The 69,543-nt window shown below is 47.3% G+C and overlaps 3 protein-coding genes and 1 long non-coding RNA gene across 9 annotated transcripts; 2 read left to right on the top strand and 2 right to left on the bottom strand.

Moving 5' to 3' along the window:
- Positions 1-14,873: 14,873 nt before the first annotated feature.
- Positions 14,874-44,331, top strand: Sp2 (Sp2 transcription factor). 4 transcript variants are annotated; one of them, XM_026386738.2, is made up of 7 exons: positions 14,874-15,427; positions 32,924-33,003; positions 33,705-34,679; positions 39,005-39,317; positions 41,307-41,481; positions 41,754-41,947; positions 43,246-44,331. In XM_026386738.2, exons 1-7 carry the CDS (start codon positions 15,421-15,423, stop codon positions 43,344-43,346), a joined length of 1,845 nt encoding a protein of 614 aa, XP_026242523.1. In that variant the 5' UTR covers positions 14,874-15,420; the 3' UTR covers positions 43,347-44,331. The 4 variants fall into 4 exon arrangements, with proteins under 4 accessions (XP_026242523.1, XP_026242524.1, XP_026242522.1 ...); XM_026386739.2 differs by having other exon boundaries at positions 14,875-15,427; positions 32,927-33,003; XM_026386737.2 differs by lacking the exon at positions 14,874-15,427 and adding an exon at positions 19,140-19,286.
- Positions 16,911-53,967, bottom strand: LOC113181283 (uncharacterized). Of its 2 annotated transcripts, XR_003300582.2 has the most exons (5): positions 53,904-53,967; positions 36,910-37,000; positions 26,208-26,248; positions 19,559-19,702; positions 16,911-17,309 (listed from the first exon to the last, which is right to left on the bottom strand). It is a non-coding gene; the product is annotated as an uncharacterized LOC113181283 (long non-coding RNA). The 2 variants fall into 2 exon arrangements; XR_003300581.2 differs by lacking the exon at positions 16,911-17,309 and having other exon boundaries at positions 19,219-19,702.
- A 158-nt stretch (positions 53,968-54,125) lies between these two features.
- Positions 54,126-61,410, top strand: Pnpo (pyridoxamine 5'-phosphate oxidase). 2 transcript variants are annotated; one of them, XM_026386740.2, is made up of 7 exons: positions 54,126-54,377; positions 55,433-55,557; positions 56,691-56,790; positions 58,255-58,308; positions 58,571-58,699; positions 58,962-59,032; positions 59,184-61,410. In XM_026386740.2, exons 1-7 carry the CDS (start codon positions 54,240-54,242, stop codon positions 59,350-59,352), a joined length of 786 nt encoding a protein of 261 aa, XP_026242525.2. In that variant the 5' UTR covers positions 54,126-54,239; the 3' UTR covers positions 59,353-61,410. The 2 variants fall into 2 exon arrangements, with proteins under 2 accessions (XP_026242525.2, XP_026242526.2); XM_026386741.2 differs by lacking the exon at positions 58,571-58,699.
- Positions 61,411-64,299: 2,889 nt separating this feature from the next.
- Positions 64,300-64,602, bottom strand: Prr15l (proline rich 15 like). Its single transcript, XM_026386736.1, has one exon. The coding sequence runs from the start codon at positions 64,600-64,602 to the stop codon at positions 64,300-64,302; it is 303 nt and encodes a 100-aa protein (XP_026242521.1).
- Between the last annotated feature and the right edge of the window lie 4,941 nt (positions 64,603-69,543).

Genomic DNA, 69,543 nt, shown 5'->3' with positions numbered 1-69,543 from the left:
GGTTGGAGGTCAAAGGGCACTAAAAGGGCAGAAAGAGGAGGAGGTCAGGGAAGGAACAGATCAGTACCTGCCAGTAGCTTTGAGGCTGGACACTTGGAGCCTTTAAGAGATTCCCCAGAGATTCAGGGATTTGGCTCATGGGATCAGACGGCCTGGCTCCCTGACTCACTGTGGCCAGACCCAGACTGGGACCTGCTCAACTTGCCTTTCTCTCTTTATCATTTAAGTGACTTTGGGTCATCCACAGGCCAGGGAGGAACTTCCCCTCCCTACCCCTTTGTCCCTCCCTGCCTCCTCTATTGTGGGCACCTCATCCTAGCTTAAACAGCCCAAGCCTGGGGAACGGGCTGATTTGGAATCTTGGCTCAGAAGTTCCAAGAAGTTTCTTCTTTAGGTGGTAAATATAGTTTCAGGATAAATGACATCCATGAGTCTCTTCTCTCTAAATCTACTTCAGATCCTCCTCCTGGAGGCTCTTCTCCGGTAACTCATCCGTCCTCCTCCCTGTATTTTCTTCCCAGTCTTCCAGCGCGACCTCAAGCATGCCATTCATCTGCTGTCTGCCCCTGTTTCTGGTCTCTGCTGATGAATCAGGAATGTGTTCTGTCTTCCCCCCAGACGGAGAAATCCCTGTGGTCAAGAGCCACACCTCCCCTAGCCGACTAGCTGCTGGTGCAAGGGTCTCCTCTGGACCACTCCCAGTGCTGATTAGGGACTTTGTCCCCAGGCTGGCAGGAGCTAGCAGCAGGGGATGAGAGGAGGCTCAGAGGGGAGGTACATTCTTTTATCCAGCCAGGCAAGGTTTTTACAAGCAAATGTATCACTCTAAAGGTAAGGCTGGGAAGGGAACCTCCCGGAGCATTGGTGAATCTTCTGGGTAGAAGTGATTTATTTTTTCAGTTATTTTTTTCTGGTACAGGGGGTGGGGGTCGGGGGTTGAACCCAGGGGTGCTCTACCACTGAGCTACATCCCCAGCTCACTTGCTCGCTCTCTCTCTCTCTCTCTCTCTCTCTCTCTCTCTCTCTCTCTCTCAGACAGGGTCTTGCTAACTTGCTGAGGCTGACTTCAGTCTTGAGATCCTCCTGCCTCAGTCATCCGAGTTGTTGGGATTATAAGCATGTGCCACCATGTCTGTCTGTCTGACTTTGTTTCTTTCTTTTGAAAGTGCCTTTTTAAAAAGTTATTTCAAGCTGGGTGCAGTGGTGCACACCTGTAATCCCAGCAGCTCCAGAGGCTGAGGCAGGAGGATTGCTAGTTCAAAGCCAGCCTCAGCAACTTAAGAGAGGGCCTAAGTAACTCAGTGAGACCCTGTCTCAAAATAAAAAATAAAAAGTACTAGGGATGTAGCTCAGAGGTTCAGCACTCCTGAGTTCAATCCCTGGTACCAATTTTTTAAAAAATATTTAATTGGCAAATTATTGTTGTATGTATGTAGCAGTAGAGGTGACTTCTAAATGAAAGTTGGGAAGATGAAAGGAGAGCAGTTTCCCCCTGCATTTTTGAGAACTTCGGGAGTCCTGGCTCCGGCCCCACCACCCCATTCTTCTCTCTTCCTATGGGGGTGTCTGTTCCATCTTTTAAAAGAATTCATGGCGCACCCTCCTCCTCTTACTTGTCTGCCCAGCCTGTCTGAGGTCCATGCCAAGTGTCAACCTGCTCAGCCCCACCCAGGGTCCTTACTCAGGGCAGAACCGGCTGGAGAGGCAGTGCCTCTTCTTCATGGCAGCCACCAACATCCATCACGTCCCCAACCCCCCATGGCCCTGAGGCAGTATCAATATTTGAAGCAACTTGTGGAGCACTGTGAACCTGGGGGTGTGTCTCCACCTGTGATAAGGAAAGTGGATGTATTTTCTTTTTTTTTTTTTTAATATTTATTTTTTAGTTCTCGGCGGACACAACATCTTTGTTGGTATGTGGTGCTGAGGATCGAACCCGGGTCGCACGCATGCCAGGCGAGCGCGCTACTGCTTGAGCCACATCCCCAGCCCAGTGGATGTATTTTCTACCCCCTCTGTCTCCTCTCCTCCTCCAGATGATTTGGGAATCCACCTTCTGGAGAAGTCATGGTATCCATCTGCCTGCCCTGCCCCAACCCACCAACAAGTTGGAGGAGCACCTCTGTAGGTTTTGAGAACACCCCCCGCCACCCTGGGGAAGGAACCACCAAACCCCTCCCTGGTCTTCCGGAAGCAGTGAACCTTATTATCCTGTCTGTTCTTTTCGGCTTCAGCAATTGGGTCAGAACTTGAAATGAATCTTCACTGTAGAGTTCTGAGGTTGCCCAAGCTAATCACAGCTCTCCTTGACACTTCCTGGAGATAATGGACTTGACCTACCCACAGGGGTCTCAGCCAGAGACCTGCATAGAGCAACCAAGCTGGTGGACTTCTGCCCCTCCGGCTCTGAGGCTACTAAGGGTGCTGTTGGAGTCCTCCATCCTGTTCTCTCTCTCTCTCTTTCTCTCTTTCAGTGCTGGGGATAGAACCTAGGGCCTCATACGCCAGGTAAACACTCCACCACTGAGCCACATCCTCATCCTGGTTCTCTGTTTTTTTGTTTTTTAATCAGGGATTGAACCCAGGGTGCTTAACCACTATACCATATCCCCAGCCTTTTTTATTTTTTATTTTGAGACAAGGTCTCACTAGGTCTTAGGGTCTTGCTAACTTGCTGAGGTTGGTCTTGAACTTGTGATCCTCTTGCCTCAGCCTCCCAAATTGCTGGGATTACAGACATGCATCACGATGCCCAGCTCTCCATCCTGCTTTCTGAGGGGCAGAGAGTGGCTTTCTAGGGTGGGGTCTCCTTCCTATGGCCAGCTGCTCCAAAAGGTAATCACAGCTCTCATTAGCGGAGCCCTTCCTCTGCACCAGGCTTGCACATTTTCACATTCGATTTTCACAAGCCCTGAGGTAGGTCAGCATTTTACAGAGGATGAGTGGAAACAGTTTCAGGCTAATGTTTCCAACCAGAATGCAACCGGTTGGGACCAGAGCCATAGCCATCATTCATGGACGGGAGGAATGACACATGTGGACAAAGCTCTGCCCTGGGCAGCTGAGGAGAGGGCAGGGGACAAGTGAGGCATGGCCCTGTCTTAGGAATATATATTCCTTCTCAAGGAACTTTGGATCTGATAAAGATAAGATCACTGTCCTCTGGGAGTTGCTGGTCTGAGTGAGGATTTAAACTGCACTTGAAAATCCATCATTCTCTGATTCCTGATACCAACATCCTGGTGGCACCAGAGGTTTCCTTAATGGTATGATCCTAGCTGCTACAACCTGGTCCCGAATTATGGAGCAAAGGACAAGCAGAACACCCATGAAGCTAAAGGATTCTTTTAATTTATTTATTTTTTGGTGATGCTGGGGATTCCACCCAGGGCCTGGCGCATGCTAGGCAAGTACCCTACCACTTACCCTACCACTGAGCTACCTCCCCAGCCCTTTTTGTTTTTTTTTTTTGTTTGTTTGTTTTGAGACAGGGTCCTGTGAAGTTACTGAGCTTATCTTTGAACTTCCAGACTTCCTGCCTCAGCCTCCTGAGTCTCTGGAACTCTAGGTGTGTGCCACGATGCCCAACAGAAGCAAAGACCTGTGGACTTCCAGGGCTGGGCTCCCGTGGAGGGCCATTCTCGTGGATGGTATCAGTGCTGTCTGGCCTGGCAGCAGGCTGGGGCGAACTCGGAAGGCATCCTGGAATTCCATTCTATCCCATTTCCTCTTCGTCCCAGCCAAGCTCTGAGGATTATGATAGCGTGGGCAATAAAAAGTGCCTAATTGGTTGTTGTCCAGCTGAGGCTGCTCCCCGTTTCCCTGGGCGGGGGTGGGAAACCGGCTAAGTCGGTTTCACTTTTGCTATTGCCTGAGTTCCCAGTGGTGGCTGGGTGCTAGCGGAAGCGCAGCACCCCTGTGGGAGAGAGTCAGGACCTAGCCCTTATGTGGCATGCCCTACGAGGCACAGGGCCCCAGAGAGGGCCAGGATGTGAGGCCCAACTTCCCCTTCCCTGAGGACAATGGGTAATTGGCAGGCTTCTCCCCCAATGCCCAGGGCCACCCCTATTGGCATCTGCAAGAGGTGCAGAGGGTTCCCTTTCCCAAGTATCCATGGTGGAGCCTTTTTTTTTGCAGTAGAGAGAGGACAAGGGAAACGAAGGTAAGCTCTGGAGCCAGACTGCCTGCTAGGAATCCTGACTCCTGCGCCATCACCCGGCTGTGTGATCTGAGCTGGTTAAGCTTGCCAGGCCTCAGACTTCTCTGTGAAGTGAGACTGATTATAGGATCTACTTTGGAGGGCTAGTAGGATTAAATGAGTAAATACATGGGAAGTCCTTAGAGCAGTGCCTAGCATGCAGTAGGTGCTCAATAAATGGTAGTCACTGGCAGTGGGAGTGGGGTGATGAGATGTCGGTCTGCGGAATCAGTACGTGGCAGGTGTGTGAGATGACCTCCGGCTCAGACACCCTGGGTTTCTCAGTGTCCTCTCTTCTGACAGGCTGATCCCAGGAAGCCAGGAGGGTTTGTGAGCCCTTGGCATGAAGTTCTCTGCCCCAGAGTCTGCCTCCCTCTCAAACTCTCACCCGCACAGCCCTCCTTCCTGCTGCCTGCCTCACCCCTCCCAGCATTCAGCATGCAGCCTGCTCTTGCTTCCCACTTCTGGTTTCAGGAAGGGCAAAGCCAGGCATAGGCTCCTCACCTCCCTCCTGCCTCCCCCACCCAGGCTCATCTTCTTCCTTCGAACACATTGTTCCCTAGACTGGAGGCACCCTCACCTCTTCGTCTCCCCAGCCCTCTTCTAGCAGCACATCCCCAGCATGATCCCAACTCTTCCATGCCTGCCCTGAGACCCACCTTGGCACCTGCCATCTGACCCCTTCTCAATGCCCACATCCTGGGTGAATGTCCCGTCTTCTCCATCAACTGGGAAATTAAGAACTGGGTTTCACCACTGAATCTGCTGGACCACATCAGCCATCCCTGCAGGACCTCGGTCTCAGCCACTGTTACCCTTTTTCTCAATCCTTGGGTTCCCCATTTGGATCCAGGAAAACAGCACAGTCACTGGGCTGCCTGCCACCTCTGCCTCCACCTGGGGGCTTGGCAGGCAGACAGCCACCTGTCTCGGGAGACTCAGGTGGCTGCTGGCAAGGTCGTGGTCGACAAGGGCCTCCCCACCAGAAGCCCCTCCAGTGCTGGACCATTTAGTTAGAGGGTCCAGACCCAGCAAGACAATGGAAGATGCCAGAGGAGCCAGGCAGAAGCGGCCCCAGGAAGCTCCTGACCCCACTGCTGTCCTTCCCAGGAGGCCTTTGGCCTCTTTTCCCTGACATGGCTCTGCTGTCTCTTGGGGAGAGATGCTTGTGGATGGGGGGTAGAGTGGGAGGGACTCTGCTTGGCCCCTAGGGGGGCAGCGCAGATTTATGGGGCTGGATTTTTACAGGCTGGGGAGAGGCCCCAGGCAGGAGCCATGGAGCCTGACTGAGGAGCAAACACGTAAAACCTCCCTGACATGAAAGTCGCAGCAGCAGGCCCCCCCAGCCTGTGGGTGGTGAGAGATTTACTGCTCTTGCACAAGGCCTGGAGGGGCCCGGGAGCTGCACGGACACTTCAGAGCCAGAATTGCTCCCCACCAAGGCCTTCACCTTTCTCCTCTAGGAAAAAAATATTACTCACCAATAGAACAGGTTGGAGCTGCCAGGATGATGGTTATCGCAGCCCGGACCCCGCCCCACCTGGAGACGGGTGGCTCCCAACTTCCTCTCCTCCTCTCCCTGAACTCTCCTTTCTGGCCCCAGGTCAGGGAGAGATCCCTGGGGCAAGGTGGGGGGTAACTTCCAAAGAGACTTCCCTCTGCAGCCAGGGAGTGGGGCACAAGCTGCCGGAGCCTAGCCCTCCAAACCCAGGGGCCTGAAGCAGAGGAGGGTAGCGGGTGTGTGAGTGGGACTGGCCAAGACTCCCAACATTTAGGACTTTCAGAGTGTTCGAGTGGGATAAGTGTCCTACCTGAAGGGAGACAGAGGTGGCAAACTAAGGACGCAGAAACCCAGAAAGTACCTTGTGCTTGGCTGCCTAGTCACAGCCCCTCATCCTCAGCTCTTGTCTAGTCAAACCCAGTTGCCACTTTTCTCCTAGGGTGGACCCCTGACTCCTTCCCCACCTGTTGATGGCCAGTGGCTCTTGTATCTATGGGGGCAGCTTGAAGAGTGGGGTTTTACTGTCTCCCAGATTTTGCACCCCATCCCACTGGTCCCTCACCTGCACCTCAGTGAGATGGGGGTGAGCTGCACTGCTAACCACTTACAAGGGCCAGGTAAGCATCCTGAGAACAGGTAAGGACCCACAGCCTTTGAAATGGAAGGGGTGGGTTGCCACCAGAAAATGGCCAGGATTTGCAGTGCCCCATGGGAAAGTTTTGAGTGAAGCACCATAAAAGGCTGACCCTTCCTCTCTCCAGCAGGCCTTCCCTCCCCACCCTTCAGCTCAGCCTACCAAGAGAGCCCTGCTGGCATGGAGACAGCCAACTGAGTCATGTCTCAGGTGCCTAGCCAGGTGGACAGACTTGTCCATCGTTAGGCCCCACCCTGAGTGGTGGTCAGTGATCACTCCCCAGGAACAGGCCAGGAGAAGAGTGAGGAGGTCAAAGGCACCCCTCTGTCACTGAGGAAGCCGAAGCCCAGCTGTAATCCAGGCTAGCATGACAGAGGCTGAGTGAGGAAATCCCAGCTTGGGGAGAAGGTGCCAGAAGCAACTGCATGGCCCTTTCTCCTGACTGTCAGGGAAGGAAGACTGAGGAGGTTCATGCTGCAGAAGGGAAGGGGAGGAAGTCAAGAGAATAGATGGCTTTGCTCCCTTGGCCCCCACTGGCTGCCACCAGCTTCTGACTGCAGGCTCAGAATGGGCCGGGCTGGTCAGGACCTGCCTCCAGCCTGCCTTCCTCCCCAGCAGGTCGGGGGAAAATTACTCTCCTGCTACTGCTTTTTATTTTTTGAAGCCAGATCAAAGGTGGGACCCAGATGGGAGCCCTAGTAAACTCTCAGCAATGCAGAGCCTGGAGTTTCAGAGGTGAAACCAAGAGCTGGGGGAGGGCCCATCCTAGGCCCTGGCTCCAGGGGTCAGAGGCCAGAGGGAGAGTGGGAACCAAGAGGCAGGGGTGGAGCCAGTGGGCGGGGGCCTGGTGAGAATAACCAGAGGCCTGAAGACTCCAGACAAGCCCATGGCCAGCTTGGTTGGCACGGCTGTTCCAATGCAAGTTCCCTCTCGTGAAGAGCTCCCCCAACCCCAGTGTCCAAACCAACTGGAAACTTCTCTCTAGGCTGGTGTCATCAGCCAAATGCCATTCCACTTTTACTTCACTGCCCATTTTGGTCACCTCCTCTAGTTCTTAGTTGAGGTAACCTTGCCCCACCCCCCTCCAACTTCCATATCCTTAGAATGTCCTTGGATAGGCCAAATGGCAGCCATTCTCATCCAAGAAGCCTTCCCAGTACCCCTACCTTCTGCATCCCCCCTAGGGCCACCACATAGCTTCTCTTGCTAGGAACTGGCTTGCCACCCCCAGTAAGGTGGCATGGAGGAGGGGTTTTCAGGGGCGCAGTAGAGCCTGGCACCGTAAGGGTATATCCTTGTGCTGAGGTAGGGCATGCTGAGTGGGCCCCTGAGTCTCCACCTTTCTTTCCTCAGGAGCCCTGAAGTCTGGATAAGCTCAGTCCTGACCAGACCTGAAGCGTGCCTATCAGAACTAAATCCCTAAAGTCTTGGTTGGCTCCAGCCAAGACCCTGGGGAACCCTCCTCAAGGATAACTGGGACCTCCCTCCCTGTTGCTCCAGACAACCAACCACTCTTTGCCCCAGCTCTTCCCAGGTGATGAAGTCCTGGCAAGACAGCTGGGGCGGACTGCATGTGCCTGTGTGTGTGCCTGTAGGTACCTGAGCACACTTAAGTGGATCTAGATGTAAAGGAGGGAGAGAGTGCCACTCTACAAAATCTTGTCACTGATGCACTGTGTGACCTTAGCCACCTCCATTACCTTCTCAGAGCCTTGATTTCCTCTGGCCGTAAAATATGAGGCTAATTGGCCCTCCTAGGGAAGCTGGGAGGGTTAATTGGGCAATGGCTCTGAAGAGAAGGAGATCTATAAATACAAGGGATCATTAGAGGGTATTTCACAGCCATTTTGTGGGCCCGAGTGTTATTATTAATATGATTATTGTTATTGTTATCGCCACCATCGCCCACTTCCCGAGTCTCTGGCAGCTGGGTCCTGCTTCCAGGGACCGCATTGCATTCCTGAGCTGGCATCCCCAGGCAAGGGCCTCCGGGAACCCCACTCTCCACAGCCAGGGTCTCAGGAAAACAGTGATAGGACCAAGGTTTGCCTTTGGCAGAGGGAGTCAGGGGCCCAGAAGGAGAGGAATGGAAGGAGAGGGGACTGTGCCCGCCTGGGGAAGGCTGCAGTGTGCCTTTGTTCCCCGGGCGCTTCCAGTCTGCTGTGGCAATCCTGGACTCAGGGAAGCAGATTGGGCAGCTGCATGGATCTCTGGTCTGGGTCAGGAGAGGGGCCAGGGGCCGTGGGTAGGGGTCTGAGTTGGACAGAGGATACTGGCTGCTGCAAGGACACAAGGAGGGGTCTGCCTCTTCCTTGAGACAGGACAACCGCTCTTTTCGTGGAGTCTCTGTAGAGGTTTAAACACATCCCAGTCTCCAGATGCAGTAGTGCCCTGGCCTGGCCAACAGCAGGCCCCAGATACCTTCCTGTTGAAGTAAATTTCCCTGCTTCCTCCCTGTTCCTATCGGGTTGAACTCTGGGCAACAGCTTTGGGCGCCCCCTGGTGGCAACATACAAAGACCAGGAGGACTCTGCCTTCTGTCCCTTATGAAGGGCTTGTTTTCCTTGGGGCCCTGGCCTTTCTTCCAGAGGCGCCCCAGACCCCACACCAGAAGGCTTGTGGATAGGAAGAACCAAGGAAGAAGGAAGAACCCTATGGAAAGGGATAGGTAGAATGTCCATGCTGGAAGATTCCATCGCAGTTGGTGGGCAGCCGTCGGCCCAGGCAGGGGAGCCAAGGGCAGAGAGAGCTGAGGAGTCAGGGACCCTCAAGGGAGTTGAGGAGTCAAGGGTCAGGAGCCACAGAGGAGTGGCTGGGTGTGTGCCTGTGGGGTGCAGAGTCAAGGCAACTGGCAGAGTGTAACTGAGAGATATATTTTTACAGCCTCTGTCCATTTTTTATGCTGATAGAAGATGGAAGCAACCTGTATCACTGAAGTCATGGATGGACCCCGGGAGGGAAAGAATAGCTGTGACTCATTCAAACTGGGTATCCGTCCCATCAAATCCTTTTCAGAGCCTGCACATAAGAGCATCAGGGATGGCTTAAAAAATCTTCCCCATCTATAGGAAAAGGAGAGGCTACTTGGAAATCCTTAATATAAAATCAGCAATTTTAAATTTTTATTACTTATTTTGTGTGTGTGTGTGTGCTGGGGATTGAACCCAGGGGTGCTTTACCACTGAACTATATTTCCAGCACTTTCGTTTTTTATGTTGAGACAGGGTCTCACTAGGTTACTGAGGCTGACCTTGAACTTGAGATCCTCCAGCAACACTAAACCTTGGGCCTCAGCTGTGGGTGCAGACCAGCAGGAGTGTGGGCCAGGGGACCATCAGAGGCTGTCCTGAGTAATAGTCTTTTAGTTTCTGGACTAACAGCCCCTACTATGCCGAGTGGATCCTTTCATAGAAGGCTCCAGAAGGAATCTGTGGCTTCTTAAGGACACAGACTGTGCGGTTCCATGCCCCTTTAGCCACCTGGGAGTGGGGGTGGAAACACTCACTCTCCCGACTATGGATGAGATGGTGACTTCAGCCTGCAGAAGAGAAGGACAGGAAGTGTCAGGAAGCAGGAAAAGCAGAGGAGTGAAGAGGCAGGAGGCTTAAGAGGTAGACAGGGAAGGAGAAGTGAAGTGGAGATGAAAGAGACTGGGCTCAAAAAAGAAGAGCGCCACTGGCACAGTGGCGCATGCCTTTAATTCCAGCAGTTTGGGACAAGGAGGAGGATCGCAAGTTCAAAGCCAGCCTCAGCAACTTAGAAAGGCCCTAAGAAACTCAGCAAGACTCTCTAAATAAAATACAAAAATGGCTGGGGATCTGGCTCAGTGGTTAAGCACTCCTGGGTTCAATCCCTGGTACCAAAAAGAGAGAGAGAAAAAAAAAGAGGGTAAGTTGTGAAGGGGTTAAAAGGATAGTCATTCATTCAGTCAACAAGCATTTACTGTGCACCTGCTACTATCAGTGTTCTGGGGGTTGAAGGTGGCCAGTAAGACAAACATGAAGGTTTCCATTGTGGAGAACAAGCGGCTTTGCAAATTAGAAATGGGGAAAATGTGACACCTTGGAGTAGGAAGAGGCTGAAAATACATGGAAGCAAGAAGGGACAAAGCACTGAGAAAAAAACCTGCCTCCAGATCCCCCAGGGAAGAGACACCATCCCTGCTCAACCCCAGGAGATGCAGCTGGAACCACCGGAAGGCCCTGCATCTTCGAAGACCACAGCAGGTAGGTGGGGAAGAGGAGAAATTTAGGAAGAAGAGGGACAGGAGTGAGTGGGGTGGAGGTGCCAGACTTTTCCTAGTTTTCCATTTGGGCACCCCCGGTGGAAGATCTCATAGGGAGAACACACCTGAGAATGTTCTTAATACTGATACCTGGGTTCCATCCCCAGGCACTTACTTCCCTGAATGGGACCAGGACTTCAGAATTTGTTAAAAAGCTCTTTAGAGAGTCTAAAGTGTGGCCAGGGAGACAAAAGGCACTTAGAAGCCATCTGCCTGGCCTCCCTCTGTGTGGGGGACTAGGATGGGGGCTATCTTGAAGGAAGAGATCTGACAGAAGACAGTTCATATGGTGTTTGAGGGGTTGTGAACAAGGCTCAAAGACTCCAGTGGTAGGGGCTGGGGATGTGACTCCGTGACAGAGTGCTTGCCTAGCATGCTTGAGGTTCTGGGCTTGATCCTTAGCTGTGCCTCTAGTAAGAGGCAAAAGATAGCCTAACAACAAGGAAAATGGCCGCCTTTAAAAGGCAAAACCATTAAAATAATTCAAAACTACTGGTGGATTCTTCTATGTATTCACACCCTGTCCTCAACCCACACGTGTCCTCTCCCCCCCCCCCACCCCCGTCTTCTTGATGGGGCCTCTGGGGTAGGAGAAGCATAGCTTCCTCCAGCTTTTGTCCCAGAAGAGGTATGGCAGTGGCCCAGCAGGATATTCAACCCCACCTCCCCACCAAAACCCCTGCACCTAATGTAGCTGAGTCATTGAACCCGGGTGGAGTACTTGGCTTGGCAGTGAAGCAATCAGCTTGAAAACTCCCCTGGGAACAGAATGTATGGTCTATATAAACAAGTCCTTTGTATATGTAACATATGCAAATATTCATTTTTTAAGTTGGCATACATCTTCTGACCCTTCTGACGAATGGCCTCAATCCTACTGTAGCTCAGTCTCAGGGGAGTCAGAAGTGAGAAAAAAGTGTGTAAAATAGTCCGGTGTGGTGGCACACGCCTGTAATCCCAGAATTTGGGAGGCTAAGGGAGGAGGATTTCAAGTTCCAGTCCAGCCTTTTCCACTTAAGAAGACTCTATCTCAAAATTAAAAATAAAAAGGTCTAGAGATGATGGCTAAGCACCCCTGGATCCAATCCCAGGTACCAAAAAAAAAAAAAAAAAAAAAAAAAGCTGTATTAGACCATGAGAAGCAGGCCTTTTGCATGTGCTGAGTCCAGGGCAGCACAGAGGAGGACAAAGGTTTGGGCAGGAGGGAAATGTGTGGATTTCAAGCAGGGTTTTTGCTTTGTTTTAAATTTTATTTATTTAATTTAATTTAATTTTTTTTTTTTTTTGTACCAGGGATTGAACCTAGGGAGGGGCATTTAACCACTGAGCCACATTCTGAGTCCCTTTTTTTTGGGGGAGGGGTGTACCAGTTATTGAACTCAGGGGCTCTCAACCACTGAGCCACATCCCCAGCCCTATTTTGTATTTTTTTTTTTTTTTTTTTTTTTTTAGAGACTGAATTGCTCTAGTGCCTTACCGTTGCTGAGGCTGGCTTTGAACTCACAATCCTCCTGCCTCAGCCTCCCAAACTGATAGGATTACAGGCATGTGCCACCATGCCTGGCTCTGAGTCCTTTATTTTATTTTGATACAGGTTCTTGTTAAGTTGCTTAGGGCTTAACTAAATTGCAGATGCTGGCTTTGAACTTGAGATCCACCTGCCTTAGCCTCCCCTGCCACTGGTATTCCAGGCATACACCACTGTGCCAGGCTAAATGTTTATATTTTTGTAGTTGTACATGGATAGAATGCTTTTACTATTTGTTTATTTATTTATTTATTTTTGTGCTGCTGGGGGTTGAACCCAGGGCCTTGTACATGTGAGGCAAGCACTCTACCAACTAAGCTATATATTGTTTATTTTTATGTGGTGCCTCACATGTGCTAGGCAAGTGCTCTGCCACTGAGCTACAGCCCCAGTCCCTTAAGTTTTTTATTTGATTTTTTTGTAGTAATAGGGATCCACCCCCGACCCCTGCCAGGCCCTGTTCATTGTGTGTCTCTGTGTATATGAATATATATATGATATATACATACATATGTATGTATGTATATATAGACAAGAACTCTATCGATGAGCTGCAACCCCAGCTGAACAGGATCTTAAGGGACACATAGGTGTTTACCAGGAGAAAAAAAAGGGTAAGGTAGGAAGGGAACTAGTAGAAAGATTCATAGGTCTTTAGGGACTACAGAATCTTTCCTTGAGGAACAAAGCTACGATTTGTAGAGAAGAAATGGGTAGAGGAAGATAAAAGATGGAAAATATATACAAGTAGGAGTGTGGAGGACTTTATTTGCCTAGAAAGGAGTTTGGGTTATATTTAAAAGGGCATAGGAGACCCAGTGAAATTGTTGTTGTTGTTGTTGTTGTTGGTACTAGGGGTTGGACTCAGGTGTGCTTATACCCACGGAGCTTCATCCTCAGCCCCCTCTTTTTTTTTTTTTTTCCTTTTTTGAGACAGGGTCTTGCTAAGTTGCTTAGGGCCTTGCTAAATTGCTGAGGCTGGCTTTGACCTTACAATCCTCCTGCCTCAGCTTCCCAAATTGCTGGGATTACAGGCCCAGTGAAGGATCTTAAGTAGGGAAGTGATGATACCATCTAATGTCTTACTTTTAAAATGTTAACATTGAGAGGAGTAGACTGGTAAATCAGAATTACTGTTTACTAAGCATTCTGTGATATAATTTTATCACATCAACCTTTCTGGCAATGTTTTTTTAAACTGCCAGTCATGACCAACAAGAAAGAAGATGGAAGGAAGGAAGGAAAGAGGACAGAAAATTCTTGGGGATAGGGGTGCAGCTCAGTGGTTGAGTGCATACTTAGTATGCAGGAGGCTGGGGTTTAATCCCCAGCATTTAAAAAGTTCCTGGGTTCAATATATATATATATATATATATATATATATATATATATATATATTTTTTTTTTTTTTTCCTCCCAGTGCATCATAAGTAGTAAGGGTATTGTTTTTGGAAACTTTGTTATACACTCTTATTCAACTTTAAGTGTGTTGGTTCACTTTAAATGTATCAGGTTAAGATGCAAAATTTATTCCTCTCTATGGTTTATGATTTTTTTTTACCTTTATTTTATTCATATATTTTTATGTGGTGCTGAGGATTGAACCCAGGGTCTCCAATGTGCAAGGGGAGGGCTCTTCCACTGAGCCCTGACCCCAGCCCCCCCCCATGTAGCTTATGATTTTAAAAAAAATGTTTTTAGTTGTAGATTGGGCACAATAACTTCCGTTCATTTTTTTTTTTTTTTAATGTTTGTTGAGGATCAAATCTAGTGCCTCACACGTGCTAGGCAAGTACTCTAATGCTGAACCACAACCCCAGCCCTGGCTTATGATTTTTTTTTTTTTTAATAAATTTGGTTCATAGAACTTGTTTTTCTTTTTCTCTTATTTTTTTAAAGAGAGAGAGAAATTTTTTTTAATATTTATTTTTAGTTTTCGGCGGACACAACATCTTCGTTTGTATGTGGTGCTGAGGATCAAACCCCGGCCGCACGCATGCCAGGGGAGCGCGCTATGGCTTGAGCCACATCCCCAGCCCCTGGCTTACGATTTTTAAAAAAGGAAAGCTACTACTCTGAAGTGTAGGTGTGATCAGCCTGGCTTATACACACGAGGCCACAGGACTCTGGGAATTTTTGTTTACCTACCTAAGGTCTCTCTGTAAATGGGATACGTCGAGGTTACCAAACTGGGCTGGTCTGAAGCTGGAGTGGACGGATGCCAGGCAGCCTTCCTAAATTAATCGTGCACAGGAGAGAGGCTTGGAAAAGAAAAATAATCCTACCTAGATGATGCCTACCAAGTGCTTCACTTCATCCTCGAGGAAAGGGGGTTGAGACCAAGCCGGAGTTCTTAAACTTCTGTTTGCAACTGTGTCCACCTGAGGCGCTTCTAAACACGTCCCTAAAGTATCACATCTTATTAAGAGTGGCGTCTCAAGGAGTCTGCTTTAGGAAGAGCTTAGATGATTCTGACGCGCCCGTTTTGGGGGGTCATGGATTAGCGGGAGTCCCTGAGACAACCTGCTGAGGATTAAGAGGGACTTGTGATAAAATAAAAATTCCATCTCAGAAGTGTCACCCAAACTCCGGTCACGGTGTCAGGCTCCAGTGCGTCACTGTACAAAGTCGCCTCTTCCAAGGCGATAGCAAGGAAGGCACTTAGAAAGGTGGCTTTCCACTCACCAGGCAAGGGGTAGAGTGGTAGCCGACTGCAGCGGAAACAAGAGGAGGAGGAAACCACTACCTTACCTGGGCCAGACAGCATGTAAGGCCCAATGTATACGCTTTTTATACAGGCATTTCTTGGCCTTACCCTAAGGACTTCTGATTGGCTTTAGGGCAGATCTATCACTCATCTTCTGGGTTAGAGGTGGGTGGAAGGTCAATCACGACCAATAACAAAACATTCCTCAGTTAAGCCCCTCCCCATCCAGCTTCCTGTTGCTGTCCATCAACCATCTAGTAGGCGGGACTTTGCCTTCAGCTAGTTGGCTGATGAATATGTCGTTCATTCTTAAGTAGGCTTCCGGTTGGTACTCTCTACAGTCCATCAGTGACACTTCGTAACTTTATTGGCCAAACCAACGTCGCTCTAGATGACGCTCACTTATTGGTTAGCAGTGCTGTCGGTCCCCAATGTGCCGAACGTTTATTGGTGAATGTTGCCGTCGCTCGGGTGGTGGCGGGCTCCGGGATTGGCGGGCGCTAGGCGGGCGGTGTCAGGCTCTCGGTGGCGGCGGAGGCGGCGGAGGCCAGGGAGGAAGATGTCGTAATGAGCGGTGGGTCCTGGCCTCTGCCGGCGGGGTCTTCCCGGCCCTCAAGGGTCGGGAAGACGGGCAGAGGCCGCGGGGAGGGGAAGCCGGGGCCGGGGGTTCCCCCCTGGGGCTGGGCCTGGCACCGGGGCCCGGCTACGGGAGGGGCGGGGGAGGGAGGATTCCCGCCCGGAGGAGGAGCGCGGCTGGCCAGCCGGGCGGAGGCACCCGGAAGGGGGCGTTCGACTCCCCGCCCCCTCGGAGCCCGCTGGGCGGGAGGGCGGCGCTTCCGGGGGCTGGCGAGAGAAGCTGGCACCCCGGGCATGCCTGGCTCGCCCTTAGCAGAGTCGCTGGCTGACCTCTGCACCGCCTGCCTAATGGAAATGTCTGGGTCTGCTCCGAGAAGGCGCCTGGCACCCCTCGGGCTCGCGACTGTGTCTGGGGGTGGGGGAGATCTTCCACACTACAACTCTAAATGCCCGCAGGCGATTCAGGGCCTGCGGGACCGAGAGGAGTGGGAATGCTTGAAATTTAGACGGTGCCAACCAGATGGGCACTGCTGGGCATAGACTTCAGTCTGCTTACTGACGTATCCCAATCAGGAAATGGTGTCAGACCACAGGGCACTTCCTGGGCAGATGGCCGTGGGCCTGGGACTGAACAAAATCGTCTTTTAAATGCTTTCACTTGGATCCTTGAACTTCCACCTAAATATCTGCAAGCTCTTGGAATTATGAGAAGTTTGAGAACTTGTTGACACAGCTCCCAGTCTGTTTGTTACACCCCTGTTGGGGAGACTACTGAAATCCCAAAGCCCAGATACAGTCAGTCTTGAGGGATGATTTAAAGAATAAAACAAAATAGAAGCCAGCTTCCTTCCTTCACTCCACTCCATCCCCATTGCTGACTTAATGGTTCTCAGCTGCCTATCCTTGCTTCTTGGCTTATGTTTCCTTCCCAGTGGCTTTCTAATTTTAGTTCAAAAGGAAGTGTGTCTTCTCAGCAGCTGAGAAACCTGTCCTCAATGCATTCCTTGGTTTTGATTCCAGTATCTTGTCATGTTTGTTAGTTAACTTGACCCATGGAGACTAAGTGTGGCTTTTCTTGTCCTTCTGAGGTTATTCACTCACTATTGCTTCCTGGAAAAAGGAATGGACCAGGACTCCGCTGTGAGCAATGAATTGGCCCAAGGTCACACTTATACAGATCATTGCAGGTAGAAGGCCACTGACTGCTTAAGGATGTACAGGCACACACTGTCTAAAACTTGTTTTATGCTGTATCTTAGGAGGCAGGCAGTATCATAGAGGAGGGCTAAGTGTTGAGTTGGTATTTTGGAAAAGATTTTTAGGACTAGAAAGTTTACAGTGTTGGCCAGCTCACAGAGGCCACAGAAAGAATCATGGTGGAACCCAGACCACAGCAGTAATTTAGATTACTAACACACAGAAATCCATTGTTTGCAATAATGAATATAACTCAGTGTCTTACTTTATTTTAAATTCCTGTGTATGATGAAGAGGGCAAATCTGTCAGACAACCTATCTATTGGGCTGATGATATCAGTGTTCAGTGGCTTTAATACCAGTTGGAAATGGATCCTCATTGGCTAGGGCCATTGGTGAGTTTTCTAATTCCAGTACCACTTGATTGTACAGAGGCTTAAACTCTTTGGTTAAAAGCATCCACAATAAGGAAAAGAAAGCTGGTCCTAGATAATGATGAGCCTCCTGAACTAGGCTCCTAAAGACACAGACTCTGACAAGGAGACCCACAAAGAGTACATTGATAATTGGATATTCCCTGGCTGCCCAGCAGGGAGAACTGGCTCCTGGATGAAAAGTTTGGCATCTTTGTGGACAGCACGTAGACTGGCCACTTTCCCTCTCAGAACTCACCCTCTGGAGGCCTGTCAAAGAGGAGGAAAGAAGCTATGAGCGTATTTTGGCAAATATCTGGGTAAAGGCATTCCAGTAGGTAGGCTTGTTCATTTCGATATCTTGACTTTAAATTTCTTAATTTTTCTGTTGTCTTTTGGAGAAGTTGCAGGGTTCCTTGAGCCAGGCAACGAACAGTCCTTTGTTATAGGTATGTGGCAATTCCCAAGCTTACTTTAAGCAATTATTGCCCAACTAGTGCCCTTATGATGACATGTTAAACTTATTGTAGTCAGCCAGTAGACCTTCATATTGGCTTTCGTTTGATAAGTAGACCTTGCCCACTTCCATTTTTATGATTGAAGTGTGGCATGTTCCGAGAGTTATTTTTTCCCTTCTCTTTTCTCTGAATACACACAGATTGGAAGCCCTGCTTGCAAACATTGAAAAATTAAGGAATTATTTTGGATCAAGTGAGCAGTAGCCACACATTGAAGGAGGCAGAGAGACATTGCTTTAAAGGTTGTATGGAGGCCAGGCATGGTGGCATAAGTGGATAATCCCAGCAAAGGAGGAGCGCAAAGTTCAAAGCCAGCCTCAGCAATTTAGCAAGGCTCTAAGGAACTTAGGGAGGCCCTGTGTCAAAATGAAAAATAGAAAGTGCTGGGGTTGTAGCTTATTGGTAAAGCACCCCTGGATTCAATCCCCAGTACCAATAAGTCAATAAAGATTGTGTGGAGTATTAGGAAGTTTAGGGATGAAGTAGTATGAACAGTTGTAGTTTATATGGGATTACATGGTCCAATTTTAAACCTTGTGGGTGGCAGAAGGTTATATGCTTCTTGAGATTTGGGGTAGTATGTCTGGAGTATCCCTTTGGGCAGTTTAACAAATCTATGAATTTCTCCCCAGTATGTTCTAAACCAGGAATGCTTACCTTATGGGTAATTTCCAGTATTTTCCCTCCCTTTCTTTTCTCCTTCCTTCCTTCCTTCCCTCCTTCCTTTATTTCTTTCTTAGGTATTGGGGATTGAATCTAGTGGTGTTCCACTTAGCTAGATCTCCAGCTGTTTTTTTTTTTTTTTTGGTTTTTTTTTTTTTTTTTTTTTTTTTGAGACAGGTTTCTCTTTGTTGCTGAGGCTGGCCTCGAACTTGTGATCCTTCCACCTCAGCTTTCCAAGTTGCTGAGATTACAGGCATGTCATTGGTTCCAGACCAGTAATTTCTAGGCTGAGAAATGGACATCATTATGAAATGTACTTGTTTTACTCTGCCCCCTTTGAATACTTCATCATGACCTGTGGTGGTGGTGGTGGTGGGGAGCTTTCTTTTTATTTCTCCTTCATAAATCCAGCACTTTAATTTTGTTTTTGAAATGTATTTGAAAGTCTGTCTCTTTGGATGCTCTTTCTCCATTGCCAGTAGATCTTTTTGGCAGGAAGCTTTCTTTTAGGACTTTAGGGTGGAAGGGGTCTCACTTTTCCATCAGTAATCTTTTGAACCAGGTGGAAAGAAGAGCAAAGAGGCAAATCCATGGGACATTTCTGACTCAAGGGCATTGTCAGATTAAATAGGAAAGGAATTGGAGATTGCTTAAGAGGAGATGCTCCCAGGTGTTGTGGGTGGATTTGTTCCAGTTGACAGACTCTGAAATGGAAAACTGAGTTTTCTACTGCCTCCTGGGACGAGGCTAAAAGAGCCCTGGAGCAAGCTCAGAGTCAGCACTAGCAGCTTGGGGGAAGTCTGGCTTCTACTACCTGTCTTCTGGATTCCCTGAGGCTGCCAATGGCATGGAGATCACTGTGCTTTTCATTAGAATGGACTTCTGGCAGGTGTGCTTTTGGGAGATGAGCTCTGTTCCAGAGCAAGGGGATATGAACTGGCAGAGCGCTTGCTTTGGGAGTTGCTCAGTGTGCCCGAGAGAGCTCTAAGCAGTGCTGGGATGTCAAGGCTGTGTGCATCACAGGACAAGCATGCTTGGAGGCCCAGCCACTGGAATCCTTCATTGGGTAACTCTTTCCCTTAGCTACATTTCGTTTCAGAATTGCTTGCTGTATCTAGCCAGAAGCTTCCACATTGCAATGCAGAGGTTTAGCTTGGGTGACTGTTATTTGATGCTAAGTGCTCTGAGATGCTGATTTGCCCCTACTTGGTAAATTAGACTGTTAGGTGGTCTTTCATTGTAGCCACAGGGTGAATGTTGCTCTGGAAGAGCCAGCAGTTACTGGTTTGCACATTTCCAAAAGCGATCTTTCTAGGGCCTTTTCTTTGGGCTTGTTACCTTTCCTGTGGGATTTGGTAGAATCACAAAGTGACCTCCGAGAGAGTGAATAAGGAATAAGAGACAGCAAGCAGGACCATGTGATTGAAAGTGAAATATTTCTTTCTTCAGTCAATGTCTAACTGGAAATCTTCTCAGATGAACCTAGGAAAAAAAACAGACCAAGACATTTCCCAGCCTTCAAAAAAGAAAACGCTAAGCCCGCCCTCTCTTCTCAGGGGAAATGAAGTCACTACTCATTTCTGAAGCAGATTGTAGCCTGGGGTGAATGTAGGGAGTGACTCACAAATAATATATTTGCCAGAGTAGAGGAAGCAGTGTTTGTGCATAATGAGATTCTTCAAAGGGAAAAAAAATGTATCTTGCTTTCTTTTTTCCTCCTGTTCTCTAAGACAGAATGCTTTTCTTTGACAGAAAAGCCCTGCACTATTTCTCGGGGCGGCTTTGGTCTGGGTGAGGAGTTTCCATCCGTTGCTGTCTGTGTCCCTCATTTCTTCCTAGTTTCTTCAAGCAGGGTGGGAATGCAAATAAGTCTCCTATGGGGAAGAGGAATTTAGGGTGGACCTAGGTGAGGTATTCATATTTCAGATGCCCTCATTATCTTAACTACCCCTCCATTCCTTTATACTTGTTAGTTGAAAGAAACCCTGAAATGTAGTACCTAGTATGTGGTGAGGTGTGTTCATTGAAGCATTTGTTCAGGAACAAGACTGGACCACTGGCTCACATCAGGCTGGCACCCGAATGTGAAGAGACTGGTGGGCTTGAGAGTTGCATCTGGAGCTAGGGTGGTGGTACATGCCTAAAATACCTGCAGCTGGGGAGGCTAAACCAGGAGGATTGGAAGTTTGAGGCCAGCCTTATCAATTTAGCAAGACCCTATCTCAAAAGGGCATGAGGATTTGGCTCAGTAATTGAGCGCCCCTGGGTTCAATCCCCAACACCACAGAGTTCTATCTGGAACTGGATCAGCTGAGCAGACTTGGGAGTGGATCCTCACCTGCTATCAGGATATGCAGATCTGCAGGGTTTCTGCTTTGGTTCTTAAAGCTCCTACACTCTTATTTAGATTCTCCCTTCCACATCCCTCCAGAATTTATTGAACAAATGTTTGGTAAGTACTGAAGGGCCAGGTACTAGGGGTGGTACATCAGTGAATAAGAGAATCTTTAGGAAACTTCCAATTCTTACTGGGAGACAATAAATAAGTAACTGATAGATACTTGTTTGAAAGTAAGAAGTGCTAGCCAGGCTGGGTGGTGTACACCTGTAATCCCAGCCACTCCTGAGGCTGAGACAGGAGGATCACAAGTACCTTAGCAATTTAGCAAGACCCTGTCTCAAAATAAATAAAAAGGACTGGGGATGTAGCTCAATGGTAAAGTGCCCCAGGGCTCAATCCCTAATACCAGAACCACTAATACCAGAAGAAGGAGGGGAAAAAAAAAGTAAGAACACCAGGCCTGGTGACTGACTCAGGCCTATAGGGAGGCTAAGGCAGGAGGATCCGGAGTTTGAAGCCAGCCTCAGCAATTTAGCAAGGAACTAAGCAACTCGATGAGATCCTGACTCTAAATAAAAAAATAAAATAGGGTTGGGGATGTGGCTCAGTGGTTGAGTGCCCCTGACTTTAATCCCCAGTACCCCACCCCAAACAAAAAGTAAGTGCTAAATATAGAAGAGAGAGGGTAGGAAAAATGTGTGTGTGGGTGGGGGGGATTTACATATGGTAATCAGGGATGATCTCAATGACATTTGAGTGGTTCCCTGAAAGAGGGGAGGAGAATGAGCTATGCCCAATCTGGAGTGAGGGGAGAAGGTTGAGACCTCCAGCAACCATAAGAGCAAGTAAGAGGACCCTGACAAGGGACCGCACCTGGTATGTTCTAAAGTAACAGGGAAGCCAGCAGCTGGAGCTGGAGGGAGGGAGAGTGACAGCAGGATAGGTCAGAAAGGGAGCCAGGTCACATAAGGACACAGTGGGAACTTTGGCTCTTTGGGAAATGGGACACTATTGGGGGAATCTGAGCAAAAGAATAAAAAGATTTTTGTGTAAATTTGATGCTTGTTGAGAACAGATTGACAAGGTCAAGGTCAGAAGGCCAGCTATGATCCTTTCTCAGTTATCCAGGTGAAAGACAATGTGGATCTAGGTGATAAATATTCAAATATATTCTGAAGGTAGAGCTGAAAGTGTCTGCTGTCAAATGTGGAGGGTGGGACAAATAAATCAAAGATAACACCCAAGGTTTTAGGGCTTAGCAGCTAAAAGAATGGAGTTAGCATTCACCATATATTATTGTTTTTGTTTTGCTTTTTTGGGGCACTGGGAGTTTAACTCAGAGTCAATTTACCACTCAGCTACATTCCCCAGCACTTTTTATTTTTTATTTTGAGACAGGGTCTCAAGTTGTATCAGGCTTCACTAAATTGCCAGGCTGGCCTCAAACTTGAATTCCTTTTGTTTCAGCCTCCTGAGCCACTGGAATTACAGGTGTGCACCATCACTCATGGCTACAATGGCAAGTTTTGAAGGAGGCTCAGAATTAGGGAGTTATCAGGAACATTGTTTAGGGCCAGGAATATTTGAGATACTTATTACGACATTCAAGTGAAGATGTCAGTAGACATTTTGATAACAAATCTGCAGATAGAATTTGGGAATAATCATTATATAGTAATGTGTATATTACTGGTTTTTAAAGCAATAAGACTAGGTAAAATCACCCAGGAAACGGGTGTAGGCAGAAGAAAGATGGGTCCTGGGGCTGATCCCCGGGATAGCCCAACCACTTAATGAAAATCAGTGAAATTCGTCTTACTGTTACTGGGCTCTTAGAATTTTAGAGAAGAACTAGCAAAGGAGATTTAGAAGTAGCCCAAGTGGTAAGAGGCCAACTTGGTATGGATGTCCTGGTAGCCAAGTGAAGAGTGGGTCATGGAAGAAGAACCCCCAGCTGTCAGATCAACACAAAAGATGAAGTCTGAGGTCTAATAACAATTAGCCATTAGATTCAGCAGCATTGAGATTCTGGTGGTTTGAGCAGTTTGGGCAGCATGAATAGGGAGCGTATAGCCTGGTTGGAATACGTTCAAGAAAGAGTGGCAGGAGACTAATTAGAAACAAAACAGCAAGTATAGATGTTCCTCTACTTGTGATGGAGTTATGTAAATCCACAGTAAGTTAAAATATTGTAAGTTGAAAATACATTTAATACACTTAACCTAAAGAGCGTCATGGCTTTGCCTCACCTGCTTTAAACTGGCTTATAACACTTACATTAGCCTGAAGTTGGACAAAAAATCATTTACTGCAAAGCCTACTTTATAATAAAGTGTTGAATGTCTCATGTGATTTATTGAATACTGTCCTGAAAGTGAGTCACTGATTGTTTGGGTGCACTTCATAGCATTATCAGGTCAAAAGATCATTAGCCAGGGCTGGGGTTGTGCTCAGCAGTAGAGCGCTTGCCTAGGCACGTGTGAGGCCCTGGGTTTGATCGTCAGCGCCACATAAAAAATAAATAAATAAATAAAATAAAGAGATTGAGTCCAACTACAACTAAAAAATAAATATATTTAAAAAAAAATCATTAGCCAAACCATTGGAAGTCAGGAACTGCCCATTGTAGGTAACTAGCAAGGAATTTTGTTTGAAGAGGAGAGAATTAATGGCTATTAACTAAAGAAGGAAATTTTAACTTCTTGTTGAAATAAATCATGGATGCACATAGGGCCACAGACTGAGTTGTGGGGTCAGAGTTCAGGACGGGGAAGACAGGAGGCATAATTAAGTATCTAGGCAGAGAAGAGATCTGTTCCCTACTCTCCTTCCTCTTTTGGCCAGTGGCACTAGCCAGCCAGTGCCCAGAGTTGTTCTCATTTAATTAAAATCAGTGAAATTTGTCTGTTACTGGGCTCTTTTATAATCGCTATTGTGAGGTTGGAGATTTGCTTTTCAAAAATGTTCAGTGTAGTTTGGAGTCTCTCATGACCTAGGTTGCTGCTCCCTCCATCCAAGCTAATTCTCTTGTCAGCTTCCCTTGAGGCCCAGCTTTGTTCTCTAAAACCAGCCATGGCTTGCTTTTCCCTCACCAGCTCTGAATTCTTCCAAGCAACAGGGAAAGCATGGGCTTAGAAACTGCTTTGTTGGCTCCCAGCCCAGCCAAGCTGACCAAAATAGCCAACAGAAGGACTGTTTGCGCAAAGTGAAATTCCTCCAGGGGAAATACCAGAGCGGAAGGCCAAGGAGGCCAGTGGTCAGGGTGGTAGGAGCCCAGAAGGCAAAAAGGCTGAGCATTCCTAAGGCCTAGGTGTGGAGTTGGGAGTTCTCTCCCAGAGGGAAGCTTCCTAAAGTCTGCTGTTGTGGAATTTTTATGGGCCTCTTTTCTCTTATCCTGTGTATTAAAGGACAGTGTTTTTGCTGGGGTATAGTTCAGAGCTAGAGCATTTGCCTAGCATGGGCTAGGATTCGGACCACACGCACACATGCACAAAGGCAGTTCTTGGTGAAAGGACCAGTAGGCCAGCCTGTTACACTGTGTTCCCCCTGCCCTCCAGTTAGCTGTAGAAAGACCCCATAGGTCAGAGACATACTCTGTGCCCTGTGGCTGTGGTGGGGTCAGTGCTATGAAGGGTGTCCTGGGGAGTACATTCAGGCACATGGCAAGGTCACCTGTCTCAGACATGGGGAAGGTCAGGAAAGGCTTTTTTTTGGGGGGGGTAATGGGGAGCTACTAGAGATCAAACCCAGGGGTACTTTTCCACCCCAGCCCATTTTATTTTTTATTTTGAGACAGGCCCTCACTAAATTTCCCAGGCTGACCTCAAATTTGCAATCCTCCTCCCTCAGCCTCCAGAGTTGCTGGGATTACAAGCTTTCTCAGAATGAATTACAAAGGAACTCTGAAGAAATTAAAATGACCAGACAAATGGGAGAGAGCCAGCTTTATGTTCCAAATCAGAGAGTGTGTAGTGTTTTTTAATTCTAGGAGTGAAAAATTCTCAAATGTATGCTGGGAAAGATGGAAGGGCCAGAGATAAAGTGGGAGAGGGAGGAGGGGGAAGGGCCAAGAGGAGGCACTATGGACTTTCTAAGCTTATCATAAGAGCATCTGGAATTTATTGAGGGGCTTGATCAGGGGAGTGGCAGGGTGGGATTTGCATTTTACAGATTTTTCTGACCAGATTGTGGAGGCTGGGTAAAAGGGATCGAGGCCAGGGGCTGGAAACCATTCTGGAGGCTGGGAATGGTATTTCAGTCTGAGCTGAGGGTAGTTAATACTATGATCATGGCCATGGCCATGGGAACAAGAGTGGTGAGAAGACTAGAGACAAATGTCTAATTTGGAGGTAGAATCATCAGAACTTGATGATCTACTATGAAGAGGATACTCAGATTTTGTTGTGATTGAAAATACCAGAAGAGAGGCTGGTTTAGCCAGAAGTACTTTTTCACCCTTCAGACATGGAATGTGTCCCTGTGCTGGGTACTGAGGGACTTGGTGTCACCAGTTCAGTGAAGACAACATGGCCACCTGGGGAACTCATCCATACTCCCATACATTAGGGCACATGATTATTTATTTAACCGGTGGCTAGCAAACTAAAGGAGTAAACCTCATCTCGGGGGGTCCAGAAAGGCCTCTGAGGACCTGGCATACCTGTTATACAATGTCTGTTAATAAATCTTGCTGGGAAAAAAATAGTCTGAGACCTGAAAGATGAAGGCATTAGGCATTGAAAAGACAGAAGAGGCTGTAAGCAAGGGAAGGCAGCAACAAAAATATAGGCCCTTCAGGGGTCTAGAAAGAGGCCTGTGGGGACTGAGGGTGGGAAGGCCAGGAAGGATGCCCCATGCTGGCAGTATCTGTGGCCAGCTGAAGTAGAAGCCTACAAAGGACTGGCTGAACACACGGGACCTGGGAGTTGCCAGCCTGCACATGGAAGGTTCTGGAAGCCAAGTGAGTGGGCTTGGTTACTTGGGAAATGATATTGGGTGAGGAGAAGGACATATGTTGAGGTTTTTCAGTATTTAAAGGATGGTAAAGGAAGAGGTGCCCACAGGAGAAGAGGTGGGAGAAAATTCATGGGAATTTCAAGGAGGAGGGAATGATCAGAGAGTCTGTTGGATTTATTAGCAAGGACATCAGTGGTGACTTGGGCATGACCAGCAAGCAGAGTGCAGGGGCCAAAGTCCTGATGCCTCTGCTTGCATAGGATGTGAGTGAGTTGAGGAGGGAGGGAACAGCAAAGCACTGACAGCTGTCCCACCAAGTCTGGCCAAGGAGGAAGAAAGAAATGGCTGTGCTGGAAGGAAAAGGAGATGGCAGTGAGTGATCTGTACAAGAGCCTGGAGATTTTGGATGTGTTTCTGTCAGTCTTTTTTGTCCACATGACACATTTTAAATATAAGGTTCCAAATTAATGAGGTTCCAAGGTACCATTGACCAAAGTGCTGCAGGTATGTGTGCTGCCTCTCCATTACCACTTTTCATTTCCAAACACCGGCAGGAAATGCTGCTTTTCCCTTTCATGGTGAATCCCAGGACATAATTTTGCAATAACAGAGATTCTTCATTTGTTTAGTGGCCCAGGTCTGCAGCCCAGGGGCCATAAAGCTCTGAGTGACATCAGGAGACATACTTACAGACATTGTTTTGAGATGTAGAGGAGTGTTTCAAGAGCCAGCTGGGGAGAAAAATGAAACCAAACTGAAATGGTGCAACGTGGAGCGCCAGCAGTCTGCAGCTTGCTTCTGTTTTAACTTCTGTTTTAACTGAAGATGCCCTCAGAGCACAGCCAGGTCCCTAACCAGTTTGAGTTCAGGGTAATAATGACTGTGGTAGAGAGAGGGAAATGATTGGGAAGCACTAGGCCAATTTTTACTTTATTTCATTTGCACTCTCCTATTCCAGTGTCTCTTGTCTTTTCATAACAGAGTATCTGAGGGAGAGTCATTTACCAATTTTAGCCAAGTGAACTTGAGCCCCAGGAAGTCTCCTGGGAGATCCCCTGCCTGCCTTCCCAGCCTGCTAGGAACTAACTCATCTTGCATTTTTATCAGCAACATGATCTAAAAGGTATAAAAATCTTTTTTGGGGGGCAGTGCTTGGTATTGAACCCAGGGCCTTGCACATGGTAGGCAAGCATTCTTCAACTGAGCTGTACCCGCATCCCCCCAAAATCATTTGGTCCAACTCTCCTCCCTATCTCAAGAGCCCATCTCCAACAGAAGTACACATCCTGCCTCTTGTTAAATGATTCCAGAGAAAGGAGAACATTATCCCCAAGGGCAACTGATTCCATCTTTTGAAAGTTCTTATATTAAACTGAAATCTGCCTTCTTGAAATATCTACACCAAAGTCTTGGTTCTGCCCTTTGAACTCATATATGGAATGAGTACTCTGGTAAATGACATTTAGGATCAGGTACCCTGCCACAACCACTGCTACTTTCCTCTGAACAATCCCCAGTTGTAAATTCTCTTTTTGAAATGTCCCTCAGGATGGAACTTGACCAGGCGCAGTGGCTCACACCTGTATTCCCAGTGGCTCAAGAGGCTGAGGCAGGAGGAGTCCAAGTTCAAAGCCAGACTCAATAGAAGGAAGGCACTAAGCAACTCAGATCCTGTCTCTAAATAAAAATATACAATAGGGCTGAGGATGTGGCTCAGTGGTTGAGTGCTCATGAGTTCAATCCTCAGTACCCGCCACCCCCCCCCAAAAAAAAAAGAATGGAACATGACACTCCAGATGTCGTCCAAGTATGCGAATACAGTAAGACTATTATTTTTCTTGCTCTATGGTTGAATTGTTAGAAATGCAATCCAAAGCCAGGTGTAGTGATGCATGCCTGTAATCTCAGCAGTTCCAGAGTTGGAGGCAGAAGGATTGCAATTTTGAGGCCAGCCTCAGCAATTTAGTAAGAACTTGACATAAAATAAAAATGAGTAGGGATGTAGGTAAAGTGCTTCCGTGCTCAATCTCCAGTTACCCCTGCCCCCACCCCCCAATAAGGAATGCAACCCAAGCCAAGCATGGTTGCAAACACCTGTACTCCCAGAAATTTGGGAGGCTGAGGCAGGAGGATGGCAAGTATGAGGATAGCCTAAGGACTGGGGGTACAGCTCAGTGGTAGAGTGCCCCTGTATTGGGGTAGGGGAAGGCAAAAGAAAGAAATGCAGTTAAAGACTGTAGTGATTGTCTTTTGTTTTATTTTTGCAATCATCAAGCTTTGTCTTCCTGACCTATATATATGTGATTTGTTTTTTAACTTAACCGTAGGATTTACTACATATCACCATGTGTGTGTACATTTTATTTTTTGGTACCGGGGTTGAACCCATGGACATTTAACCACTGAGCCACATCCCTATCCCTATTTACTTATTTTATTTTTTGTGGTGCTGGAGATTGAACCCAGCTCCTTGCGCATGCAAGACAAGCACTCTACCAACTGAGTTATTGCCCCAGGTTCCCTTTTTACTTTTTTTTTTTTAATATATATTTTTTTTAGTTGTATATGGACACAATACTTTTATTTATTTAATTTGTTTATATGGTGCTGGGGATCAAACCCAGTGCCTCACACATGTTAAGCAAGTGCTCTACCACTGAGCCACAACCCCAGCTGCCCCTTTTTACTTTTGAGCAAGAGTCTCACTAAGTTGCTGGGCCTGGAACTTGCAGTCTATTGTCTCAGCCTCCCTAGTCAGTGGGATTATAGGCATGTACCACTCTGGCTTCAGAAGACTTTTTATTCTTGTGTTTTCATTATGCTGATTGTCTTTAAAAATGAGCATCTACCACTCATCACGGGGGACTGTTGCTTAGCCACATCCTACACACTTCAGGGCCTGTGTGTTTACAAGTGCTCCACTATAACTGCGTGGCCTAGTTAGGACAGCTTCATTTTGCACGTTCAACTCGTGGTACATCTGTGCAAAGTGAAGGACAAGACTTTTTCATCCAGAAACAGTGGGAAGACTGTGTCACTTGGCACTGGCCAATGCAGGGTGGGTGAGCAGAGCTCAAGGGGCTCAGAGGGTTGACTCTGTGCTATGCATGGGCTGAAAGCGGTGATCAGGGTTCCATCAAACATCGTCCTCCCAGAATGATGGTGCTGATTTGAATTTTGCTGGCTTTTTTGTAGTTATTAACTTTATAGCAATTAAGCTGAGACACAGATTTATGTTCATATAAAATTAAGTCAAGTTTAACATTGTAATGAAAATAATCAAAGACAACACCCCAAAACATTTTTTTCCCTTAGAGCAGTCGTGTTCAAACTATTAGACTATGAACCACAATTATAAAAACAATTTATTTGGGGCTGGGGATGTGGCTCAGCGGTAGCGCGCTCGCCTGGCATGCGTGCGGCCCGGGTTCGATCCTCAGCACCATATACCAACAAAGATGTTGTGTCCGCAGAGAACTAAAAAATAAATATTAAAAATTCTCTCTCTCTCTCTCTCTCTCCTCTCTCTCCTCTCTCCTCTCTCCTCTCTCCTCTCTCTTCTCTCCCTCTCTCTTTAAAAAAAAAAAATTATTTTGGGGTTGGGGGTTTAGTTCCGTGATAAGACATTTGCCTAGCATGTATAAGGCCTTGGTTTCATACCCAGAATCACACACACACACACACACAAAAAAAAAAAAAAATCAAGACTTAGTGCAAACATACTCATACATGAGTGACACATCCCTGTCCTAAACCATGCATTAAAAAAAAAAAAAATACATGAGTGACACATCCTTGTCCTAAACTCGTGCGGTAACAACAACAACAAAAAAAACAGCTTTAGAGTAGTCTACCTGCCACCCAAGTTTGTGAACCAGTGCCAAGATCTAGAAAGCAAGTTAAACTTACAGGTGTCACAAAATTGAGAAGGGCTGTAAACAAAATGAGTGTTGGTTTTAAGGTTCAAAGAGATCTTTAAAAACTGGTAGATGTAATGCTTAAAAGCAGAAGGCTCTAAACCTAAATAAAAATTATGTGTGGTCCACTAATAGGGAATGGGATGGCTGAGCATTCTCTCTCAGGCTCACTGTATTGTCTATAAAACAGACAATGCCATCCTCATAGGATTTCTGTGATGCTCTGATAATTTACATGACAGCATTTGGCATAAGGCATGACATATAGTGGATCAATATACCAGGCATGGTTGTGGAAGCCACTTGGGAGGCTGAGGAAGGAGTATACAAGTTTAAGGCCAATCTCAGCAATTTATTTTTTTTTAAATTTATTTCTATTTATTTATTTATTTTAGTTTTTGATAGACCTTTATTTTATTTATTTATATGTGGTGTTAAGAATTGAACCCAGTGCTTCACACATGCCAGGCAAGTGTGCTACTGCTGAGCCCCAGCCCCAGCCCCAGCCCCAGTCTCAGCAATTTAGCAAGGACTTAGCAATTAAGTGAGACCCTGTCTCCAAATAAAATATAAAATGGGCCGAGGATGTGGTTCAGTGGTAAAGCACCTCTGAGTTCAATCCCCAGTACCAAAAAATAAAGAGAGTCCTTTGAGGAGAGGTCCATGGAGCCTGGTCCTGGGACCCACCCCAGTTTGAGATACCCCTAGCATGTATAAGGCCTTGGTTCCATACCCAGTCGACATGTAGCAGCCAACCTTCAGCACTTAGGTAGAAGCATGCTCATTTTAGCCCCCAGACTAGATTATCATCCTGCCTGAATTATTCCCCTGGTTGGTTTTTGTTTGTTTGTTTTTGTACTGGATGTTGAACCCAAGGGTACTTTACTACTTGAGCTACATCCCCAGCATTTAAAAAAATCTTTTTTTTGTAGTTGTAGATGGACAGAATGCCTTTATTTTATTTGCTTATTTTTATGTGGTGCTGAGGATAAAACCCAGTGCCTCACACATGCTAGGCAAGCGCTCTGCTGCTGAGTTACAGCCCATCCCCAGCCCTTTTTAAAATTTTTTTGAGAAAAGGTGTTGCTAAATTTCTGAGGCTGGCTTCAAACTTGGAATCCTCTTGCCTCAGCCTCTGGAGTAGCTGCGATTATAGGAGTAGGGCACTATACCTAGTACATTTTTTCCCTGTTCTTTTTTAAGTTGCTTCGGGCCCTGCTAAGTTGCTGAGGCTGGCTTTTGAACTCATGATCCTCCTGCCTCTACCTCCCGAGCTGCTGGGATTAGAGGCATGTCAGTTTTTCCCTTCTTGATCACAAGAGTATTATGAAGATTTCCGTTGATGCCTGTTGAATTCAGATGCGAGATGTTTGTGTTTTCCTGATGTGACTGTCCAAAACCCTATGAAAAGAAACTGAGATGTGTTCAGCATGTCTTGTTTTTTGCAACTCCATGCCTGTACCTGTGGTCATTCCTCCTTCCCTCAGTAACTACAGTGCTATTTAATCATTCAATAATTCAACTCTAGAATTCAGTAATTCTAGAAATATATCAAGGATCTGTCTGGGATGTTTCAGGATCTACATGTGCATTCTCGTGTACATTCTCACCAGGAGGGCTCCTGGTACAGTGAGCAGGACCTGCAGAACCACCCTGCCCTGCAGTGGCTTGGGACCTGGCGACCATTAAAGTCACTGGGGAGCCTCCTACCAGCCTATCACCCATCCTGGGCTCACCCTTCCTTTACCTTTCTCTAAGAATCCTTTCCCCATCTGGGAACGGTGGCATACACCTGTAATCCCAGTGGCTCAGGAGGCTGAGGCAGGAGGATCACTAGTTCAAAGCCATCCTCAGCAAAACCAAGGCATTAAGCAACTTAGTGAGACCCGTCTCTAAATAAAATACAAAAAAAGGGCTGGGGATGTAGCTCAGTGATGGAGTGCCCCTGAGTTCAATCCCTGGTATCAAAGAAAAGAAAAGAAAAAGAATCCTTTCCCCAAAGAGAGAAGCCAGAGAGGCCTGCCCAGAGGGAATGGCTCTGTTCTCTCCAGCCTTTGTCCTTTTCTTGCTAGATGCCCACTAGGGGCTCAAGCTCTGAGCCTTTTTGTCTTTTCAGCTCTCCCAAGTAATATTCCTCGTCTGTTTTTCCTGGCATCAGCTTTCCAAAGTTCTAGGATAGAAGCCTGACTTCCTGCCCAGGGTTCTTTTCCTTAGTGATTTATGAACTCAAGATGAACTAGATTCTTTTCCCCCAAACTCCTCATGTCTTAAATTTTTTTTTTATCTTGTTTTCCTTTTAAATTAGACTAAGTGCAGGGTAGAATCTCCTTTCACAATTTCCTCAACCTTCTTTATTTTCTTTTATTTAAAAAAAAGAACAATAGAGTATAGTTGTCCCTGAGTATCCACAGGGCATTTGGCTCCAGGACCTTATGCAGATACCAAAATCCACAGATATTCAAGCCCCTTACATAAAATGGCAGAGTGTTTTCATGTAGCATACACACATTCTCCTGTATACTTTAAATCATCTCTTGATTACTTGTAATACCTAAAACCACATAATTGTTACACTGTATTATTTGGGGAATAATGACAAGAAAATGTCTACACATATTCAGTATAGATACAGTATTTTTTCCTAACATTTTGATCTGTGGTTGATTGAATCTGTGGATACAGAAGGCCAGTTGTCTAATCACTGTGAGAAAATAGGGAAATACAGAACAAGGAGAAAAATTCTTTGTTAAGTAAAATTCTACCAAGCAATAACAACTTATAACATTTTATATATATACATATAAAAACACACATTTAGACAAAAATAGAATTTACTCTATTTACATTCTTCTCTGTATATTGTTATTAGCTTTACCTGTTCTTAGAGCCAATACCTACTGTCCAGTGTAAAAATATAAATTTATTTAAAGAAATTAACCATATGTGATATTCCTAGAACCCTCATGCCTTTGTGGTAAAGGCCGAGAATACAGCACCCATGAATTTGGAATGAAATAGGTGTGTCCTTCTTGTCAGAAACCCTGATCCAGCCTTGTACCCCGATCCATCCACCCGTGGGGCTGGTTTGGCATCTGCCTATAGCAGGAGTGAGAAGGAAGCCTGAGTTAGGGCCAGAAGATTGATTGGCTGGGGCTCCTCTGCCCACTATAGAGGGTTCCTGTGTAGCTTGGCAGAGCCAGTTGGGGATGGGGTGTGCCCAGACTAGTTACTGTCTAGAGTCTTCATGTTAAGGGGCCAGTGCACTGGAGGCAGGCCTGGCTCCTCACAGGCTTGCATAGTTGAGCCTGAGCAGAGATCATCTGCTAAAAGGTGTGGGGCTGTCATCCTGTGGCAGGGACATGTGGAGAGAGGCTGTTAACTCCTCTTGGAGAAGCAAGAATGAATAGAAGCAAAAAGAAAATCTGAGGCAGGGGGGCTTGGGTCCTTTTCCTAAGATGTCTTGTGTCTTACTTTGTCTCTTTCTTCCAGCAGATCCACAGATGAGCATGGCTGCCACTGCTGCAGTCAGTCCCAGTGACTACCTGCAGCCTGCTGCCGCCACCACCCAGGCGAGTGGGCTCTGAGGGCGGGGTTCTCAGCTGCTCGTGTGGGCTCATTGAAGCCAATGTTAACCACACTCAAAACCCTTTTCATTGTCACTTTCAACACTCTAAGACATAAGACCCAGGAAGGTTCACTTATCTACACTCTAAACTAAAAAGTCATGCCTCTTACCTAAGGTGCCACAGTTGGATCAGGGGGAAAGGCCAGGATTAAACTCAGTATTCTTTCCCTAGACACCACTGCCATAGATGAAACAGAGGCCCTTTTATTGCAGTTTCAAGAGAGCAGCCTTCCCTAGTCCATGACGTTGCATGTAGGAAGCACTAGAAAACACCAGTGGGTTTGTCCCTTTGCTGCCTGTCCTTTTCCCCTTCCTTCCTTTGTCAGTGGAACAGTCAGAGATTTCTCCTTCCCTATGATGGTGTGGTAGAACTCCTTCTGGGACTAAAGAGCGTCATTATCCCTGGTAAATGTGAGGCCAGCCCACACTGCTAGTTCACCGAACCCAGGGGCTGCTTCTAGGGAATTCCTGAGAAAGGACTGTCCTGCTTTTCCTTACTTGGTTGGCAGAAAAACCAGAGGGATGCTGGTGACACAGGCGGGGAAGAGCACACAGAGGGCTGCCACCTAGGAGGATCATGAAGGGCTAATGGGCAGCCAGCCCCAGGCTTCTTGTCTCACTCCTTTCCTCTGCTGGTTTTTGCAGGACTCCCAGCCATCTCCTTTGGCCCTGCTTGCTGCAACATGTAGCAAAATTGGCCCTCCAGCTGTTGAAGCTGCTGTGACACCTCCTGCTCCCCCCCAGCCAACGCCACGGAAACTGGTCCCTATCAAACCTGCCCCACTTCCTCTGAGTCCTGGCAAAAATAGCTTTGGCATCTTATCCTCCAAAGGAAATATACTTCAGATTCAGGGGTCACAACTGAGCACCTCCTATCCTGGAGGGCAGCTGGTATTCGCTATTCAGAACCCCACCATGATCAACAAAGGGAACCGGTCAAATGCCAATATCCAGTACCAGGCGGTTCCTCAGATTCAGGCAAGCAGTTCCCAGACCATCCAGGTGCAGCCCAATCTCACCAACCAGATCCAGATCATCCCAGGCACCAACCAGGCCATCATCACCCCTTCACCGTCCAGTCACAAGCCTGTCCCCATCAAGCCAGCCCCTGTCCAGAAGTCAAGTGCAACCACCACCCCTGTGCAGAGCGGGGCCAACGTGGTAAAGCTGACAGGTGGAGGTGGCAACGTGACACTCACCCTGCCCGTCAACAACCTTATGAACGCCAGTGACACTGGGGCAGCCACTCAGCTCCTCACTGAAAGCCCTCCCATCCCTCTGTCTAAGACTAACAAGAAAGCCAGGAAGAAGAGCCTTCCTGCCTCTCAGCCATCTGTGGCTATGGCTGAGCAGGTGGAGACGGTACTGATTGAGACCACGGCAGACAACATCATCCAGGCAGGAAACAACCTGCTGATTGTTCAGAGCCCTGGGGGTGGCCAGCCAGCTGTGGTCCAGCAGGTCCAGGTGGTGCCCCCCAAGACGGAGCAACAGCAGGTGGTGCAGATCCCCCAGCAGGCTCTGCGGGTAGTGCAGGCTGCATCTGCCACCCTTCCCACCGTCCCCCAGAAGCCCTCCCAGAACTTTCAGATCCAGACGGCTGAGTCAACACCTACTCAGGTACCATACACCCTCTGCCCTGCCTCCCTTTTCTGCTCTGGTTACCCTTCAGCTTGCTTTTGAAAGAGAGGTGGGTCATCTCCTGATTTGATCTGGGTGTTGGAGTCAATAGCATTTGGGGTGGGCAGGAAGTGGCCATTTCTGTCTGACAAACTTTCTTCAGATCTTGGACCAAGTACTGCTTATCTGTAGAAAGTAGATGAAATGTAGTTTTATTTTGATCCTTTTTCTTTTTTCTAATATCTTTATTTTATTTGTTTATGGTGCTGAGGATCGAACCCAGTGCCTCACAGGTGCTAGGCAAGCGCTCTACCACTTGAGCCACAACCCCAGCCCCCTGATCCTTTTTCTTTATGGGGAATATTTTTGGGGATGGGTAGGAGACAAATGTATATCTTTTAATAATAAAGCTGACTTCTTATTATAGAATTACATAGGACAGCAAAAATGAAAATTTCTAGTCAGAACCATAGAATTTGATATAAAGTAACAATGAGAAATGTGCTAATCACTGTTAATTATAAAAAATAATAAATAATAATAATAGGAGCAGTCTAGTTTCAGCAGGAACATTTAGGTTAAATTCATCTAGGATTTTGAATTCAACAAGCATGTTTTCTTCTTTTGCATTTATTATGGTTGTCTAAGCTGAGCGTGGAGGCATACTCCTACAATTCTAGCTACTTGGGGGCTGAGGCAGGAGAATCCAAAGTTGGAGGCCAGCCTCAACAACTGAACGAGATTTTGTCTCAAAATAAAAAAGGGCTAGGCATATCAGTGCACATGCCAGCCTCAGCAACTTATTGAGGCCCTAAGCAACTTAGGCCCCAAAAAGCTTAGCAAGACCCTCTCTCAGTGGCTCAGTGGTCAAGGACCCCTGGGTTTAAACCCCAGGACTACCAAGAAAAAAAAAAAGTGCTCAATTATTCCAAATCTCTTTGGCTCTGTGAGGCAAATTTTACTCTTTGTGCATGCTTCCAGAGATTGTGCCTGTGTTGCAGATGGAGAACTGGGAACTCAGAGATGTTAGAAAGTACCCAAAATTTCTTGAGGTGTGACAAGCACCAGGATTCAATTCAGAGTTTTCTGATCTTTTCTGTTCTTCTTTCTCCTTTTCATTTTTGTAGTACTGGGGATTGAACGTAGGAGTGCTCTATCACTGAGCTACATCCCTAGACCTTTTTTATATTTTATTTAGAAAAAGGGTCTCACTGAGTTGTTTAGGGCCTCACTAAGTTGCTGAAGTTGGCTTTGAACTTTCTGATCCTTCTGCCTCAGCCTCCTGAGGTGCTGGGATTACAGGCAAGTGCTACGCACCTGGGTCTAGATATTTTTATTTTTTATTTTGAGACAGGATCTCACTCAGTTGGTGAAGCTGTCTTTGAACTTGGCAGTCTTCCTGTCTCAGCCTCTCAAATAGCTGAGTATGGGCGTGCATCACCATGCCTGTCCTCATCTCAGATTTCTAACTTTTAACCCCACACTTTTCCACTCTCCACCTTGACTCTGTGTGGTAGGTGCTACCATTAAAATTGATGATGGATTGTTTTTTTTAATATAGAAAATTAGTTCCTGCCATTGAGGAATTTGTAATCCAGATACCTGTAGAGCTGGTCACAGTGGCACACACCTGTAATCTCAGCAGCTTGGGAGGCTGAGGCAGGAGGATTGCAAATTCAAAGCCAGCCTCAGCAACTTAGTGAGGCTCTAAGTGACTTAGCGAGACCCTGTCTCAAAAAAAAAGGGTGGTGGTGCTGAGGATGTGACTCAGTAGTTAAGCACCCCTAGACTCAATCCCTGGTACCAAAAAAATAAAAAATAAAATAAAAATGGCTATAGAGAGAGGACTACATTAGTGACAGTGTGATCTCCTGGGTAGAGAAGAAATGCCTTTGAATTTGAGCTGGGGACATGGAAGTCATACAAGAGGAAATCTGAGGCCTTCCTTAGAATTTCTATTTCCTTCTGGTGCATTATATATTGCCAGGTGATTTTTTAACACATTGTTTATTTCACAATATCTAAGATCCCATTATCAGAACTACTTTAAAGGTAAAGAACTGCTGGATGCACACCTGTAATCACAGATAATTGGGAAGCTGAGACAGGAGGATCATAAGTTTGAGGCCAGCGTAGGCAATCTCAAAAGATAAAAAGGACTCATGATATAGCTCAGTGACAGAGCACTCCTGGGTTTAATTCCTAATACTGCAAAAAACTGAAGCAATACCTGCTCAGGTGTGGTATGCACATCCTCGGCAGTCTCAGTCATCTTTTCTTCATCTTCAGACTGTTGGAGGCAGGACTTAAATCAGATCTTCCTGAGGAAATAATCATACACATGGAGAAAGATTTAGCTATAACAACATCTTTGTCATCATTATTACTTTTGGCACGAGGTCCTGAACCCAGGGGCACTGTCTACTGAGCTACATCCCTAGCCCTTTATGTTATTTTCATTTTGAGACAGGGTCTCACCAAGTTTCCCAGGCTGGCCTCCAACGCCCCAGGCCCTGTCAGTGATTGTTTCTGTCTTTGTTTTTCATGATCTTGACAAGGGCACTGGCCAAGTACCCTGTAGAAAGTCCCCTGTCTAAATTTGTCTGATGTTTTTATGATTATTAGACTGAAGTTTTGGGGTTTTGTAATGAATACCAGAGGCAAAATACCCATTTTATCACATTACAACAGGGGTACAGGATACCCCCTGTGATGTTAGCCCTTGTCCCTTGGTGAAGCTGCCAAAGGTGGTGTTCGCCAGCTGTCTTTGCAAGTTGTTACTTTTCCCTTTGTTCTTTGGAAATCAGTTGCTAAGTCTGAATTTGTCTCTTTTCCCCATTTATTTACTTATTCAATCATTTATTTATATCAATATGGACTCATATATATTTTATACTTTGGGTTATAAGCCAATACTACTTTTTTTGCTTAAATTGTTCCAGTTTTGGTCATTGGGAACTCTTTCATGCTGAATCCTGTATCCTTTGGACATGTTCTCATCCTTTTTTTAAGTATTCACACACCATAAAATCACCCTCTCAAAATGTCCAGTTGCATGGTCTTTAGTATATTTACAGAGTTGTGCAACCTTCATCACTAACTTCCCCATCACTTATCATCCCCCCCCCCTCAGCCTCTGACATCCACTAGTCTATTTCCTGCCTGTGCATTGCCTATTCTGGACATTTCACATGAATGGATTCTACAACAGAAGGTCTTTTGTGACTGGTTTCTTTCACTTAACATAATCTCCAGGTTCATCCACACTGGAGCATCAGGACTTCATTCCTTGATCTTCCCAGCTCCAGCCTAAGAATCAACATTTCTCTTAGGAGTCCAGGTTCCTCTTCTGGAGGATGTGACAACATTTTTTTAATTCTCTCATTCTCCATCCCATTTATATGTTTTATTCAATGGGTTATAATACATTAATGTAACTATTTCAATGTTTAAATTGTCCCAGATTTGGTCAGTGGGGCCCCTCATGCTGGCTTTTCACCCATCCTCACCATGCTGTGGGCATTTCCCAACTTCCCAGCACAAGTGTCCTGATCTCTTCTTGTACCTTCCCTGCCCCAACCTGGAATTAACTCTTTCTCTGGGGAGTTCTCATTCCCTTTATTTATTTATTAAATTAAAAAAAATTTTTTTTGGTTGTGGATGAACACAATACCTTTATTTTTTATGTGGTACTGAGGATCAAACCCAGTGCCTCACACATGCTAGGCAGGCGCTCTACCACTGAGCTACAATGGCAGCTTCTCCCATTCCCTTTAGTGGAGCATTGATTTAGAAGCTAGGGCTTGGGTGCTGGCATGAGCTTATTGCTACAAAGGTGTTGCTTAGTGGACACAACTAGGAAGTACACATCAATAGACATGTCTACAGACATAGATAATGTCTAAAAATATATATATATATATACACACACACACACACACACACACTTTTTTAAATCTTTGCCAGTCTGGATTGGAGAAAGATTATTTCTTATTTTCATGTCTCTTGAGGACTAACATGAATCTGTTTTTCTTTGTCTGGTGGTCACTGTCTTCTAATTTCTCCAACTCTGAGATTTGGCAGTGACATTTTTCTGTGTTAACACAGTAAATTAAAAGTTTGGTTTCAAATCATTAGCCAGCCTTGCTAGCTTAATACAAGGAGCCCCTTGTTGAACACCAACAGTGTATAAATGTAGGTTTGGGCTGTTGGAAGAGAGACTTGGGCTGATAGAGAGGCACTGCCTGTTCTTACTTGGGCAAGGAGATACGAAGGTGCAGGAGCCCTCTCTCCCAGAGCACTTACTTTTCTCTTTGGCCCCCCAGGTCTACATCCGCACACCTTCCGGTGAAGTACAGACAGTCCTTGTCCAGGACAGCCCCCCAGCTACAGCTGCAACCACCTCAACCACCACGTGTAGCAGCCCTGCACCCCGGGCTCCCCATCTGAGTGGGACCAGCAAAAAGCACTCAGCTGCAATTCTCCGAAAAGAGCGCCCCCTGCCAAAGATTGCACCTGCCGGGAGCATCATCAGCCTGAATGCTGCACAGCTGGCTGCGGCTGCCCAGGCCATGCAGACCATCAACATCAATGGAGTCCAGGTCCAGGGCGTACCTGTCACCATCACCAACACTGGCGGTGAGGAAACAGCCTGCAGCCAGGTGGTTGGCAACAAGGCCTGTGTGCCCAGCATGTGGGAAGGAGGCCAGCCAGGGATTCCCAGTAGCAGCAGTGGGATACTGCCCATTCTTTGCCTGGTCCTCTGCAGCCTAAGAGCACACCCATGTGTATCTTCCCAGTTGGTTCTTAGACTAGAGCTATGAGATAGAGTAAATCACACAGTCTCCATCTGACAGCTGCAGACCTTGAATCTGATGGAAAATTTCCTAGGGTACCCAGATTAATTTGATACAAACTGAGGACATATGTTCAGGGGAGATTCTGAGTAAAGGAAGTCAAAGGCTTCTTAGAAAGGCTGGCATTGAAGTTGAGGGCGAGAAAGGAACCCTGGATGGTGAGAAAGCTTGTGCTACACTTTAGGTCACTGGTGGTATGTATGCTGAGAAAGTAGCCTCAGAAATAATCACAGGAAGAATTGAAGCTACCTAGCAAAAGTGCTTCTTTGCATCCTATATCTGGTTGAAGGGAAAACTGGAAGGTAGCAGGAGCTCTGAATCTCCTCTCTTCATCATCTTCTTGTGGGGGATGCTAAGTATTGAACCCAGGGGCACTCTACCACTGAGCTACATTCCCAGCTTTTTATTATTCTTTTAAATGTTTGAGACAGGGTCTAAATTAAATTAGGCCAGCTGTCCTCAACCTTGTGATCCTCCTGCCTCAGCCTCCCAAATAGCTGGGATTACAGATGTGCACCACTATTCCTGGCTCACCTCTTCATCCTTATTGAATTTACAGCACTTTATGCATTTGGTTTTCCCATTTGAGGGAACCCCAAAAGAGAAGACAAGGTATCCTAGAGGACTTGATTTTTCCCAGAGCCCATAGAACTATCTTCTCTTACTAACAAAAGTCCCTAGAGACTTTTATCCTAAAAGTAGAGTCAACAAGGGCCTAAGGTAGAGGAAATTCAGGAAGAATGCTCCAAGACAATGCCAGGTATGACCCTTTGTAACTGGAATCATGTAGGTGATGTCTTTAACTTTTTTTTTGGTTGCACATGGGATTGAACCCAGTGGAGCTTTATCTTAAATTTTGAGACAGGGTCTCACTAAGTTGCTGAGGCTGGCCTCAAACTTGGCAACCTCCTGCCTCAGTCTCCCAAGTGGCTGGGATTATGCACCTGCTCCATCCACCTGGTTCATGTAGGCAACATCTTAAAGTGCATTTTGAGTTTGGTACAATGGCATATGCCTGCAGTTCTAGCTACTCTAAGACTGAGGTAGAAAGATTTCAAATTTGAGACCAGCCTGGGCAACTTACATCTTGTCTCAAAATTTAAAAGGGCTGGAATGCTAGGTGTGGTGGCACAAACCAGTAATCCCAGCAGCTCAGGAGGTTGAGGCAGGAGTATCACAAGTTCAAAAACAGCCTCAACAACTTAGTGAGGCACTGTCTCAAAAAAATAAATAAATAAATACACACACACACACACACACACACAAATAAAGGGCTTGGATGTGGCTAGTGGTTAAGCACCCCTGGGTTTAACCCTGGTACCAAGAAAAATTTTTAAATTTTTTTAGGCTGGGCTGGGGTGTAGCTCAGTGGTAAAACTCTTGCTCAGCATGTGTGACATACAGGGTTTAATCCATAGTAATGCAAAAAATAAATACACATAAAAATAAAATAATAAGAAAATAAAAATATGAGGTGAGTAGAGGGGAGATAAAATAAAATGAATGAAGTATGATGGTTCAGGGCATTGACTCTGAACGTGGGTTCACATCCGGTTCTACCATCTATTAGCCATGTGACCTTGATATGTTATTTAATTTGGTCTCCTCTAAATTGAGGATAATACTATCTGTTATAAGTTTATCTGAGGTCTCTAACAGGTTCTCAAAAATAGCAGCTGCAGTGATTATCCTTTTTGTGCAGAAAGGAAGAATTTTTGACTCAAGGTTTCAGGCTTTCTCTCTGTGAACTGTGGCCTTCTCTTTACCACAGGGCAGCAACAGCTGACGGTGCAGAATGTTTCTGGAAACAACCTGACCATCAGTGGGCTAAGCCCCACCCAGATACAGCTGCAGATGGAGCAGGCCCTGGCCGGAGAGGCCCAGCCTGGGGAGAAGCGGCGCCGCATGGCCTGCACATGTCCCAACTGCAAGGATGGGGAGAAGAGGTAATCCAAGGGTTTGGCCACACCAGCATCCTGGCATGTGCCCTGTTCCCCAAGCCCCTCCAGGGGTGCCCAGGGCTTACACTTAGTTTGTCTTTTTTCCCCCAGTACTGAGTATTGAACCAAGGGGATTTTACCACTGAGCTACACCTTTAGCATTATTTTTTTTGTTTGTTTTTGTCTTTTCTGTGCCTACAACCTTGCTCTATCTTATTTCTGTCCACCTCCTTCCCTTCTTCCCATTCCCTCCACCCCACCCTTAATCCAATTCTCAGGTCTGGAGAGCAAGGCAAAAAGAAGCACGTGTGCCACATCCCAGACTGCGGCAAGACTTTCCGGAAGACGTCCTTGCTGCGGGCCCATGTGCGCCTGCACACCGGGGAGCGGCCGTTCGTCTGTAACTGGTTCTTCTGTGGAAAGAGGTTCACGCGGAGTGACGAGCTCCAGCGGCACGCTCGCACCCACACAGGTCAGCTCCCGCCTCCCTTCAGCCCTGCTCTGCTGCCCTCAGTGCACTAGCACCCTGGCCTGTCAGGAGCTGCCACATTGAACAAGAGCTACTGACTGTCCAGAGGTTACCCCAGAAATTCTTTCCGGCCATTCCTTAATCACAGTGTTCCTCCAGAGTGGTATCATTGCATTACATGACCCCAGTGACCTCTGCCACGTCTGCATAAAAGCACTTAGTGTGCCACACTCTCAGAAGACATTACAGATTACCTGAGTTAATCCCGGTGAGGACACTCTGGGAGGTATTTTGATAATGTCCATCTTACTGAGGTGTGGAGAGGCGGCCAGGTCACCTAGCTAATGACAGGCAGAGCCAGGTTCAAACCCAGGCTCTCTGGCTCCTAAGTCCATTTCTTTCTCTTTCTTTCTTTCTTTTTTTTTTTAAATTTTTTTTATAGTTGTAGATGGACAGAATGCCTTTATTTTATTTGTTTCTTTTTATGTGGTGCTGAGATTGAGCCCATGCCTGAAGATTGAACACATGCTAGGCAAGCTCTGCCTCTGAGCTACAGCCCCAGCTCCCAGGTCCATTTCTTAATCACTATTCCATGCTGTCTTCCTGTTGTTTTTACATAATGATTTTCCTTAAATTGTTTATCTGTTTTACTCATTTATTTCCCAAGCAATATTGTTTTTTCTATTGTAGGTTTGATATCACATATTTGAATGTACTGGCAAATAATGCAAAACTATTAGAAAAATGCTATAGTGAATGCCCCAGTGAGCAGACAGACCCCTTGTACTGGGACTGGGTAGGGGACTTGTGACCCAAAGCTCCTGGCCAGGGTGGTGGGACAGACGCAGAAGAGTAAACACTTCACTGAACAGTGGCTGATCTGGCCGGGGTTAGTGTGCTTCAGGTCAGTAAGTGCTCAGGGCTGGTGAGGTCAGAGTGGAGTGGGGCCTTCCTGTGAGGGAAGGTGTTGGTGCAGGTGTAAAGCCCAAGGAACACAGATCAGAACAAAGCAGCAGGCAGTCCCACAAGAGAAGACTGCAGGGGCTCAGGGTGAATGTCTTGAGCAAAGACGAGGAGGAGAACATAGCAGACTGGAGAGGTCAGATGGGGCAGGGAAGTGAGGACGGATCAGAGTGTAGAGCAGCAGATGGCAGGGAGGAAATGTCTGAGCAAGAGGTGGACAGAACATGGCAAAGAGGCCATGACAGCTTTAACAGGGGCCCCTCACGTACTCCCTTCTTTTTGGGGTACCACAGTGTTTGCACATGGGCTCCACATGTGATGAACATCTCCTCTTCCAGGGGACAAACGCTTCGAGTGTGCCCAGTGTCAGAAGCGCTTCATGAGAAGTGACCACCTCACCAAGCATTATAAGACCCACCTGGTCACGAAGAACTTATAAGGCCAACTGAGACAGGAGGACCTGAAGACGCAACTCCCCCATCTGTCCTGCCTGGGCCCCTAGTGAACAGGTGCCCACAGCTGCCCTCAGCCCCGCTGCTGTTCTGTGGCTGTGTCCCCACAGGAAGGGGCTCTGCTCCCTGTGCTCTCCTTCTGAAGCCCCTTGGCTCCGCCCTGGCCCTTCCTTCCCACCAGGAGCTCCCGTCCTGCCCAGACCATGGACACTGGCCATGCCCAATGAGACGTTCTGAACCAGGACGCGTGGGAACCCTTATTTCCAAAGGAAAAACGCATTTCACTCCGTCGAGGAGCAAAGTGAGCCCGCCCCTGCCCTGTTCCCTGCCTCCAACACTCCCAACACTGCCGGAGTCCCACCGTGCCATGCCCCCCAATTCCTGTGCCTCCTTGCCCCCACCCACCCACTAGGGATGCCCTGGTGCCTGGCACCCAGCCTCCCACTGGCACCCACCTCTGCAGAGGCTCAGGAGCCACCTCCACTCCACTGCCCAGCCCTGCCACAGCTCTCCTCCAGACATTCCAACTTCCCATTCAAACGTCAGACACCCGTGGACTCCTCCCTGCACCCCTTTTTCTATGGAGAACGTTGCCTTATATTCTCTACTTCAGATGATGAACACTGTGTATTGTGTGTGCTTTAAGGACGTTTTATTTAATTGCTCCCTTCTTCCTTTCCTTCGTAACCACCTCCCCCATGCCTGCTTTCAGTTTAGGGTTTTGGGGGGCAATGATGAGCATATGAATTTTTTTCTCACTCTAGCAATTCTCTTTTCTAAGTGACACAGCATTTCAACTCAAAAACACCTCCATCCTGAACCTCCTCCCTCCCCCTCATCTCACCTGCCCCACTCAAGCTCAACTGTGTACAGTGTATATTGTATAATAGACGATTGTGTCTACTACATGTTTTAAAAAACATATTGCTTGTTATTTTTGAGGCTTTTAAATTAAACAAAAATCCAACTTTATTTTTAGTTGTAACTGCTTGAGGTATGTTTTATGAATTAAGTGACAGATTTGTTATCCTTTATTAACAATGTACTTTGTTGGTCAGTGCTGGGCTGACAAAAATTTTTTCTTGCTAATAAATTTAGTTGCCTGAGGCAAAATCTGCACCTTGGCAGTTTGGCTTCCTTTCTGTTTTACCTTGGAGGGCTCAGAGAAGGACTCCAGAGGAGGGAGCCTTTGTCTCTCAGAGCGATCCACACCAGGACCAAGATAGGACCCTGCCCAGGGGCTGCAGCCATATGTGCTTCACGGAGAAGTCCCCAGAGCGTCTCCAGGGACCTTCAGAGGCCAGGGCCCACCTAGTGTTTGTTTGTTTGTTTTTCCCACAAGCCAGTATTGCTTTTGCCACAGAGCAGGTGCCACAGGGACAAGTTACAGCAGGCACTCCCTCAGCCAGCAAGCTGACTCCCCCTCAACTCCCAGGCCCTGGAGGGGAGGGCTTTGGCCTCATAGCCCATAATAAGTTTAGGGAGAAGAGCCAAGGGACTTTGGCTCAGCCACTTCCAAAAGGCTAGAGGCCTGTGAGCCCAGCTTTTACTAAAAGGACCCTGGCTGGCCAGGTTCTGTTTTTCTTCTGTCCCCTTGTCCAGCATCTCAGGGAGGACAGTCAGTTGATGGACACCTTTTGGTTTCAGCAAGGTTTTACAGATCTGAAATTTTGGTGGGGAATTTTTTTTTTTTTTTTTTGAGGGGGAGGCAGGAAGTCCAGGGTTGTGGTATTATGCAGGTAAAGGTCAGAGCTGATATTTAAGCCTCTTTGGGGCCTGAAAAGCAGAGCATCTGGGGCTGAAGGGAAAGGCGAATCATCTCCAGCACGCAGAGAACAGAATGTGCTTTTTACTCACCCTCAGGACAGCCAGGGTGGCGGTCCTGGTCAGGAGTGGTGAGGCTCATTCTCACTGCCCTGTCCTCTTGCCTTTGTTGCCAGCTACCTGCATTGCTACAAAACAGCTTTTCTTTTAGTGCCAGTTGACCTGCACAGGACTAAAAAAATAAAAAGGACAAGGATCTTAGATGGATCCAGGTTCTCTGTCTTTGCTCACTTGTCAGCAGGCAGGGAGACCCTTCCCGTTACATTCAATTCTCTGGGCAAAATACTAGACCAGCAGCTGAATGGACCCTGGCAGAGAACCTCTTCCTCAGTCCATCAGCCCTGCATCTCATTGCTGCTCTGACAGCCAGGGGAAGGCGTGAGGTACACTTACCTATTCCCTATGTGTGGGTGGCACAGCTGGAAAACTGCCTTGCATGCTCTGAATGAGGGGTTGGTGGAGAGAAGGGATGTATTAACCAACTGGCTCCTTTCTGCCACACGTTCTTGATTTTGCTCTTAGGCACAAAGAATTACTGTTCCTGGGAGTGGATTCCAAGGCTGGTGCCTTATGCTTTCAGTGAAGAAACTGACCTGACACCTTGGCATCCTTTGGAGATGAGCTGTCATCTAGGAGCTCTCCCCACCTCCCTCCCTCCCTTGAAGGCTGATTCCTTCCTACCCTACCTCATTCCAGTCTCTTCTAGTCAGACCTTCCTCCTGGGGCATTCTTCAGCCCCCCCCCCAGGCCGTTGGGGTGGGGGGCTTCTTCTCTAGCTGTCACGTGTTTCAATTAAACACTAGCCCATTGCACTCAGTGGCTTCGGGACCAAAAGGAAACCATTTTCAACTGTAAGGAAAACAGAGCAAGCACCATGGCAAATGAAATATTGGGGAGTACATGACTATGACACTGGGACACACAGGGCTGGGGATGTAGCTCAGTAGCAGAGTGCCTGCCTAGCACATCCAGGGCCCTGGGTTTGATTCCCAGCACTGAAACAAAAACCCAAAACTGGGACACACACTCCACCAACTGGGTGTCCCTACTTGGCTTTGGCCAGTTGGTGCTGTGCAAGAATGCCAGTCTGTTGACTTTTGTAAAAGAAGCTAGAAATGTGGAGTGCTATGGTTTGGATCCTGCACATCTCAAAAGGTCCATGTGTTTAAAGCCTGGTCCAGCCTGTGGTGCCATTGGGAGGTGTGGACCTGGAGGAGGTCAGCTCATTGGTGCATGGCCTTGAAGGGAATATTGGCACTCCAGCCCCTCCTCTTCCTGCCTTTCCTTCCTAGCCACATGAAGTAAGCAGCTTCATCATGCATTTCCACCATGATCTACTGCCTCCCCACAGGCCGAAAAGCCAACCAACCATGGGCTGAAACCTCCAAAACTAAGCTGAAATATAAACCTCTCCTTTTTCTTTCTTCCCAACTCCCAGTACTGGGGACCGAACCCAAGGGCACTCTACACCACTGAGTTGAAATCCTAGCCCCCCCCACCTTTTTTTTTTTTTTTTTGGTGCTGGGGATTGAACTCAGGAGTGCTTTATCACTAAGCTACCTTCCCAGTCCTTTTTATTTTATTTTATTTTATTTTTTTGACACAGGGTCTTATTAAGTTGCTAAAGCTAGCCTCAAACCTGCAATCCTCCTGCCTCAGCCTCCCATCTGCAACAACCTTCCTCTTATCTCAGGCATTCTATCAGGTGCAATATTGGAAAGCTGACTTAAAACACAGTGTTTTGTGTCAAGTCTCCAAATCTTTAAATGTTGGCTCAATTGTTTAAAAATACAGCAGGAAGGCTGGAGTTGTGGCTTGGTGGTAGAGAACTTGCCTAGCATGTGTGAGGTATGGGTTCAATCCTCAGCACCACATATAAATAAAGGTCCATCAAAGTCTAAAAAAATATTTAAAAAAGAATACGGCAGGAGCTAGGCACAGTAGTAATGCCTATAATCCCAGGACTCAGAAGGCTGAGACAGGAGGATGGCAAATTTGAGGCCAATCTTAGTAATATAGTGAGAAATACAATTAAAAGGACTCAAAATAAAAAGACTGAGTAGGGATAGAGCTCAGGAGTACAGTACTCCTGGGTTCAATCCCCAGTACGGCAAAAAAAAAATCATGGACTGGTGAGGTCATAGCAAGGGGACACCCTGGTCTCCCCAGGGATGGACAAGATTTGAGTTCAGGAAACAGTCCTATTTCAGATCCTAATAGAAACACACACACACATACACACACAGAGTCAGGCTAGTAGCATCTTCCTTAACCACAGGCAAAATGGAATATGGCAGAGGCTTTGCAGTCTACACAGTCCTGCAAACTACCCCCACCCAAGGCCGATCCGACCTTCAGTTCTGTCTCCAATCAGATTTGCTGTATCATTCCCAGAGTGATGTGGACCCCTCTCTCTCCACACTCATACCCATTCTTTTTTCTTTTGGGTACCAGGAATTGAACGCAGGGCGCTCAGCCACTGAGCCACATCCCAAGCAGGGATTAGAAACAGGTCTCACTGAGTTGCTTAGGGCCTTGCTAAGTTGCTGAGGCTGAGCCTTGAACTCACGATCCTCCTACCTCAACCTCTGGGATTAGAGTTGTGAGCCACCTTGCCAGCTCCATACCCATTCTTAAGTGTGTGTGTCAGGGGATGTAGACAACAGAGCTCAAAGACTGACTGAGACCTAGAGACTAAGAGGACAAGACCACCAAATGCAATGTGAGGACAGACTGGATCTCAGAACAGGAAAAGGACTTTAGTTAGGGGTGGGGGCAAAATTCAAATAAAGCCTATGAATCACTGTTAATCTCTTGTTTTTGGTAACTGTGCTATGGTTAGTAAGCTCTTTACTTTAGAAGAAGCTGGGTGAAGGGTATATGGAAAATCTTTGTACTATATGTGTAACTTTTCAGTAAATCTAAAATTGCCTCAAACATTTTAAAAATTAAAAAAAAAATTTTTTTTACTTAAGTCAAGAAATGGAGTACAGCCAGGCACAGTGGTGTGTCCTGTAATCTCAATGACTTGGAAAGCTGAGGCAAGAAGATTGTGAGTTTGAGGCCTGCCTCAACAAGGCCCTAAGCAACTTAGAGAGACCCTATCTCAAAATAAAAAATAAAACGGGCCAGGTGTGGTTCACCTAAAACTAAAATATGTTAAAAAAAAAAAAAAAAGGGTCACACACCTGTAATCCCAGCAACTCAGGAGGCTGAGGCAGGAGGATCACAAGTTCAAAGCCAGCCTCAGCAACTTAGAGAGGCCCTAAGCAACTTAGTGAGCCTGACTCAATATAAAAAAAAAACTTTAAAAGGGCTGGAGATGTGGCTCAGTGGTTAGGTGCCCCTGGGTTAAATCCCTAGCACCAAAAGTAACTAAACAAATGAATAAATAAATAAATAAAAATAAAAAATAAAAAGGGCTGGAGATGTGGCCCAAGGGTTAAGTACCCTGAGTTCAATCCCTGACAGCACCACCCCCCCCCCAAAAAAAAGGAAAGAAAGAAATGGAATGCAACATACAAGTGAAAATCAAAGCAGATGGAACATGCAACCAGTTTCACAGTCAGAGCGGTCAACACTCCCTATGGAGAGTGGGCTAGTGTAATGGGCGACTAGGATCCAGAGATTCTGGAAACTGAGGTATGGGCACCTGCTATGGGCAGCCCACCTTCATGCTGCCCCTTGCCCCAGCCCTCACGAGGAGCCACCAGTAGCATCTCAGGCCCCCCTGGATCCATCAGGGGGCTTATAACTAATGTAACATAGATTCTAGGGACCCTAATTTGGGGTGAGATCTTACTTAGTTCAGAGACAATATATGATTTGACCAAAGTCTTTGGGGCTGAGGTGAAGCCACACATGTCTGGCATGTGTGAAGCTCTGGGTTTGATCCTCAGCATCACATACAAATAAATAAATAAAATAAAGGTATTGTATCCATCTGTCCATCTACGACTAAAAAACTAAATTAATTAATTGAAAATAAAAAGAAAGAGCCAGGTGCAGTGGCCCACATCTGTAATCCTAATGGCTCGGGAGGCTGAGGCAGGAGGATCACGAGTTCAAAGCCAGCCTCAGCAAAGGTGTGGTGCAAAAGTAACTCAGTGAGACCCTGTCTCTAAATAAAATACAAAATAGGGCTGGGGGCTGGCTCAGTGGTCAAGAACTCCTGAATTCAATCACTAGTATCTTCCTGCCCACCTCGCCCGGAAAATGCAAATCATAACAACTTGGAAAACCCTTTTAGTCCTGGATATGTCTACTGTGACAATTAAGACACTGTCTTGAATGCTCAAAAAAAAAAAAAAAATACAGGATAAATATATGTGGTTTTCTAAGAAACAAATTAAAAAAGGAAGGAAGGAAGGAAGCAGAGTAATCTCAGGACAGGTGACAGTTGGGTTTCCTAGGTGAACAGGCACTCGGGGAGTAGAAGAGGTAAGAGGTGCTGGGAAGAGGAATCAATGAATAGAGCCATGGATAAGAAAAAAGCAAACCACGGTGGGCTACCACAGGCACTCAGGGCTTGGAGAGGGGGATTAGAAACCTGCTCACAGAGATCTTGGGCCAAGAGGAAATGAGAACTGACACAGGGCAGGCCAAGTGCCAAGAGAGACCAGGATTTCCCAAAGGAAAAGCCGCCAGGTCCCATCTTCTGGGCCTGCCTGAAAACCCACCTCGTGGTCTCCATCTACTGCCTGTGGCCCCCACTAATTACCAAAGCAGCTGGTCCAGGGGCTGAAACTGACATAATTCACTAGGCCTTTGAAAGCTTAACATCCCTCCCATCAACGAACACGTTCTCCTGTTTGTTGCTGCCTAGTCCCCAACTGTACAGAGAGGCTTAACAAGAGCAATTTATGCATAATCGTTACAGATCAGCATTTCCTGAGCACACCCTATTGGCTGGGATTTTGAGAAAGAGCCAGAGAAAGTAAGAGATGTGATCTCCCCAGTGAAGCAGCTCCCACTCTGATCCCTAATATCAGTCACACGAATGAACACTACAGAATGGATGTGGGAGGCAATCTGGGAGCACATGGAGGGTTAACCACCAAGTACCACAGGCAGGGCCTGGATAAGGCTCAGCCTCCTCTCATCTCACAGCGGGCTTCAGAGGACCCAGCCCCCTCTGAGTTCTTGATAACCTACTCAGAGCTCAGGCACCGGCTGGCAAGGAACCAAGCACCCACCATTCTGTGTGTCCTGGTGTCCCTACCTCCAGGCTCCAAGGTAAGTTCACCGCAAGGGTAAGAAATATCCTGAGCCCCGGGCCTCCTACCCTGTGCTGGTCATAGGGCTCCTGCTGGCAAGTTGAGTCTCTATTTCATCATTACAGTTTGGACCTCTCCCCTTCCCCACAGTGTTTAACATTCCCACGTCCTCTCCCTTCTTCTCAGACATTCTCATCTTCCCTATAGCTTCAAGTGTCACCTCAGAGGCTCATGATGCCTAAATCGGTCCAGTTTCATGAAGTGATGGCTTCTTCATGAACAAAAACTTTTGCTCTCTTAGACACGAAGTAGCTGCTCATTTAAAGATTTACCTCTTGCCTCCTGGTTCCTGACTGTAACTTCTCACCTCTGCCCTTCACAAGGCTATATTTCTTCAGCAAACATCTCATTAGTCCCTGTATCTCCACTTGTGACATAGTGCCTGACCTCTTCTCCCCTAAGCTCCGGACTCTACTATCTAACCTAATCAAACATGGGTGACTCTCAACAGATATGATAAGGAATTCATCTTTCCCCACAAACTCCCTTCTCCAACACGACCCAATGAATTAGCAGCACCACCCATGTTGCCAAAAAACAGTGAATGATCTCTCCTCTCCACACTCCCTCCCAACATTCATGCATCAGCCATGCCCGCCCCAGTGTCCACCTCAACAACACTGGGCAGCATCTCCTTGTCACCAGTCTTACCCTGCCTTGTCAATTATCCACTTGGTCACCAGAGGCAGGTTCCAAAACATAAATCCAATCAATAAAATAAAACGGAAACCTAGTAATCCCATCAGATAAGTAGAGAAAAACATGGTTTAAGAAAATAAATGCAAAAGCATTAGAAAAAAACAGGCAAGGCATAGTTCCCAACACACAGACTTTTTTGTTTCATATTGAGAAACCAGTATTACTCTCTGTATAATGAAATTTTATTTTCTATTCACTTCAGCCTTTCACAAGAAAAGATTAATAATACCACAAAGTGTGGGGATATGGCAAAGTGTTAAAGAAAATGCAGTACCAGCCTGGCATGTGTGCATGCCCATAACCCCAGCAACTCAAGGGGCTGAGAGGTAGGAGGATTAAAAGCTCAAGGCCAGCCTGGGCAAGTTGATGAGACCCCGGCTCAAAATAAAAAGAGCTGGGGATGTAGCTCGGTGGTAGAACAAGTGCTCTTGGGTTCAATAACTAGTACCAAAAAAAAAAAAAAAAAAAGAAAGAAGAAGAGAAAAAGCAGCACCAATAAAAAATTCATTTCTCCCACTCAGAAAACCCTTGCCAGGGGTTGCATAAGTAGCAGTCACAGCCAGCAGCCAGGCTGCTGAGTGATCCAGACACCAAATCCAACTAAACAGAAAAGCACAACACAAGCCTACTTATTATCTTCAAGACAAAGGGGGAAAATTTTTTAAAAAAAGGAATGAGCCGTGAATTTCCTCGATAATTGTCAAGGAAGAGAGAGGCTGTCAGAATCTAGCCCTTTTTTCTCTCCATCTGGTCTTAAATAATAAATAATCCGAATTAGACTCTGGTTCAATATAGAATCATTGTGTATTAAAAGCATGGCTCATGATGGGCATGGTGGCACATGCCTATAATTCAAGGCCTGCTTCGGCAATTTAGCCAAACTTTTATCAAAAAATAAAAAGGGTTGGGAATGTACCTCAGTGGTAGAGCACCCCTAGGTTTCATTTCCAGTGCAGAAAAAAAAAAAAGCCTGGCCCTCACCACTTTCGTGGGGAGTCTTCCAGCACCCAACACAGGGCTCTGCCGGCTCATTTGGCTTGTTTCTGACTGCCAGGCTCCAGCAGCAGTCCTCCCTTTCCCCAGGTGTCATGCCTTTACTCACCATCTTCCCTCTTCCTGAATGCCTGTCTCATTGTCCATCTGGCAAACACTTGTTAAGACAAATCCAACATCTGCTCGCTTTATGAGGCTTCTGGACTGTCTGTCCCCTTGTTTTGCTTCCCTTTATCTTATGGAAACATCTGTTAAATACCTGCAACTATTCTGCTGTTCAGGGAATTAAACTCTGAGCTACGTCTCCTGGCCCCTCCTATTTTTTATTTTGAGACAGGGTCTTGCTCAACTGCCCAGACTGGCCTTGAACTTGCAATCCTCCTGCTTCAACCTGCAGAGTAGCTGGAATTACAGGCATGTGCCACCATCCGTGCCCTGCAGTTCTTGACTTTTAAGCAAACTACACAAATGATCTTAATCTCGGTGCCCATTAGAATCCAGATCCAGGGTAGCAATAGCCCAGGAGTGCAAAAAGAGCATGGCCCCATGAAGGATACTAATTATTGCTTACACAGGTTCACATGCAGGGGATTGGGGGTTGGGGAAGACATTTGGAAAGGCAACTTCAACAAAAAAGTAAGATTAGTCAACAATCTAGATGGAATCAAAAATCAACAATCATGATGGAATAAAAAAATCTAACCAGTGGAGAATCCAAAGATTAAATCAAGTCTTGAGATGGTCTAATATCTTTGCAGCAAATGTGTCTTCCAGATTCTATATGGCTCAAGCCATGAATACATAATAAAGGTTGACAGGTATCCAATGCAGACACCCAGGCAGACCGGGAGTCCCTCTTACCTGGCACAGTCCTAGGGGCCTGCCTAGATGGCTCTTGCAGCAACCTTCCAGATGATGGTGGCCTCAACCCCAGGCTGCCCCAGCCAGGTCAAAGCTGGGATGAGCATTGGCAGGTTTCCCATTTCTCAGTCTTATGTACGAGCCTGGAAGTGGCTTTGCACAGTCACCTGCTCCCCTATATCCTTGGATATTGCTGGCATTGACCTAAGGACTATCCTTACTACCTAGGAAAGGCAAAATGTGAAAAACGGGAAACAGCCAAGATGGGAGAGGCCTGAGAGAGGTGGGAAAGTGACAACCTCTCATCTAACAGAACTCTGGCTAGTATAAACTTTGGTGCAATTGGACAGGGTATCATGATACCATTGTTTATGGTATCATGGAAAAAAGACAGCAGAATTGAGATATGAGGCAGGAGGGAGGGAGATCAAATCTAGAAGAGGTAGAGGGGTCTGATCTTGGATGGTTTGACCCCAAATTTCCCTCTTTTTCTTTCCCATTCAGTGGTCTCCCTTCTCATCCCAGTCTCTTCCAGACCCCAGTGCACCTCCCCAGACCTCAGAGTTCCAGCCCCCATCCCCACTGCATAGCAAGTGTATGATCCATAAAAGTTATTTCAACCTCTCCCACTCTCAAGCCACAATTTTCCTCCAATCAGACTGCCCCTTTCTCTGTGTGTCCCAATTCACCTTGCCTCGGAGTCAGACCCCTAATTCCATTTTCCATTTTTTTCTTTGCCAGTCCACCAACCTCCCCTCCTAGGTGGTACTTCCTGCCCAAAATTGGCTTCCAGTTACCTACGATGGGGCTCCCACTTATTACTGGCCACTCTCCTCAAGCCCCCAGGGACTCCTCCCCCGATCCCCACCTGAGCTACTGCAGTACCTATACCTTTAACAAACCTCCACGTGCGTGTTAACGGCGGTGACAGCATTTCCTTGTCTCTTTGCTCCCGCCCCCGGAGGCGCTGCCCATTGGGCCCTGGGTTCCTCTCTTCGCTCTCTAATTGGCCATGCTCCTGGAAAACTCCAACCAATGACCTCTCCGTGTCTGTCTCCCTCCTCCGATCCTGGACACCCATTGGCTCCGAGGACTTAGTACCTGTTAGCTTATCTGGGTCGCTAGCAAATCCTTCCTTCCCGAGTTAGACGCCCAGGCTGAGAAATTGGTTCCGAACCCAACGGAACCAGGGTTAGGCGACGCCAGATCACATGACCAGCGGTCCCCATGACGTGCGGGCTGCGGGGCGTCACTGTGACGTTTGGACGACCTGCTAAGTGGCCGGGCTACCTCCGCCACCTGTGTAGCCGCGGCGCTGCCATGGACCTGGGACCAATGCGCAAGAGTTACCGCGGGGACCGAGAGGTGCCGCTGCACGGGCAGGGCCTCCCGCAGGGGCGGGAGAAGGGGGCCGCGGAGTCATCCACGGAGGGGAGGGGTTTGCAGGGGCCACCTGATGGGAGAAGCGGGATTCAGAGACGACCATCGGGGAGGGACTTGGGGGAGACGTGAATGAAGGTGGGTCAAGAGGAAGCTCATCCTAGTTAAAGCTCAAACTCTGAAGCCCGTCAGGGATGGAATTCATCCATCTACTGGATGTGCCTGTCACCTTGGGCAATGCACTTATCCTCTCTGGGACTCAGTTTCCTCACCTATAAAGTACTTACTTAACAGTGATAAGTGTTATAACAGTGATAAAACAGCTTATAAGGAGGAGGGAGTTAAATAAGTGATCTTAGCACTTACCTTCAGCACCTCCTTTCTGCTTACCTCTTTCCCTTCTCAGGATTGGGAACAAGAGAATTATCTTGGAACTGGGAATCCAGAGTTATGGTTACCACATCTGGTTGCATGCGAGCATTTCCAGATATGCTTGTTAAAAAATGTAGTATCTCATTAAACCTCAGACCTATTTGCATGAAAATTTATCATGTGTTTGTGGGGTGGATAACACAGGAATCCTTTTTTTAGGCTCCCCAGGTGATTCCGATACACAGAGAGTTTTGACATCCTGAGACCCTGATTCATTCCTTTCTAGTTGTGGGATCCAGCAAGTCTTTTAGACTGTGTATGTGTTTCTTCACCTGTAAAATAGGGCATGGAACTTACTTCCTGGGTACTGTTTTTTGTTGTGAAGTCATTGTTATGAGGACAGAAAGAGCTGCAAGTAGTGTCATTCTACAATCTTAGCAACTCAGGAGGCTAAGGCAAGAGAATTGCAAGTTTAAGGCCAGACTGGGCATCTTAATGAGACCCTGTCTTAAAATAAGAAATAAAAACAAGAGGATTGGGGATGTGCCTCTGTGGTAGAGCACCACTGGGTTCAATCCCCAGTATTACAGAAAATATTCTTTGATCAGTGCCAGGTAAATAATAAGCACTATATGTGTCTATTAAATGAAATAAAACTTCCTTCCCAGACATTTGAAGAAACTCATCTGACCTCTCTGGACCCCATTAAGCAGTTTGCTTCCTGGTTTGAAGAGGCTGTTCAATGCCCTGACATTGGGGAAGCCAACGCCATGTGTCTGGCCACCTGCACCAGGTGGGCATATCTCTGGGCTTCATGTGGTTGGGTACAGATGAATTTGGAGAATTAGAAAGCCAAATTTATTGTTCCACCTCAGTTATTAAAATATTGTGTGACATAGACAAGTCACTTATCCTCTTTGGGCCTCTATAAACCGAACCTTACTGGTAAACCAAAAATGAGGCCACTAAATTCCCTTTCAGTGATTAAAGGGAGTTCCTTGTACATCTCTGCCCTTGATGTACCCATACACAACCCCTTGTCTCTCTCCCCATCTGCCCAAGCCCCATCTGCCCTTCAAGATGGGGTCACCCCAGGAGCTCTGTCCCTGTCATGAATCCTAGCTCAGTGCTTGGCTCTTATCATTCACTTTTGACAATCAATCATATACCCTTTGGCACATCTCAAAACTTCTTATTTAATTCATCTTTTACCCCCTCACTAAAGTGCAGGACTTAAAGGCAGGGCTCTTATACTATTCTGGGTATCCCTCAGAGCTCCATGCAGAGGACCTGATATTATAGCTCCTTCTATGACCCCTAGGCACAGGGTGGTGGCATTATTGTTGGTCCCTGTTCTCAGGGCCTTATTTTGCTAGGGCTGCCATAACGAAGTACTAGAACTATGTGGCTAAAGCAACAGAAGTTTATTTTTCACAATTCTTGGTGCGAAAAGTCCAAAATCAAGGTGCTGTCAGGCTTGCTTTCTAGTAAGACCTGTCTGTGTCTTACCTGCTTATAGAGAGCTGCCTTTTCACTGTGTTCGTGCTTTCCTTTGTATATGCATGGGAGAGCGCTGTTGTCTTTCTCTCCTCTTGCAAGGATGCCAGTCCTATTGGATCAGGGCCCCTTCCCTACAACCTTATTTAACATTAATGACCTCCCTAAAGGCTTTGTTTCCAAATATAGTCACATTGGAAGTTAGAGCCTCAACATATGGATTTATAGACAGTCTATGACAGGGCACCAGGCAGTGGTGTCATATTTGTACCACCAGGACAAGTCCCTAGGGGCACATGGGAGTGGGTTGCCTGAGAGCCAAATAAGGGGGCATAACAGAGTGGATGCTCAGACATCTTATGGGAAGGAGGATCAAGGCAAGAACAGTGAACTGGGTTCTCACTACAGCGCTCTGCTGTGTGCCCCTAGAGACGGAAAACCCTCTGCCCGCATGTTGCTGCTGAAGGGCTTTGGCAAGGATGGCTTCCGCTTCTTCACTAACTACGAGAGTCGAAAAGGAAAAGAGCTGGTGAGGGTTCAGGGTCAATCCTCGAAGGACCTGTGGGCCCAGCCTCCACCCTTGCCTGCATGGCTTTCTCATGCCTTGCACCCCTGTCCACAGCTCCCGAGCTCAGGGTCCCTTCCACCTGAAGCCTTTACATTTGCAATTCTCTTTCTCCACCCCTACCTCTATCATCTGATAGACGCCTAATTAACACCTGTTCCTTTAGGTCTCAGCCCAAGTGTTGTTGCCTCCTCAGGAGAGTCAGCAGAGTCAGCTCTGAAGCTGTTGGCTGTCATTTTAACTTGCAACTTTCCTTTCTGCCAGTTTTTTCCAGTTTGACTATGTGCTTATTTATGTGATTGTTTGACTAATATGTGTCTCCTCTGCTAAACAGTAACTATGGGTATAGAGGCTGCATCCTTTTTAAAAAAAAAACTTTTTTAAAAGATGCATTGTAGTTATATTTAATAATGAGGAAGCTGCATCTTTTTTATCTGTTTTTTTTTTTAAAGAGAGAGAGAGAGAGAGAGAGAGGAGAGAGAATTTTTTTTAATATTTATTTTTTAGTTCTCGGCGGACACAACATCTTTGTTGGTATGTGGTGCTGAGGATCGAACCCGGGCCGCATGCATGCCAGGCGAGCACGCTACCGCTTGAGCCACATCCCCAGCCCTTTTTTTATCTGTTTTACCTGCAGTCCCTCTCATGGTGTCAGACACAAAATTGGCATTCTGTATGCACTCAGTGAATAAGTCCAAAATGAGAAATCCTACCTAAGTCCATGCCAGCCAAACATGCATTTCTCACAAATCTATGACTGACATAAATAGCCAAAACTCATTTTTTTTGTTATTTTGGTTTTTATTTTGTTTTGACTTTGGTACGGGGGATTGAACCCAGGGGTGCTTAACCACTGAACTACAGTCCCCACCCTTTTAGAATTTTTTTTTAGACTTTTTTTTTTTTTTAGTTGCCAGTGAACCTTTATTTTCTAATTTTATTATTTTTACATATGATACATGAGAATCAAACCTAGTGCCTCACATGTGCTAGGCAAGCACTTTACCACTGAGCCACAACCCCAGACCCCCTTTTAGAAATTTTTTTTTTTTTCTGAGACAGGGTCTCACTGAGTGGCTTAGGTCCCTACTAAGCTGCTAAGGCTGAATTTTGCAATCTTCCTGTCTCAACCTCCCCAAGTTCCTTAGATTACAGGCATGCACCACTGATGCCAGCCCAAATCTCATTCTGGAATCAGAGTGGCTTAAACCCAGCTTTTCCACTTAGTATGTGAACTCTGACACTCTCTCTGAGCCTGTCTCCACATCTGTGATGGACGGTAGGCCTATCTTTGAGGGTTTAAATGATAAAACCATGAATGCATCTGCTGGGGGCCTGCATGCTGCATATTTCCTGCCTTCACCCTGCATGTCAGAAGTATCTTCTCACTGTCCTGATGGTTTTCCATGAATTCTCTTTCATTTCCAGGACTCTAATCCCTTTGCTTCCCTTGTCTTCTACTGGGAGCCCCTTAACCGCCAGGTAAGTGAGTGTTCCCAGGACAGCCTGGGGTGAACTGAGTTCGTGTGAACATGTTTATGGATTAGCCTAAAGAAGACTCCCCAACTGGACACATATCTTGCCTATGTTTGGGCACCCTGCCTCTCACACAACGCTGAGTCAGCTGGTCTATCTGGGGCAGGAGAGGAGAGGCAGCCAAGAGAACACATAGAATCAGGTCCTGTGCTGGTAGGAAGGGCCATCGGCATCGAAAGCCACCCAGCCAGGGTTCATTCCTGAGCAGGTGCGTGTGGAGGGTTCCGTGAAGAAGCTGCCTGAGGAGGAGGCTGAGTGCTACTTCCACTCCCGCCCCAAGAGCAGCCAGATTGGTGCTGTGGTTAGCCACCAGAGTTCTGTGATCCCTGATCGGGAGGTGAGTGGGGTTCCCCTGTAGTCCTCCAAGTGGTGAGGGTTTCCCTGGGAAATTCCAGAGCCCTCTGACTCTGGCAAAGAGAAAAGGATGGTCTCCCTAGGGAAGAGAGGGGTGGCGGGAATGGACTGCCTTTTTTGGCCTTTCTGTTGACTATGCTCCAGTCTGGGTGTCCTCAGCCCCTAGCCCAAAGCACAAAATCAGTAAGTCTTTAAATGAATCATCGCTGGGCCTGGATCTTCCTCCATATTCTTCTCCTGAACAGTATTTGAGAAAGAAAAATGAGGAACTGGAGCAGCTTTATCGGGAACAAGAGGTGCCCAAGCCCAAATACTGGTGAGTGATGCCAGGTTGTCCTCCAGAAGTGGACATCAGGACCCCTGTGTGTGGAATTCTAGATCTGCTCCTCCCAGCTATGCTCATCTGATGCCAGAGAGCCTGGGGTGAGGGGTGAGAGTGGAGAGTGAACTTCTGCTTCTTCTCCTAGGGGCGGCTATGTCCTGTGCCCGCAGGTGATAGAGTTCTGGCAAGGCCAAACCAACCGGCTACATGACCGGATTGTCTTTCGTCGGGACCTCTCTATAGGAGACTCCCCTTTGGGGCCCATGACTCATCGCGGGGAGGAAGGCTGGCTCTATGAGAGACTTGCACCTTGACTGGAGGCTGGCTAGAGTGCAACAGGGATGAGGTGCTGAGAGGGTATGGGACTGGGAGCCTGGCCCTTTTTTAAAATTCTGTCCATTTCCCTTCCCACCCTTTATATCTGTGGCTCTCCAGATCTCCTTCTCTGAGTTCTGTGTACTCAGTTGGGCATCAGTTAGCTGCTGGAATGGATTGTACTGAATCTAGAGACCCACACATGTGGAAGAATCCTGTAATCATCCCTTTTTTTTTTTTTTTTTAACTTTGCCTGTGATTTTTTTAATAGCTTCCCCTAGGGGTGGTGGCTGGTGTAACTCCCTTTCTGGCCCACTCCCAGTCTGTTATGTAAACCGTATTGCCCCAAACTGATTGGTCCCAGTGCAGGCACCTGAGCTAATCTAGTCAATCAGATATTCTTGTTAATAATTTGAAGTTTGAAATGGAGAGACCCAGAGCCTTGGAAGTCATTGTAGCTAAGAAGTCATTAATAGCAACCAAGAAACAGCCTCTGGCTGCTACTGTTGCAATTCCTGCACTGCCCTGCACCCCTCCTTGTCTTGTCTCTGCTGTGTGGTTCCTCCTCCTGTCTCAGAACACCCTACTATCTGTATAAATTCTCTTCCTCCTTCTCCTCCCTCTTCTTCCTCCTCTTCTTTTCTCAGATTAAACTAGAATTAATTTACAAATAAAAGAACATGAACTAATTTATGAAAGATTATTTTTGTAACATTCACCCCCACTGATTGCTGCCTTCTATTATTTGAAACATAGCAGTATGCATAAGATTAAATTTATTCTTTATAGTTCCTAGGGACCCATAGGTAAAATTTATAGATAAGTAGGTTTCATCTCAATATGGAGAGAAATTGGAATGAGCCATCTATTGTGTGTGAGTGTTCTATCACTAGATGTATTGGATCCTAGCCCATCAGAAATTTTGTAGAAGGTTTCATGTGCTGTTACTTATAAGCCAGAAAGATTTTTATAAAACTTAACTGACCATGTTCATTTATGGAAATTTAGTGTACGCAGGCATGCACACGTGTAGGTACACATATACTTATTTTCCAAATATAAAATTATTATATATAGAGATTTGCTGTTTGGACTATCCATGCACTCCCTTCCCCTACTCCTCACCTCTGCTGAAGATAATTCCTAGGTCACTGGTTTTCACCTACATTGGAATTACCCAGGGAAGTTTAAAACTCTAGATGCCCTAGATCCCATCCTTAGAGAGGATTTAACTGATCTCGGTGCAGCCGGGGCATTGGGGAACTTAAATGCCCCTCAGGGAAATCTGTGCAGCCAAAATTGAGACCTTATAGTCTGAAATTCTTGACACTTGCCATATGGTCTGTGGACCAGAAGCATTAGCATCACTTGGGAGTCCATTAGAGGTGCAGGCCGTCAGTCCCACCCAGACCTAATGAATCCAGTTCTGCATTTTTACAAGGCTCCCAGTGACCAGATGCACTGGCCTCAACCTCTAAAGCAAGGTCTCCCACTCACAAAGTTGGTGAGCCTTTCATAGGTCTTGTCTGTCTTCTGTGCTACACTGCATTTGCTTCTCTTGAGCACAGGCCTGCTGACTAGGGACATGGCCAAATGGCCTATTGGCCATGGAGAGGAACCAGGCTGGTAATTATTTGCTGTGACAGAGCCAAAATTATTTGCACTGGTTGACCTTGAACTTGCTACTCTGTAAACTGTACTTCCTTTAACTATATGGGTGTGGGCTTCAGTCTGTTATTGGCCGGGGTCCTCCAAGGGCAGCCCTCTCCTGTGTTGATCCCTGCTTAAGCCTGAATGGAGGAAGGCACATTGATCCTGTAGTCACTTTACTGGGCAGCCTTACCTACTTGGTCCCTTTTGTTGTGCCATGGCTGCAACCTTTAAGAGCACACGTTTGTATGTGTGTGTGTGTGTGTGTGTATGTGTGAAAAGTACTACACCCCATCTGTGTTATTCGGGCTGTGTCACCTCTCAGCTTTGAGCCTGGTCTCAGCTGTTCCTTTTCAGTTCTCTATCAATTGCTGTGCCAAGTGTGTAATAAAAGCCTGTCAACCAAGTGTGGTATTAATGTTTAACCTGGCTTGATTTCCCCCACCTCCCAAGAAAGGAGGAGCTGGGAATTTACCAGCTTCTCGCCTTGCAGGTTGGACGTCCAGCAGGGGGAGCTCGACACCCAGAGTGGGCCCCTTTGGGGTAGTAGCAGGCAGTTCCAGCCAGCCTTGCCTGCTTCCCCCTTCCTCCACTTGGGTGGTGTCCCAGTGAAACTGTGGTCGATAACCCATAGCCTCTCCCCGCTCCTGCACATATTTGCACTCTCAATTCCTCCTCCTCCTCCTCCTCCTCCTCCTCCTCCTCCTCCTCCTCCTCCTCCTCCTCCACCTCCTCCTCCTCCTGTCTCCTGAAAACTTTAAGCTGCCTTGCTCAGAATCCTGGGTGGCCGCATCTTATCCCGGCTAGCCCTGCAACTTCTTTGTATATGTGTGGAGTTTTCCTGGAAGATTCCTGTGACGATCACTTCAGGGTTGTGAGCAAGGTCAGCATGCAAGGGACAGGGAGCTCCAGACCCTTTTACTTAAGAGGGGGTGATGGTGATATTGGAGTGGGTGGCAATGCAGTCCCAGGGCCCATCCTCATCTCCCACCTCAGGGACCCCCAGTTGGGCTGTGATGGAGGTCCTACAATATAGGGTCTACGGTACAGCCAGCCTGGAGGTTGTTGGCTCTTTCCCTACGGTTCCAGGGTCTATCTGGAACCCTTAAGTGGCCCTCACCTCCCAGGATTCTAAGGCCCAGACATTGCCCTCTCTCTTCCCCCACTCCCCTTCTGCAGAAGGTGACTAACAATGCTTCTTTCTTTGTTCTGAACCTCATTTTCTAGTGGAAGGCGCCATAGAGGCAGTGGTTATAGGCACAGACCAACTTGACTTTAACCCAGCTCTGCCTCTGAGCGCCTGAACCAGGGGCAAGTGATTTAACCCAAGCCTCAGTTAACTCATCTGGAAAATGGGGTTAATAGTACCCATTTCCTGCAATGAACTGATTAAATGAGGAGGCCTGTGGAATGCTTATGTCCCTGCTACCTGTTATAAGTGCTCTGTAAATGGTAGTTATTAACAGTAGGCAGGACTATATGTTTAGGGAAGGTCTGAGCTCCTCCACAGGAGGCTGTATGGATTGAGAAATTGGTGAGAACATAGAAAGTTTAGTGGGGAGGTGGAGGAGAGGAGTCCTTGAGGAAGGCAGCACCCTTGAACCCACCTTCCATTCCTCCAACTCCTGGTCTCCCTCACTCATCCTCTGAGTTCCCCCTGGCCTGGGTTAGGCACCTAACAAAGGCCCCCTTGTATAGGTCTGTTTGTTTTGGCAATAAATTTCTCCAGGCAGTTCCCTGGGGTGGGGTGGCCCAGCAGCCTGCAAGAAGCTATCTGGAAGCTGCAGGGCCACATAGTTCAGTGGCCACCTTGGACTCTCCCTGTTCCCACCATAAGTTCCAGAGATTTGTCCAATATTTTCCAGTTCCCAGGTCTCCTGCCTTTAAAAAGAGCCTGCCCTAAACATTATAGGAAGACAGTTCTTGTTTCATTCTTAAACTGAAGCTGTGGGCATGATGTAATTTCTTTATTATTCTGTAATAAAGAAAAGAAGAGGGAAACCAACATTTAACTGAGCACCTAGTATGGGACCCCTTATGGGCCATTTCATACAGACCACTCCCTATGAATAGGTGCTACTACAACCCCTTTCACAGAGGAGGGTACTGAAGCTCAGAGTAGTCTTTGAGAAAATGTTCCCAAGGTCACCCAACTACTAAGTAGGGGAGCCAGCATTTGAATCCTGATCCCAAACCACACAGAGACTTTAGGATCAGTCACTAAAGTTCTGGCCCACTTTTATGGCCTCTCTGTTGCCCAGAAGGAACCAACCATTGAAGTGTGTATAACTAGCTCCTTCCTGCCTCCCTCCATACTAAGCCTAGTTTGATGGTGGAATTATCAACAAGGTCCTGTATGCTCGCACACCTGAGGACACTTCCTGAAGCTCTTAGAAACAGTTTGAGCACATAAAAAACACACATCTCCATAAATGCAAGATAAGAGCATAAATAGACTCTCTGCTTTTACAGAATTGTTTATCACAAAGAGAAACCTTCAATTACTTTTTAAACAAAATTAAAAGCTCCATGATTCATGTCTTAAATACTATCGGAGGAGGACGAGAGGAGAAAACTGGCTGCTTTTAGTTCCTACCAGAGCTTTCCCACCCACACCACCAGTTTGGCTCCTTGGCTGGTGAGGCTTCCCTTTGAGGGTCTCTGCACAAGGGGCAACACAGAAACCTGGGGGGTCACTGGTCGGGCCTTCTGCAGCTCTCCCAGGGAGTGACTTGGTCCTCTGCTACTCCACACCTGGGGGCAAAGTTCCAGGAAGTTTACCACTTGTGTTAAGAGGTGAGCTCAAGTTCAACATCTCCGCCTCTGGCACCAAGGAAACCATCCCCTCCCCCAATCACGTGGCTGTGGCTTCTGGAAAATGTGCTCTCCTAGGATTGGTCCAGGGAACAGTTACAAGTAGAGAAAGTAGAGGGAGCAGCAATTCAAACTCACCCTTGACCCTGTGTTCACAGGGGAGGTGGAGCCTGCCACTCCTCCTCTCTACTCCCCTTGCTCACCTCCAAGGAGGGCTGTGCTTCCAGGGTGGGAGTTTTCCTCCTCATTCAAGAGTGCCATTGTATGTGGTCAGGGGAGGAGGAGGGGAGCCTGGGGTCTCCCAGGCCTTACACAAAGCTGGGGCACAGAAACACAAACTTAAAACCCAAACGTTTCCTGCCAGCAGGCAACAACTGCCCCTAAGGCTTCAGCTATGACCAGAGGCCAGCGTGGCAAGCTCCTGTCTCAGATCCGGCTGATGGCAAGGAGCAGGGAGATGCTAGCATCCTCCTCGGCCCCTCTCACTGTCCTTTGTTCTCTTGGTCATCAAAGAGGCTGGGGTTCTCCGCCAGCATGGCCCGGACTTTTTTCTTCTCCTTGAAGCGACCCGAATTGGAGACTTTGACGTGCTTGCCCTTTGTGTTCTTATCCACAATCTTCTCCAGACGAGTGTTAAAGTCGCTGTTGGGGCCTCCAGTGTCGGGCCTCGGAGTCTCTGTGCCTCCCTCCGTTTGGGCATAGGTGTCAGGGATCTCGTACAGCACCTTGGGACTGGATTTCTTTTTCCGGAGGAAGGTCAACTTCCACCAACCAACTTCAGTCATGACGCTCCCTGAGTCGAGGGGAGACTTTCTGCTGGAGCAGGGGAAGGGGACAAAGGTCAGTGGGCAAATCCTGTGGGCAGCTTGGATCAGCCCTCTCCAGCCTCTTTAGTAATCACATTATTTTTCTGGAGGCGGGGTCCTGGGAATTGAACTCAGGGCACTGGACCACTAAGCCACATCCCCAGCCCTGTTTTGTATTTTATTTAGAGACAGGGTCTCACTAAGTTGCTTAGCACCTCACTTTTGCTGAGGCTGGCTTTGAACTCGCAATCCTCCTGCCTCAGCCTCCTAAACTACTGGGATTACAGGCGTGAGGCACCGAGCCTGGCAACCACCAACTATTTGAAGAGTTGAAGGAAGAATTGAAGATAGGGCCAAAGAAACCCAGGGTTTGAATAGGTGGTGTGATGTAATGCTTTGGGAGAGTATGAAAGAAAGAAGAGTCTAGGATAAGAGCCACCAAAGCAAACAAGAGGGACTCCCTGGGCCAGACAGAAGGACAATGGAACAACTACACCCTGTTGTCCCACAGAGACACTCTATAGGAAGCTTTGAGGTCATTCCTTCCAGGCCATCAGGACTGTGGGCCCTGGAACAACTTGCCTGGTCACAGGGCATGCAGGATCTGCACACCAGAACCAAGCCCTTCCCAATCCACCATTGGGCCCTGCTGCCCAGAGTGGGCAGACCATGACTGGTCACGCAGACAGAAACATCCTGTGCATTTTGCTTAGAATGCAGTGCTAAGAATCGAACCCAGTGTCTCACACACGTGAGACAAGTGCTCTACCACTGAGCCACGACCCCAGCCCCCACCACACACTTTCTGCCATGATGTTCAACTAGCCCCTATGACTAAAGCCACAGGGACTGAACCCTGTGAAACTATAAGCCAAATACATCTTTCCTGCTTTACAAAATAAAAGGATCATGGGAGAATGGGGAGCTTCCAGCTGGGAGTGGGAAGTCCTGGGCACTGTCTAGCTTTGTGACCTCTGGTAAATCACTTCTCTGGGCCTCAGTTTCCTTATCTGTCCTCACCAGCCCTAACATTTAGCTCTCCTGTTAATCCTGGCCCACAGAGGTAGACATGCTTTACAAAGTAAAAATTAGGATAAGGGTGGCAATTACTAAGGGATGGTTTCCTTTCCCCACCACCCCACCACAAGGACAGATCTTTGAGAGGTGTAAGGATAAAAAAAACGCAGGCTTCTCCACTCCAAAACCGTGTGCCCCGACATGGAGCTGCCAATCCAGAGACACATCTTTGGCTAAGTTCCACCAAGGTGCTGCATGAGCTAGCAGAAGTTCTGGGTACCATCGATGTCTGGGGGACAGGTAAGGCAGGAGTGGAGCAGAGTGAGGATAAATAAAGGCATCTCTGGGTCTGGGAGGGTTGTGATCTGGTTCTCAGGACACCTAGGAGTGGGCTGTGATGACAGCTCCCAGGAGGAGAGAACAGAAGCCAGGAGATACCAGAAATCTACATGGCCAGGTGGCCCGGGTTCAAGCAAATATATTACCTCCTTATAAAAGCTGACAGTCTTTACTATGGGGTGTGTGTGTGGAGGTACTGGGGATCAAACCCAGGGGTGCTCTACCATACTTCCCTAGGCCTTTTTATTTTTTCTTTTGAGACATGGTCTTTCTAAGTTGTTCAGGATGGCCTGGAACTTGTGAACCTCCTGCAAAGCTGGGATTATAAGTTTTAAATATAGATTTTACAATGTTTTGTAAAAAGATCACAAAGAAATATGCCAAGGGCTGGGGTTGTGGCTCAGTGGTACAGTGCTTGCCTAGCATGCAGGAGGCACTGAGTTTAAACCACAGCACCACATAAAAATAAACAAATAAAAATAAAGATGTTGTGGGGCTGGGGATGTGGCTCAAGCGGTAGCGCGCTCGCCTGGCATGCGTGCGGCCCGGGTTCGATTCTCAGAACCACATACAAACAAAGATGTTGTGTCTTCCAATAACTAAAAAATAGATATATAAAAAAATAAAGATGTTGTGTCCATCTACAACTAAAAAACAAAATTTTAAAAAAAGAAATATTACAAATGATTGTTAGTGGTTTTCTTTATATAAAAGGAATAGAGACTGCTTTCTCCCCTCTGGTTTTCTCATTTCCAGAATTTCCATGGAGTACAGATATTTTTAGAGGGAGAAACATATCAAATTTAGGAAAAATGAAAAGCAGGACCTGGCCTGGGCATGAGCGGAATGCCCTTGTTGCTGCCACTCCTCCACAGCCATACTCCCTTCCCCTGGTACCTGCTGGTGGGAACTCCTTCCCACCTCTTTGTCCAAAAAGCACACCCCACTTCTCCCATTCTGCCCGTTCAGCTGGGCTCAAATAGCAAGAGACGCCAAGGAGAGACCTTGGGCAGCTCCTCTTAGGGCACAATACTTCCAGGGTGCCCTGGAGAGGTGAGTACACCAAGGGACGGCCTGAGAGGTTTGCTTTGGCAGCTTGCCCCGCCTGGGCTTAGCACAGCCTTGCACAGAACTTGATGTTCCAGAATGGGCCTCTGGAAGGAGCTGTGGGGAGGGGAGGGAAGGAGGAACAGGGTGCTCGCTTGCTCTGTGGGTGCCCCAGTCGCTGCTTTGTGGGTACCCCGGCCCCACCATCACTCATGTGGAGCTGCCAGAGAATTGAGAATGCAGGGAAAGGGGATCCAGTGCCCGAAATTCCTCTAACACCGATTTCCTAAACCTATGCAAGGGGCCTCTGCCTGTGCCAGCTAAAATATACCTATTTCAACAAATTTAAAAATACCTATTTAAATAGGGACCATATTTCAAGTTGGCATCCATAGAGCCTGACTCCTTGGAGTAAAGGATGCCACAATTCACAAAAAAAAAACGAATCAAAAAGCCATAGAAACAGGGATGGCCTATATCCTGCCTTAGGGCCTGCACCAAGACACCAAGTCATTGGTGCCCTTGTCTCCTGGACTTGTATCCTAGTCTTCCTAGGATGCTCTTTGCCAGGCCCTCCTGTCCCTCCTGTTCAGGAGGACATCTGAGCACAAGTAAACAGGTGTTTGTCCCTTTAGGCAAGCCTAACATATGGAAATCTGAATTTGCAAAACAAGAGAAATAAGAGAACTATTTGCTTTATACAATAACCCAGTGAGCTTTAAGTAGTGGCCCTTAAAAGACAGTAAAATCTGATGGTTTCCAAAGGTGGTATGATAGCCAAACTTCCCAAATACTCAAAATCGCAAAGAGCAAGATATCTCCAGCCATATGTCCATGCCCGATCTTGCTGGCCTTCTGGGTTTGGGAAGGTTGTGATCCGGTTCTCAGCACACCTAGGAGTGGGCTGTGACAGCTCCCAGGTGGAGGGTACAGAATCCAGGTGACACCAGAAGGCCAGCAGGAATTTTCTGAGGCTGAGGAACAGGGTACAGGAACTCCCATAAATGCAGCATTTGGTAACACGAGCCCTGCAGTCTGCTTGTTCAGAGCCCTGAGCTGGCCATGCTGAGGGCTGGGCCCTTGCCCTGGGGCACTGCAATCCGTGGATGTTGGAAATCAGCCCCTGAGGATGCCAATTCCACCTCTGCTACTTGCACAACTTTGGGCCCACAAAACTCCTCATGGGTCAGTCTACCTTTGGTGGCCAGCACCCTGCACATGGGTGCCGCCACAGGACAGTCCCCACCACCCTAGGTATGCTCAATGAACTACTCAGAAGGGCTTTGCATGGCCTCTTCTGAGTTGAGACAAGTTAACCATTGACTGGGGAAAGGGCATAAGGCGGGGGGGGGGGGGGGGGGGGGTGTCAGTCAAATTTCTGCATTGAGAAAACCCAGAACCTTTCCCCCACCCTCAGCAGGGTCCCTCATGGCCCTTGTCCACTCTGGATAATTAGAGTACCCTGGATAGGAAAAGTGAGGTGCTCCTACCAGACAACCAGACACGTCGTCCTAGCTGGGGGAGGAACAGGAGTGGGCTTGGGTTTAGAGTTAATAGAGAACTAACTCCTTGGGAGCAAGACTTTCTCAGCAGGACCTCTGTTGGAGGCCTGGATTGACTCCAAAGGGCCAGTGGGATGAGATTGGAAGGAGATAGCCCCTGTATTCCCCCTCCCTACTGGGCTTGTCAGCCATGGAGGCAGCACTGGGAGTCCCAAATAGGGACTGTGCCTTGATTTCCCCACCCACTGGCCCTCTGCTTGTACCTGTAATTCTGACTGCTCCGGACTGGAGGCGAGACCTTCCCTAGAGAAGGAGCTGAGTGGAGGAGCTGCCCTGGGAGGGTGAGGCTGGGGGAGGAGAGGATGCCTCCAGGGTGCCGCGCAGGCCAGGCTCAGCCAGGAGAGGTGGGTAGGAGCAGCTGCACGTCAGGTGCAAAAGAAACAGGTGCAGGAGCGGGTACCTGCTCCGCTGCAGCTCCCAGAGTCAAGGTGAACCTGAAACCCGGCCCCTCCCAGCTAAGTAAACAGAAGCAGAGGCTGGCTCAGGCTGATGAATATTCATCACCCCCAGAAACCCAATCCCCAAGACCCTGCATCTACCCAGAAGCCAGGGTCCTCCTGGGACCGCCAGCCTGGAGGAGGGAATCCCAAGGGAAGTCCAGGGTAAGGAAGCATGGGAGTCTCTCTCCTCAGTTTCCCCATTCTTGGGTATCTGGTTGTACTGGCCAGCTGTGGCCAAGGTCACCCTCAACCATTTCATGGTCCAAAGAGACTCTGACCCCTTTTTAGCATGGACCACCACCTCTCCATCGCCCAGGGCACTACTGGGAAAGGGTTAAAGGCCGCTGCTCACTTTGAACTCCCCAAGTCGAAACCAGTCCCTGGTTAAACTGGTTGGCAGACCGGTTCTCAGGTTGTCTCTCCCCACCCAAAGCCAAAGCTCCTCCGTGGGCGCTGGGTTGGGGGCTGTGCTTCCCATATGACCTGAAGGGCCCCTTGTTAAGATCTCCCTAGGA

Source organism: Urocitellus parryii, chromosome 7 (genome assembly GCF_045843805.1).
Source record: "Urocitellus parryii isolate mUroPar1 chromosome 7, mUroPar1.hap1, whole genome shotgun sequence".
NCBI classification, from domain to species: Eukaryota; Metazoa; Chordata; class Mammalia; order Rodentia; family Sciuridae; genus Urocitellus; species Urocitellus parryii.
This window is presented reverse-complemented; position numbering and strand designations above follow the sequence as displayed.

Bases quoted from the DNA above. Each gene is read 5' to 3' on its own strand.
- Sp2 (XM_026386737.2), top strand. From the start codon at position 19,220: ATGTCAAGGCTGTGTGCATCACAGGACAAGCATGCTTGGAGGCCCAGC. The intron at 33,004-33,704 runs GCGAGTGGGCTC...TGGTTTTTGCAG, and splicing joins CTGCTGCCGCCACCACCCAG to GACTCCCAGCCATCTCCTTT. The intron at 41,948-43,245 runs GTCAGCTCCCGC...CTCCTCTTCCAG, and splicing joins GCACGCTCGCACCCACACAG to GGGACAAACGCTTCGAGTGT.
- Pnpo (XM_026386740.2), top strand. From the start codon at position 54,240: ATGACGTGCGGGCTGCGGGGCGTCACTGTGACGTTTGGACGACCTGCT. The intron at 55,558-56,690 runs GTGGGCATATCT...GTGTGCCCCTAG, and splicing joins TGTCTGGCCACCTGCACCAG to AGACGGAAAACCCTCTGCCC. The intron at 59,033-59,183 runs GTGAGTGATGCC...TTCTTCTCCTAG, and splicing joins GTGCCCAAGCCCAAATACTG to GGGCGGCTATGTCCTGTGCC.
- Prr15l (XM_026386736.1), bottom strand. From the start codon at position 64,602: ATGACTGAAGTTGGTTGGTGGAAGTTGACCTTCCTCCGGAAAAAGAAA.